Source organism: Pseudochaenichthys georgianus, chromosome 3 (assembly GCF_902827115.2).
Source record: "Pseudochaenichthys georgianus chromosome 3, fPseGeo1.2, whole genome shotgun sequence".
Taxonomy (NCBI): domain Eukaryota; kingdom Metazoa; phylum Chordata; class Actinopteri; order Perciformes; family Channichthyidae; genus Pseudochaenichthys; species Pseudochaenichthys georgianus.
Window position 1 is genome coordinate 14,348,329 of NC_047505.1, and position 64,965 is coordinate 14,413,293.

Sequence of the window (64,965 nt, forward strand, 5' to 3'; positions counted from 1 at the left end):
CATTGACCCAAGACGTACTAAATGCAAACTTTGTTGTAACATATTCGATATTTAGAATATGGGCGAGGCAGCGCATGCTAGCCACATGAAAGAGTCATTTAAAATCATTGGTGAAAAAGTGTATGAACCCTGTATTGTAAATATTGAGATTTTACAGTTTATTATGTTAACATAAATAGTTGGGTGGAAAAAAAAAGTTGTAATGCTCAATTTGTATTTGAACACATTACATGAACCTCAGTATGGAATATGAAGTCATGAATCAGTCCTGATGTAACTTTTCTGTGGTGAAAGTAGAGTGATAGAACTATTTTACTCCAAATTCTAATTTACACATTTTCATTATAGACATGAACAACACATTTATATAGGCCTATAGTGTAATTCATATATTTCACTACTTTTGTGAACCAAAAACGTTGGTAAACCAAATCTGAAACACCAAAAAAAATGGATGACGAGTACATCTGTGTTTTCACAAGTTTTTAAGTTTTCCAAAAATCTGATTTCTAAGCTAAGTATCTCATAAAACAGTGCTCTAAAGTGAGTGACATTGCATTTCTAGCAAGACCAGAGACTGAACATTTTGATATGTTACACCCGGTTACACCATGCCATGTTATAAGAAGTACATTTAAAAGGTGATTTAAGGAGACAAATACCCTTCACTTCAGTAAAATAAGGTACGGGGATTTTATTTTAAAAAACAATGAAGGCAGGTTATATTGATTGATATATTTATTATATTGAAAGCCAAATTAATACATAGTCCCCTGAAGCTGGAATAATGTACAATTTCCAGCCTCACAATGTCAGGAACTTTTCATCTACAGATTGCTTTGGTCTGGTTTTGCTCTTCACTGATTGGTTACTGAGACTTTGAACTCAATCGGACCTCCCCGTTTATAAAACGGACCTCCCCGTTTATTCGCGCGTAGTTTCGCGCGAATAAACGGACCTCCCCGTTAATCCGCGCGAAACTACGCGCGAATAAACGCGCGAATTGTGGCGCAAAGGGCGTTCCATACTATAGCTCCTCCCACCCGCGTTTGCGTGCAGTTACGTCAGCGCGTGCTTGACTCATCCTCCAGAACCAACTGTTTATGCTTTTTTGTATGTATTACCAGTGGCGACTGGTCATTAAGGGCAGGTGGCACAGCCCCACCTAGTGTCAGCAGAAAGTATTAAAAATTATGATTACAAAAAAATGCAATAAATAAATAAATATATATATATATAAAATATATTTTAAGATCATGTTTAATCATCTGATTCGTCTGTACATTGCTGTTTTAGTCTGTTTTCTTCTAATTAGTGTATACAGCGAGGATCTTACGGAGAGAGAACAATTCAATATTTAAATGATAAAATAAAAAAATGTGGGTATAATTTTGTTGAACTGTCTGTTTAAAATTAATCGAAGCATCAGACAAAAAAAGCTTTTGAAAATAATATATATTTTGATTTAGGTCAAAATATAATATTTGTAAACCTGAAGAGTCAGTGCCAGTGCCTCACCAGCCACGTCACTGCAGAAGCTTATAGACATCTACGTTTTTTGTGCCCCACCACTTTTGTATATATAAAAACGTGTATTACCGTGTGTAAGTAATGGTTTGACGTGTGTCAGTCAATGTGAACATTGAGCAAAACTCGGAGAGAAAATAGCATACTTTATAAATCCCCTTTTACTGCGTGGGGCCTCACCTCGCGGAGGGAGCCTCAACTGAGCTTATGCGGCGCAATTAGCGTGGTGCGGCACGGTTTCGCCGCTGCGAGGCTCCACTCGCATCCCCCCCAAAATGTATATTTTATGTGTTTTGTATATTATTGGTCCATGCGGGGGGTTGAACCAGTGACCGGCAGAGTGACCATTGGGTTCCCAAGGGACAGGACACACTTATCTGGACAGCTCAATGCCTGACCCCTGAAACATTTATGGGAAGAAACAAGTTTCGCTGTTCCCAAAAAAAAAAATTAGAATACAGTTCTAGACTATTGTTTTTGCATACTTCAATCCCTCCTAAATTAAATAAAAAAACAACCCTAAGATAACAGAATCAATATCTTTAACTTTGATTACTGCTTTATTTCCTTTATTTGAGAGAAGATGTGCTCTGTTTGCTGCTGTTCCCATTATTAAAGCCCATGATGCACTTTTTTGTCAGTGCATTGGGTCTTGAATAAATAAAGGCTTCAGTGTTAAGTCCCCAGGAGCAAAATGAATGTGCCGGATAATAGGATGGACAGTATATGGGATGCGATAACAAACCTTTGTAAAACCTGTGATCTTCCTATTTTACAGTGTTGATATCAAACTCACCAGCTGGTTACCCCAACACAAGTATAATAACTGATCCATTGATATATTTTATTTAGCACTGGCCTAAAGGAAGGAGCAGAAAACTTGTGACTGGTTGGCAGACAATCCAACGTTTTTGAAGCAGCTGAGAAGATGTGCTCGGAGCGTATACCAAACTGCTGATCAAGTTTTAAGTAATGCAAAACTAAGATAACCGTTTGATTTTCAAAGACCTTCCTTAATTAAAAACATGAATTAGATTCCTTTAATTAGACTGATTTAGCGTATCAAGAATTGAAAGTAGTGTTTGTGTCCATTTTGAATCAATTATTTAACCAATGGGCAGCAAAATTCCACATTTGGTCTATTTAGGAATACAATATTAGTATGCTGAGAGCCCAAAGGTGAGAATGAGAACACAAGACAACAGGAACTGGGTTGGCCAGCCCAGCTGCCAATGTCACTGGAGAGTTTCCTAAAAAGTAAGCTATGAAATGTTTTCTAAATGTTGTGCATGTGTCAAATATTGTGTGAAGGTTAACTTGAAGTCTTTAAGCAAACAAATTACAAGTACATTCCATGTTCAGCCTTAAAAACAAGGAGAAACACCTCTGGTGCCATCATGTGTCCATGAGGGAGATTACAGATATCTATAATTACATTTTGACTTGAAATAAATCCAAATTGACACAACCATCATGTCTTTAACAATATATCTAAAACTCAAATCTCCCAATGCAATGGAACTCAGTGGAATTCTGACCAGTCACAATCAAATCAAGTATATGCCGGCCTGGTACTGTAAAAATTGTGTTTTTCCGATGTCTGAAATCATCAAAGGTGAAAATGATACGAATGAAATGAGCCTTCACCCAAGATCCATCACTCAACTGAACTCTCAAGTCTAATATATCATTCCTTTCTTTTTATTTACTGTGGCAGGTGCGCATTGGTGTATGGTTATCTGCATGTGCTTCATTTATCATTTCAAGAGCTGCAGTGCAAATGTTGTAGCACAATGTGTGCAAGGACAGTGAAGGCATTCCATTCCACTTTATTCTTCTTATTTTGACTCTCTGATGTTTGTGAAATTTGTGTGCCTTCAACTTGACCTCCATAGAGGATGGTAGTGTGGATGTGAAATCATCCGGCACTTAACAATATTTGTTCCATACATTCCTCCATCGTGAACCGCTTATCCAGAGCCGGGTATCGGGGACAGTGGTGTAAAGTAATTAAGTACATTTACTTAAATAGAATTGTGAGATACTCAAATGTTCTACCCCACAACAGTTCATAATAGTGTACATGTACTCCACTACATTCATTTAATATCTATTTTGCTAAATGGGTTTAATGATGTGAAATATAGTCAACACTCTGATAAGATTTTAGTTACACATGGAGTAAATCCCTATGGCCACTTCAACCAGCTCTGATTTTGAGATCCAAAGGCGCTCCCAGGTCAGCGTGGAGATATAATCCCTCCAGCTGGTCCTGGGTCAGCCCTTCGGTCTCCTCCCAGCTGGACGTGCCTGGAACACCTCCCGGGAGGCGACCAGGTGGCATCTTTACCAGGTGCCTGACTCATGTTGAATATTCCTGTCAGCCCCTTTGTATTTGTTAACAAGTTCTCTTGTACTTTAGCTAAAAGTTGTTGTGTGCATCAGCTAACCTGAATTTCATACATTAATCAATTAGAAAATCGGTGATAAGAGCTAAATCCGAGAAACACACTAAAAGTTAACGTTGGTTATTTTTCACCTTCTTCTTATGTTGGATATCTATACAACAAGAAACAGGCTTGAGTGTGAAGTGCTTATTAGATTAGCTCTTAACATGCTTTATTCACAGCATCCCTTTATATATTTAGGTGTGAAAATGATATATCTTAATATGTATATGGTATATCCCACCCCGTCACACAGTGGGAAGATAAAGGAGGGATTGGAAGAGCAGTCAGGGGACGAGACCTCTCACCACAATAAGCACAGATGAAAGAGATGTCACACCTCAACAGGATCTCACAGCACAAAACCCTCTTCCTTATAAGACACCGCTTGGATTTGCTGCCCATATGTGTGAAATTATCTTCTAAAGGAACTGCTAAACAAACATTCTCTACTGTTTTAGCTGATCCTCAAGAAGAATTCACCAACTTCGCAAAACTATCAAGCATTAACCTCCCCCCTTCAATCCACATTTCCTGATGGTGTCACTCCAGAGTAGGGGTTCCCAACCTTTTTCCCCAAGAGCCCCCCCAAATGACTCCTGTTGGAAGTTGCGGGAAGGAACACATGCTCAAAGTAAGCCGGATTTTGCCGATGTGTTTATGTGGATTCAAAAGTCGTAAATAATCTAAATGGAGGAGACCGATCTGATCGGAGCAACTGTGACAAATAATCCAACTGAAACCGGCATGGACAATGACTGTGTTTTAAAAATGTGCTTATCCAGAAAAGCCTGGTTTGGACACTTTACGGGCAGAAGAAACATTTCTATCAAAGAAAAAATTATACATTTATCTCTTTTTATGCCTTTAATACTAACTTGAATTGTTATTCAAATTAATCAATCAATTATTTTTTATATTTTATTGTAATGTAGAGACAAGGCTTGTAGTGACAATCATGTATTGCGTTACAATTATATGTAAAAAAAAGTCTAAATATGATATTTGGCCTCAAATCATCTGAGGCTGGGCGCCCCCTCTGCGATCTTTGGTGCCCCCCTGTGACGAAGATAACTTCGTCACTATGGAATGACGGCTTCGAGCCGGGTAATATTACACTTTATTAGCGTGATTGCACAGTACAGTTGACATTATATATTTGCACATGATTTATACTAATTATTGAGGTAGTATTTTTTAACTGATTAAACCGTATTTATTGGAATGTCGTCTGGCAGGTTATGCTGGTGTAAGGATGACAGCGGTTGAGAGTAATCAGGGTTCAAATAATATGTTGATGTCTGTGGCTGATGATTGTGTGCACCTGGTGTCCTGTGTTGTCTCCTCCCCCCTCACCTGTGTCTTGTTAGTATATGTGTGTATTTAGGTGCTGTTTCCTTGTAACTGGCGGTGCTCATGTGAACAGCAGATTGAGGCTGTGTCATGTTTGTGAGTAATAAATGCCCACACCGGCTTATATTTGAATTCTCTGCTTCTTTCTCCTTGCTTGGTCGGGCCGCTCAACGGTCAGCTTCACAATTGGTGTCAGAAGTGGGATTTGACCAAGTAAGGAGTTGAAAATTACGAGAGGAAAGAAGAGGGACCAAAGAGAGGAACCGCGGCTGGGGGTGGCTATGCCTGGAACGGACCAGGGGGCCACGGCTGTTGAGGCAGCAGGAGACGAGAGGCAAGCAGGAGGAGCAGCGTTTGCAGGCCGAGGAGGCGGATCCGGACCCACGAGGAGTCGACAGAACCTGGGTCGTGCTAGAGGCAGACCAACGCATTACAACAGGACAAAACAGCTTCCGGATAAGTGGCATCACGACATGGTTGACAACGGCTTCACTGGCCCCGCTGGAGGTGGCGGCGTTGAAACCGGGTGGCTGACTGGTTGTCCCGAAGCCGAGACTGTAAAGACACTGTGCTTCCTGGGGAGAGGGGGAAGGAAATGTGACGAAGATAACTTCGTCACTATGGAATGACGGCTTCGACATGGGTAATATTACACTTTATTAGCGTGATTGTACAGTTGACATTATATATTTGCACATGATTTATACTAATTATTGAGGTAGTATTTTTTAACTGATTAAACCGTATTTATTGGAATGTCGTCTGGCAGGTTATGCTGGTGTAAGGATGACAGCGGTTGAGAGTAATCAGGGTTCAAATAATATGTTGTCTGTGGCTGATGATTGTGTGCACCTGGTGTCCTGTGTTGTCTCCTCCCCCCTCACCTGTGTCTTGTTAGTATATGTGTGTATTTAGGTGCTGTTTCCTTGTAACTGGCGGTGCTCATGTGAACAGCAGATTGAGGCTGTGTCATGTTTGTGAGTAATAAATGCCCACACCGGCTTATATTTGAATTCTCTGCCTCTTTCTCCTTGCTTGGTCGGGCCGCTCAACGGTCAGCTTCACACCCCCCAAGGGGGGCACGCCCCCCAGGTTGGGAACCATTGCTCCATAGCTGTTGATTGTGCGTACTAAGCTATAAATGTCTTTGAACACTTCTACGGTGGCCAACAGATGTAAACACGTTTCAACGGAGCCAAACACTTACATGAGGAGAAACACACTGCACTTCCTAAACCACTGCAAATATAAAAACACAAACACATGAAAATTAGGAGACATCTTCACCAACTTGACAACACATGCACAGCATTTAGAAAACATTCACCAACCTGATGAAACATGCGGAGCATTTACTAAAAGCGCTGCATAAAGTAACGATGCAAATAAAAAAACGCTGCAAGAAGCTCAAAACACAACAGAAACAAGAGGACACTAAAAAGTGAAGCACACAGCTGGGACCGAAGCAATGTTGACTTTCGGGGATTATCAAGTTGGCCAACTGTCGCTGTAGGCAAAGTTAGTCTGGTTAATTATTGTAAGGGTTTTGTCAGTATATTTTGAAATGACCAGCAAGCTAACTTACAGCAGATCTGCAGGAAACAGGGATCACATTGTTAGAATAAGCCAACACAAATGTACATTTGAGGTGAGTTCCAAGTGATGGTTGGCCAACTTTATATCCCTGAATGTCAACAAGGCTCCGGTCCCAGCTGTGTGGATCACTCTTTAGTTTCCGCTGGTTTCTGTTGTATTGTGAGATTATTGCACAGTTTTATTATTTACAGCATTTCCTTTAATGCAGGATGATTTAATGCACACGATTAATCAATTTGTTGAAGATGTTGGGCACATGTGTTTTAAAATTTGAATCATTTTAGAAAGTGTAACGTGTTTCCCCTAATGTACGTAAGTGATTTGGGCTTTCGTAGCACATTTTTGCGGGTCGGCTACGGTACATTTTGAATCCAAATTACAGGAGCTGACAGGGAATTAAAAGAAACATGATCATTGATTGAAGCTAACATTTATTGCCACCTAGTGCATGCAGCAACATTTACTTCAGTCTGTTGATCTTTAATTACAATAGAAAACTCTATTTTCTATTTGTATAAAATGAAATGAAAATGCAATTTCAAAAGGTTTTCCACATGTAGCGCATTGTAATCCAGATCAACCCTTTACATATAACACTTTGGCAGCAAGTCCTACAAAATCAATAAATAAATATACATTCATGTTTACTTCTTAAAAATCCCTATGAAATAACATTGTACAGGGATGTGTTTCAGCAGACAGGTGAGATAAATACATTACTATTTACAAATTTGGCTTCAAAACAAATGAAAACGTTTCTTCTCTTTGTTTCGTTTGTGGAAAAATATTGCTTGATGAAAATCAGGACAGGTGTTTGTTGTTGTAGTACTAATATTGTGGCCACAAGAGGCTCAAAGAAACATGTGCGACACAGGAATAAGAACAGCCATGTTTTTTGCCAGGTGAGTTTCAATTGCTACCTGCACTCTGAACAAATGGTACATATATTGTGTAAGCTAGTTATGTGACGTTACTGTCATGCATAATTTTGGCATAAAGACAGGAGAGAAAAAAAAACCAGAGCCACTGAAAAAAAGTCTCATTTTCTTCTCAGGGCTTCCGTAGAGCGCAGTCTATACTGGTCAGTTGTGAATGATCCAAGCAAACCAGTCCACATTTTAATATGAGCGGGCTGACAGCCACAGACGTGTGGTGGAGCCCCAGGGCCTCAGTGGTTCATAGTGTTAGCAGCAGCGAGGAGCGCGGAGAACAGAGAGTCTGGTCGCTGCTTCAGCACATCTGGATGGTCTAACTCTGCCACCTGTCGAACAGAACACTTACTGTAAGTCTAGGTTTATTTTCACATTAACCTACTTTTGTGTTTTTGTGTCCGTCTGTTACCTCTCCGTTGTCCATGACTAGAATTCGATCTGAGTACATGACAGTGTTGATACGATGGGCAATGGTGAGCATGGTGCAGTCTTCGAAGGCTTCTTTGATGGTGCTCTGGATCAAGGCGTCGGTCTCTGCATCGATGGATGCTGTGGCCTCATCTAAAATAATGATCTGTTGGGCACCAGCATGGACAGTTAGTATAGCCCTTATTTCTATAAACTGATATCTGCTCATGAAGGCAACAGGACAACATTTTGATCTGGGAAGTGTTGAGGTTATCGTTGTAGACCTACTGAGAGCAAAAGCGTCATAACTGTTTGGTCTGGTCTCGAAACCCAATGACTATAGCCCCTGAGGACAATTTTGCTTGTTATCAGCACTGCTAATTGGCTCATCATGAAGCAATGCCATTGTAGAAGTCGTCCTTTAAGTCAATCTCCATTCCGGCCTTCAAGATGACGATCAGACGGTGAACAATGAAGTATTGGAATGGATAAACATTTGCTATACCTCAACCATTGACATAATGACCGTAGCCCCCTGATGCTAATTCATCATTAAAACGATAGCCAATGGTTTCTGAGATTGATATAGATATGTGATGAGTGACTAGAAACAGGTGGAGTGAGGATGCCATAGGGTAGAAGTCCGGCAGTGGCTCAGTAAGTAGGGGCTTGGACTGTGAGCCGTAGGGTTGCCGGTTCAAGTCCCCGACCAGACCTAAAATATGGAGTGTGGACTGCTACTTGGAGAGGTCCCAGTTCACCTCCTGCCCTGCCCCGTGGTGCCCTTGAGCAAGGCACCGGACAACCCCCTCCCCCCCCACTCCCATTGCTCCCCGGGTGCTGGGCAATAGCTGCCCACTGCTCCTAGTACTAAGGATGGGTTAAATGCAGAGGCCAAATGTCACTGTGCTGTGTGCTCTGCATGTGTGACCATTAAAGAGGGTTTCATCCCTCCCATTCTATCTCTATCTATTAAAAGAAAGGGTTTGGGGATACATTTTAGGCAACTATTTAAAAAAGTTTTACAAAAGGGGAATGTTTCCTGGTTAAGAGGGGGGGGGGGATGGTCTTACATTAAGATCAGTTTAATCAGAAACTGGCAGTAAAGGCTATGTTTTAAGCATGGCTTTTCCTCTACCAATAAGATGAGTGGTAGAAGAAGTAGAGGTTGCAAACAAATGCACTAGCTTTTGCAACGTAGCGCATGTAAGACAGGAACATGCAGAGAGGTTGTTAGGTCTTTCAGATAGGGTGCCTCTCCATTTGTGGTGCTTAACCTTTATAACGGTATCATTCCAAATACCCGAAGGTAAAACCAACAGCTAAGCTAACGATAGCTTTTGGTCTGGTGTTCTTATAAGAGCATCTTTAGCAAGCTTTTTTTAAATGGGGAAGTTTATATTTGTCTTTGATGTCAGTTTGTATGGCTCCAATTTTCATGTTTGATCGGTCTTGCAACACACAGATAAGCGGCAGGAGAAATACAGCTACTTTTAATAAGAAGTCTATTTGAAAGATGTGTAAATACAAATAAATCAGAAGAGGGATGTTCAAACCTTGGAGTTGCGGAGTAGTGCTCTAGCCATACAAATCAGTTGTCTTTCTCCTACAGAGAAGTTCTCTCCGTTGTCTATTACTGTTGCCTGTAGTTTCCCCTCCAGTCTGGATATCTAAGGAAAAAAAAATACTCATAGCACTTCTTCTACTACAGCTTTTATCACTTTTTAAGAGTGACATAAATTGAGACTGACAGAATTGTGAATGTACTTGGCTTCATATCGTGCGGAGAACATACCGGCTCCTTCATGTAGGTCTTCTCCAGCACTGCCCAGATCTCCTCTTCATTGTAGTTATTGAAAGGGTCGAGGTTGTACCTGTAGGCAAACACAGGCGGTATCACAGATGGCGAGCCGGTAAATAAGCCCCTACACTGGGAGAAGTGTGGGCCGGTGTTAATGTGAACCTCAAACTAAGCTGGGCTTACCTGACAGTGCCAATAAACAGCACAGGGTCCTGGGGGATGATGGACAACTTGCTGCGCAGATCATGCAGGCCGATGGAGGAAATGTCCACGCCGTCTATCAGGATGGTTCCTTCTGCTGGCTCCACCAGCCGGAACAGAGCCACGCCTAAAGAGGACTTCCCTACAGACACAGAGCATAGTTCCGAGGAATAGTAACCTTAACACTTTACAGAGATATGGTTTTAAATTCAGCAAACTACTGTCATGGCAACCAAATCACTTTTAAAGGCCAGTGTGTAGGAGTAAGATGAATTTAGGCAGAAGAATACAACTATATTTTCATTACAATGTGTATAAACACCTGAAACTAAGAATGGTTCAGTTTGCATTAGCTTAGAATGAGCTTTATATCGACATATGATCCTATCCAAGGAGTCTGCCAATTTGCACGTTTATGTTTCTAGAGAAGCCAAGAACGGACAAACAAAACTGTCTCTACAGGCCCTTTCATGTTTTTGCGTCACCTGAAGGCAACCTCGCCTCTAGATGTCACTAAATGCTACTCACTGGACCTGGGCTATCAACATTGCATTATATAAGATACGTTATGATATAGACAAAAGGTTTTTTAATTGATGATGTTGCAAGTGTTTATATGTACATTTGTTGTACTTCACAATATTTTTGGAATTAACCATTAACATCAAACTATAAAACGAATAAAACAAAATCATCAGCTAACTAATGCTGTCAGTATCTTACCAGAGCCTGTCCTTCCCACTATGCCCAGCTTCTCTCCGCCTCTAATGGTGAAATCGAGCCCGTTCAGGACGATGGGTGTATTCTCTCTGTACTTCATCTTATAGTTCTGGAAGGTGATGGTTCCATTCTCTGGCCAGTCCTGTGCAACCTGGGTCTCCTTTATGTGTCTCGGTGCTTCAGACTTGCAACCCTGTAAACAATGAAGAAAAAAAAGAGGCGTGTCAGCAGATAAATAAGTTCTTAGCACAAATAGCTTTAGCAAGTTAGTTTTTAAATGGGTGATTTGGTGGTCTTAGCCAGGCGACCTGTGTATAAGAGTACATTTTCCTCACCTTGATGTAATCCTGCAAGCGCTCCACTGAGCTGAATCTTGCCTCCACCTCTGTCCCCTGTCTTACTACGTATTGAAGCACGCCGGTCAGCTGGAAAACACACACATTTTGCAGTTTGTAATGTATTTCTAATAAAGAAATGACTGAAATGCTCATTAACTTGCTTGTTCGAATGTACCTGTATAGTGTAGGACAAGGCCAAGCCTTTCAAAGATGGAGAGATGTCTTCATTACTGCTGAGCACCACAAACAGAGACACCAACAAGGTAATGATGCAAGCCATGAAGTCCAGCCAGAAGGAGAGCCAACGTGTTCCACAGTTGAACAGTAAGTAGTGGTTGGAGTTGATGTCATTTAGTGTCTTGAACCTGGAACATGATAAAGGACGTGCTTACAATGCAAACTAAACCTGCTGCTTTTGCATGAAAGCAGAGCACATTTAATAGACTTTCTATTGGCATACATAAAGTAGTCTGGTCTCTTACAGCTGTATGTGGTTTTCTCTTATGTTGTAAGCATGGATGGTGCTGAGGCCCTGCAGGGTGGAGGTGGTGAGAGAGATGCAGGGAGAGAGACTGATGTTCTCCATCCTCTTCATCTGACGGACGCTCCTCTGGAAGATACTGCAGAGTAATCACAGAGGATATTCAGCATACCTTAAATAGCATTCTTGAAGATTTTCATTTAGATTAATAGTCTTTCATCTAAATAAATGTCAACCTTCCATCATCGAATGGGTAAACACAATGGTTTGATGACCCATTGATATATTTCCACTATTACTAACTGGTTGTCATTTCAAGAAAGAAGAAAAGCTGCATTAGGTTCCTGCTACAGAACATCCTGCTGCTGTAGCATCACATTTGACGGATGAAATACAAGATGACGGTATATCAGTCACAGGAAATGCAATGTGTTGAGCGAATTTTAACGCTGACTGATATTTTCCTCAAAACACGCTTATCGCCATAGGTGCCTAGAATTTTTTTTGCTTTGAAACATTTTCAATAAAAATAAAAATCTTGCAAAGGACACAAATTCACAAAATTCACTAAATGTGGGATCAGCAAATGTTCCGATCCTATTCTCCAACAGTCTTCGTAGAACATTTGTTTTATCATGTTGGACTTATTATGCTCTTTATCAAGTTCATATGGATGTTGTGCTTCTACTGTTGTTAGAAGGCTTTAATGTTCAAAATGCTCTTTATTTTTCTCATGCTGCAGCCCATATGTTCACCCTCTGTCTGTGTGGGAGAGAAACTCCCTCTGCAGGGAACTTTGGGATTCTAGCCTTTGCAGACCATTTACATGCACAAAAACCTGTATACTGTAGCACACTGCAGGAAAGGGAAACATCCACAAAGCATAATTAATAAGGCCAACTTCAACTGGTGTCAACTCACAAGAGAATAAGGGTGAACAAGGTTGCCATGACAAGCAAAGCTACCAGCATGAGGGGGAAGATGGCTGCGATGGTGATGATGGTGAAGGTGATCATTATACTGAACATAAGGAAAGGGTCCATGTTTAAGGGAAGCACACAGTCCACCTCCTCTTGATCCTTGGAGAAGCGGTTGAGAATGCGGCCCACTGGCGTTGTGTCAAAAAAGCTCATGGGACTGGAGAAAATCTGAGGAAGGAAACAAAACAAAAGAACACTTTATAATTGGCAGAGCTTCTACCAGGTGTTACCGAAGTCATCCTTTTCATACACCAAACACATTGTTTGTGGTTAAAGTAGCAGTAGTTTGATATTTCTTTCAGCAGTACCTTCTTGAACATGCTGTTGTGGAGTTTGGAGGCAGCCGTCAATGTGACCCAAGTCCAGAAGAAGCATTTGATCATGGCAAGCAAAATCATGATGGGCACCATAATGCCATACATAGTTTGATAGTATTGCAAATCTGGGTTTTTGGAGATGTCACTCTGGCTTGAAGATGTCCTATTGGATGACTGGAGAAAAATCAGAGAAAATTCATGATGCTAGAAAAAAAACAGGGCCAGATGGTTCATTTAACAATAGAGTTAAAAAAGAGTTTAAAATACAAATAAACACAAACACTGTCTATATGTCAATATTCTTCTGGTTTGAAGTATGTTTTGTTGTGGCACTGAGTTGACAATACTAGTCATTATGTCTTTCTCCTCAGGATGTGGGGTAGTTTCTCTCTGTTGTAAGACTTTCAAAATCCTCGCAGTGATCATACATGTGTGTATATGAAGAGTGTGTGTGCGCCTATGGTGGGGGGGGGGGGCAATGCGCAATAAGGAATGTGTAAATGGTCCGTTTGTTGGTTAGAAGACAAAGGGACATATTTATGAGCAGAATCCATATCTGTTTGTCTTGCAATGTGAGATCAACACATGTATATGATACTAACGCTGCGTTCAGAAGATGGTTAGTGTGCCTACGTATGTAATACGTATTGCATTGAATCTAAAACAACAACTTGCAAAGCGTTTTTGGCCTTGCACACTACAGTTAGTTTGTTCTTAACGGCTTGGTTGAACTATTGAGTGGTCTAGCTTCGGTGAGAGAGCCAATGCTTTCTCTAACAATGTAACTGAACATCAGGGGTGTTAGATAAGGAAGTCTTTTAGGCAGGCTGTAAGTCTATTGATTGTTTTAGGCTGATTTTGTAGTCCTTTTGTGTCTCTATGTATATCTTTTTCTTTGTGGTTATTATGGGTCTCCTCCTTGGTATGTGGTATTTTTGTGAAATGTTTTTATTAAACAAGAAGGTCCCTGTTGTTGTGTCCAGTTGATCTCCTGCTGCGGTTGTTCTCAAATGTTAAACTATTTCAGTTTGGCCTCAAACCGTAAAATTATGGTATATAGAATTTAAGGTTAGACTTTGCCACTTCACGTTTGTTTCCGGCGTAATTCTGTCTCTCCAGCACACTTATCACAATGAAAATAGAGCCTTTTTTTTTTCAGCCTGGTCTGTCTGTTTCAACCCTCCTGTAGAGTACAGCTCCCTCAGTTTGTACAATGTCAATGTCTTTCTCAGGTCCCTATCAGTGACTGTGATTAGGTAGTATGACAATTTATATTCAGACGGTCAGAAAAAGTGTCTGTGTGTTGGTCTCACCCCGTCTCCCTGCCCCAGCCAGAAACTGAGCCACCAGTTGCTCAAGGCTGTGCTTCCGATCAACAGGACAATGTTCAGGAGGGTGAGGAAGCAGATGAAGTAGCCTACAGAAACACAGTCACATCAAACATCATCAGTCCAAATGTCCCAGTTGTGTGTGTGTGTGTGTGTGTGTGTGTGTGTGTGTGTGTGTGTGTGTGTGTGTGTGTGTGTGTGTGTGTGTGTGTGTGTGTTGTGTGTACGTGTGTGTGTGTGTGTGTGTGTGGCCTCGCATTACTATACTTGTGGGGACCTAAATCTGTTTACACTCCCTTATGGGGACAAATTGGAGGTCCCCATGAGGGGAATCATTAATTTTAGGGTGAAGATTTGGTTAGGTTTAGGATTAGGGTAAGGGTAAGGTTAAGGGTAAGGGTTAGGCATGTGGTGGTTAAGGTTAGGATAAGTCTCCAGGAAATGCATGTAAGTCAATGTAATGTCCCCTGAAGTGATGTATACATGGTGTGTGTGTGTGTGTGTGTGTGTGTGTGTGTGTGTGTGTGTGTGTGTGTGTGTGTGTGTGTGTGTGTGTGTGTGTGTGTGTGTGTGTGTGTGTGTGTGTGTGTGTGTGTGTGTGTGTGTGTGTGTGTGTGTGTGTGTGTGTGTGTGTGTGTGTGTGTGATCAGACCTCCAGCTGCCTTGCAGTATTCATGGTAGACTCTCCAGTGGACAACACCTTCCGTGGCCACCTCCTTAACGACCAGCTGATCATCCACAGCAGCTTGAGAATTTGATTTCATAGAATGGTAGCATGATCAACTTCGGACAAACACGGACAATCTCTTCAGCTTGTTTGAAACAAAGACTGCATTTTAGCCATGTAGCAAAGAGAAGAGGGAACCGGAAGTGGTAAAATACGAACTCATTTCCAGGTTTTATGGACTCATTCCTGAACCCCTCTTTCAAAATTGAACCATAAGACAACCTACCAGAGACTCGATATGTTACATTTTATGATTTAATGAGTGATGTAGACTTACATTTTAAAACAGCTGGCATTCCATCATCCTCTTCGTCTGGCACAAATGCTGAAAAGAAGCACGTGGGGGGGATATATAATTAAATTACAGGATGGATTTGTTGTCCTCTCTATACAGAAGACTTTAATAAATACATAAACATGCAAGAAAGTTAATGTACAAATTCATGTGTCGCCTAGAAGACTCGGACAATCATGTTATCTCCATTTTAATTAACCCTGTGAAGAGTTCTACCCGGTTCTCTTCCATGATTTGGAGACATTGGCGCAACAGCATATACAGACAGTGAGCATGTGTGGCTAGCTGTGATTGGACTGATTTTATCTGTTTTTATCTGTTTTGTGTTTAGCTTTTTATCTTATTTATTGATGTGCGTTTTGTCTTTTTGTATGTGATATGGACCTTGAGTCTGGAATAAAGATTGAAAAAAGAAATGTACAAATAATTCAATAACAGCATATAGGTTTTTCTTTTCCTGCCTAGGTCCATTATTTTCCTTGATTGACTGCTCACTTTTTTTTTTACACATTGCTCTACAGATTATTGTGCCAAATGCAAAATAGTGATGGGTAAAGTAATTATTTTAAGAGTACTGGATTATTATTAGTATCCTACGGTGGCCGGCAGGTCCCAAAACATTTCCATTAGGAGAAACCCGCTGCAAATTCAGAAACATCTTCACTAACTTCAAAACATATGTGCAGCATTTAGAAAACATTCAGCAATTTAATGAAACATGTGCATAGTTTGCTAAAAACGCTGCATATACGAAACACTGCAAATAAAATACTCATTAGTGTGCCTGAAAAAATACACTAGAGACAATAAAAAATCATGCACGGAGCACTCGATGACGTTGGGCAATATTAAAGTGGACCTATCATGCTATATTTTAACATATATTGTAGGGCCATACCTATACAAAACATGTCTGTGAAGTTATTTTTTTAAAATACCAAACAGATCATGCATTTTAGCCATGCCTCATTTCGCTCTATTTGCTCTTTTCCAGCCCTGTTTTTGCGAGGGCTGATTCTGTTTTTGTGGCAGACTACAGCGCCACTTACAGGCCTGGCATATGTACTACAGCGTCTCCAGCGCTTTCCAGCGGTCTCTCATTCCCCTGATAGGTGGAGAGTTGCCCATATAGGCGGAGCACCCCTTTTCTGATGTCAGAAAAATTCAAATAATAATCAGCTCCGTTGCAGCACCGTTTTTAGAGATTTGGGTATGGAAGAAAAGAGAGAGGGTTGTGTTTTCTGACACTTTGAGTTCCCTGACACACCAGGGACACATATTCATGTATAAAAGACGTACAAAAGTGCATTTTGCATGATAGGTCCCCTTTAAGTTGGCCAACTGTCATGTCACTGGAAAGGTACCTAAAGTGTATGTTTTATTGGCATATTTTTAACAATGTGATCACATTTTTCCTTTTGATATTATTACTGATCTGCTAGCTAGCTAACGTAGCTAACCTAGTCATTTCAAATATACTGACAAAACACATACAATTATGAAACAAATCTGCAAACTTTATAATCGGCAAGCACTCCTTTTTAGTGTCCTACTTTCCATTTTGTTTTGAGTGTACATATGTTTACGCACATTTCTGTTTATATTTGCATCGTTTCTGAAGTTACAGCACGTTTCTCCTTATGGAAGTATGTTGGACCGTTGTAGCACATTTGCACTTGCCGGCCACCGTAGAATCCATTAGAGAACGAAACAACACTAAAGTAAAGCAACATGTTGAACCTATCCTGCAATATCCCAATGACTATGTTCTGCGTGCCGTGCGTGATTCTATTTTTAGGCATTGAGTTACTATGTACCATACATCCGTTGTGTCTTTTACTAAACTCTGTAATGAACTCCAGCCTTATTTCCATCCATTGTAAGTTCTATAGTGATAAATTAAGGCATCACGAGTTAGCACAATGTATTTTATATCACTATGTTCAATGTGTTCCTGGTGTCCATACCTGGGTTCACCAAGCTGCTGTCGGTTCTGGCTTTTAGCTCAACGTCCATCAGCGTGGTATCATATTTGTTTGTCACTTCCTCCTCCTCATTCTCAGACTGTAAATGATAAGCAAGAACAAAGTGTTAGTGCTGAGTCACTGAGTCACAAGTCACTTCCCACCTTGAATAGATGTTAACTTGTCCCTTGTAAAATATATGTTCCTGCAACCTATACACTTATGAGATCTCTCATTATTTGGTGTACAGCTCAAGTGTTGCAGTTTAGTGTTTTGGAGCTAATTAAACTATAACTGGGGGAAAGGTTTCACGGTGGTAAAACATGATGGAAAGACACGTAATATTTCTGCAGCTTTTTACCTCTCCCATCTGGTAGTTGGTGATGAGCTGAGCGTAGCGTCCGTTTTCTTTCATCAGAGCCTGGTGGTTCCCAACCTCCAGCACCTCGCCATCCTCCAGAACCAAAATGTTGTCACAGAACTCCAGATACTGACAGACACGAGCAAACCGTGTCAAGGAAAGCATCCCAGCACTGTGGCCAGAGGTCAACCAAACACCACCTGGGCTACAATAACATTTATGGTAACTGGCAGACACTCTTATCTAAAGCTGTTTACAATACTGCTAAGAATTCATGATGACGGAAATAGTAATGGCAGCACTATGACAACACTCACTTTGGGAGTGTTGATCAGTATGGTTTAGAACCCTTAAATTAGTTTCACATTTCACAATAATCGTTACAAGTTCCTTATTATTTGGGAAACTGGTGGAAAATTAGTTTTTGTCTGTTGTTGTTATACTAATGTCAGCCATAAGAGTCTGGCATTTACCACTAGGTTCTAAATAAGGATAAATAATAATAACAAACGTTTCTTCCAGGTTAATTTGAACTTCTTCATGCAGCCTAAAAACATATTATATGTCAGCAGAGTAATATAACATTAATGGGATTTCTTTATTTGGCTAGACTTAGCTCTAGACTCAGGGCTTCCATAACCTCTTTATGTTATTTGTAATAATTAGGTATTTGGAATTCACTCAATGCTGATAAGAATAAAGCATTATATCAATATCCCACCTGGAGCTGGTGTGTAATCAGTATGATGGATTTTCCTTGAAGTTCCTTCTTAATGCATTCTTCAAACATGTGTTTCCCCACATGGGCGTCGACGGCAGACAGTGGGTCATCGAGGAGGTAGATGTCTTTGTTAGAGTACACAGCTCGTGCCACGCTGATCCTCTGCTTCTGCCCCCCCGATAGATTCAGCCCCCGTTCTCCAATCTGACAATAAAACAACACAAAAATGTACAATCGAAAATGGTAGAAAACACTTTGTAAATAATGGCCACCAGTAAGCCAATACCATTTATGTTCTGCTACACTTAGTTTTTTTTCTAAACTTACTGCAATTTGAACAGTAGATCATTTTTTTGTCAGGTGTTATTTTTGCTCATGTTCACGACTTTTGACTAAACCTCATCCATGTTACTTTTGACATATAAAAGTGAGCAACGCTTCTAAACTTGCAAACTTTAACTTGAGTAAATGTTTTTATTGATGGCTTATTAGGCCTTCAGAGGCCTTGCCCTAAGTTATTTATCTGATCTGTCAATGCCCTATGCCCCTCTCCTGCACCCTGAGATCCTCAAACGCATCGCTGCTGGTCCTTACAAGGTGTAGGTACAGACATAGAGGAGACAGAGCCTTTGCTGTCAGGGCTCCTTGACAGAAATCATTACAAAAAACATTACTTTGGCAAGTTGAGAATTCCTACCTCTGTTTGATCACCATATTGGAGGATATTGAGGTCAGCTCTGAGGCTACACACATCCAAAACTCTGTCGTATCTGTGAAGCAAGACAACGCATTGAAGTCAAGGAACAGCAACATATAGTACAGTGTGTTTAACAGAGTCATTTTGTAGACATTATTTGATGTCTCCTTAATAGTAAAAACAACTTCAATGTGATGTATCATTTTTGACAAATTATGTAAAATATAGATTTTCCAAATTCATACAAATGATTGGTCACTATTGCTTTTACTGTACTTTTATATTTAATTCAGGAACCTTTGTCAAGTACTATCTAAATAAGTTTGATTACTACACTGAACAAAAATATAAATACAACACTTTTGTTTTTGCTCCCATCTTTCATGAGATGAACTCAAAGATCTAAAACATTTTCTATATACACAAAATAACCATTTCTCTCAAATATTGTTCACAAATCTGAAAAAATCTGTGATAGTGAGCACTTCTCCTTTGCCGAGATAATCCATCCCACCTCACAGGTGTGGCATATCAAGATGCTGATTAGACAGCATGACTATTGCACAGGTGTAATAGGCTGGCCACAATAAAAAGCCACTCTAAAATGTTCAGTTTTATCACACAGCACAATGCCACAGATGTCGCAAGTTTTGAGGGAGCGTGCAATTGGCATGCTGACAGCAGGAATGTCACTCCTCTTCAATGGCTGTGCGAAGTTGCTGGATATTGGCAGGAACAGGAACACGCTGTCGTATACGCCGATCCAGAGCATCCCAAACATGCTCAATGGGTGACATGTCCGGTGAGTATGCTGGCCATGCAAGAACTGGGATGTTTTTAGCCTCCAGGAATTGTGTACAGATCCTTGCGACATGGAGCCGTGCATTATCATGCTGCAACATGAGGTGATGGTCGTGGATGAATGGCACAACAATGGGCCTCAGGATCTCATCACGGTATCTCTGTGCATTCACAATGCCATCAATAAAATGCACCTGTGTTCGTCGTCCATAACATACGCCTGCCCATACCATAACCCCACCACCACCATGGGCCACTCCATTCACAACATTGACATCAGAAAACCGTTCACCCACATGACGCCACACACGCTGTCTGCCATCTGCCCTGAACAGTGAAAACCGGGATTCATCCATGAAGAGAACACCTCTCCAACGTGCCAGACGCCATCGAATATGAGCATTTGCCCACTCAAGTCGGTTACGACGACGAACCGGAGTCAGGTCGAGACCCCGATGAGGACGACGAGCATGCAGATGGGCTTCCCTGAGACGGTTTCTGACAGTTTGTGCAGAAATTCTTTGGTTATGCAAACCGATTGTTGCAGCAGCTGTCCGAGTGGCTGGTCTCAGACGATCTTGGAGGTGAACATGCTGCATGTGGAGGTCCTGGGCTGGTGTGGTTACACGTGGTCTGCGGTTGTGAGGCCGGTTGGATGTACTGCCAAATTCTCTGAAACGCCTTTGGAGACGGCTTATGGTAGAGAAATGAACATTCAATTCACGGGCAACAGCTCTGGTGGACATTCCTGCTGTCAGCATGCCAATTGCACGCTCCCTCAAAACTTGCGACATCTGTGGCATTGTGCTGTGTGATGAAACTGAACATTTTAGAGTGGCTTTTTATTGTGGCCAGCCTATTACACCTGTGCAATAGTCATGCTGTCTAATCAGCATCTTGATATGCCACACCTGTGAGGTGGGATGGATTATCTCGGCAAAGGAGAAGTGCTCACTATCACAGATCTTTTCAGATTTGTGAACAATATTTGAGAGAAATGGTTATTTTGTGTATATAGAAAATGTTTTAGATCTTTGAGTTCATCCCATGAAAGATGGGAGCAAAAACAAAAGTGTTGCATTTGTATTTTTGTTCAGTGTATAATGAGCACATTATACTTTAACTTGCTCAGACATACAGTCTCTGGCAGTTAATGGTAAACATCTGACTAAGGTAAGTGTAACCGTACACACCAACCCCAGACAATACATGTGAAAGAGAGTCAACAAAAAACACTCTTTGTATTTCTTAATCTAGTTTTGGAAAACCCTGTCATGGTCTGATGCAAGTCGACTTTCCCTGCTGCGATAACTTCATTCATAAAACCGATTACATAATATGTATAGGCCTATAACTGCAGTAGTGATATGACTCATCAAAATACTGGGCACAGGTCAACAGTCTCGTTTCAAGTCATCTTTGACCCACAGCATGGGGTGGTTTCCTAATTATACTCCTGTTAGATTACAGCCATAACCTCTGCTCTTGTTTGACTACCGTGTCAGAAGCAATCCCACAGAGATAAGAGGAACTTTCTCCCAGTTAAGAATGTGTCACGTGAGATAAGAACAGCCATTGTGAACCTGCACCAAAGAGAAACATGACAAATAGTAACCCCTTAGTGAGAAATACCTCCTGTTGTTTACATGTCCGATGGTCTGCAGGAGCATATCATTAACAACTGGTTACGTACTTGGACTGGTCCAATGGTTCCCCCATCAGGATGTTCTCTTGGATAGTTCCATGGAATATCCAGGCCTGCTGGGAAACGTAGGCAAATGTCCCATCCGCTGTGAAGGAGCCCTGCAGAAGGTGCATCTAAAATACCGGAATGAGACGACAATCATATGAAAAGCTGCAGGTTAAAAGGCATCAGTTACATCAGACTTAAGAGGAACACAATGTAAAAAAGAACGTAAAGACTCATGTGATATAGCGAAGACCTTGAAGGAATTTAATGAGATGTTATGGTTGAAGGGTAAAGGACTGTGTTACAGATTGGGAAGCCAACAGGCAATTGTTTGATTTGTGATATATTGATAAATAAATCAAATTGATTCACCTGATTTTGTAAGCATTGTTTTTTTAGTCGGCTGTATCATGTGTATATGTAAATTCCTTGTATTTGTTCAACGGCTTGTCCAATAAAGTTGAATTTCACAGAGCACAAAGTTATAGCCGTAGACACGTAGACAATGCTTCAAATATGGATGTCGCCTCACGATAGCAACAATTGTGTTTAATGCAATCAGAGGAGCTTCAAGTTGCGGACCCAGGAAAGTGTCAGATTCAGTATCCGACTTAATGTGAAAAATCCGTGGCCATACGCTTTACATTGCATGACTACTATATATCACATTGATGGGAATTCAACCAAATAACTCATATGCACATGCAGGTCCTGAAATGTCATGTGAAAAGGCCCCATCGACCTATAATTGCCTACAATATGCATTCATTTTATTTCAAAAATGCATATCAATTCAACCAAATGAGTGACATGCACAATTCTCACGTTGCTTTATCCTTATATTGTAGAGTGTCAGGAAATAGGTTCTCTGTGTTTTTACTGCATGACATGTCAGGGGAAAAGGCCCCATTGAATTATAATGGCCTACTATATTTATTTAGAGAATTCATATACATTTAACCAACTGAGTGATATACGCATTTTTTTATTGCGATGCAAGGCCATTAAATGCACTGTGCGAAGGTTGTATTGTTTCCTACGGGCAACCTTTGACAAATTAGGCACAAACAATCCCCAGTCAGAGTCGAACCCAGGCCCTCCCCAGCGAGAGGCTGTGGCTCAGTGGAATAGTGCGCTGAACTTAGTGCGCTGAACTTTGAATCAGGGGGATAGCAAGTTCAAGTCCAACTGCAGTCAGCATGTCGTTGTGTCCCTGGGCAAGGCACTTCACCCCAAATTGCTCCTGTGGGGATTGCCCACAGTACTGAGTATGTAAGTCGCTTTGGATAAAAGCGTCTAACAAGTAACATGTAATAATAATATCCACGGCCCGGACCTTTGACTATTTATCACCCAATTCCAATCAGTTCATCATTGAGTCCAAGCAGGTCTTTGTCCCACATTTGTAGGAAATTCCCTCAAAGTGTACACAGGGCATTCCCGAGAATGGGCAAACAAGCCAAAAAGATAATAAAAAGACAAGAGAAGGATCCAACCTGTTCCAAAATGCTGGAAATCAGTGACGTCTTTCCACTCCCCACGTTACCACACACACCAAGCAGCTTGCCCTTCAGGAGATAAGACAGAGAACATTGTATTACATTTAAGCAAATCTAGGTGACCCAAATAATCCTTACCAGTGGTAAAGCACACCTTAGGCAGAGTGAGGGAGATATTTCTCAGGGTCGGCAAGGTTTCACTCGCCCCATTCTTGGACACTTCCTCTACTTTGTGTCCGGTCACCCCATTGGCTGAGCTGGGAGTTGGGTCTGGCTGGCTGGCTGGTCTGGCCCAGGAAAGTGTAGCATTTTTAATCACCATGGCCGAGTCACTGTCTTTTTGCTGGTTCAGGTAGGGCTCTGGATTCTGGATCAGCAATATTTTCTGAAACAGCCACACATCGCATGTACAGTATAAGCCTTTTCAAGTTTAAGAAGGAAATGCCTCAAATTATACTACAACAATAGAAATGGAACAACGTAAACAAAAAAAACTGTATATATTTCAAGATCAAAATAAAACATGTTATTTTGCAGCTTATAAGCTCTGGTGGGGAAGCCATATACACATGTTATTATCTCTCATTAGAAGGTTTAAATATTTCAACCTTTCAGTTTCTAGTGCTTGATGCATCGTTGTGGCATTATTAAGTAATATTAGTGTAGTAATGAATGCTGTGAAGACTTATAAGAATACCAGAAGCAGGATACAAAGAGAGGAGTTTACCTGGAGTCGTTTTATTGAAACAGCAGCCTCAGCCATGGCCTTCATGGACAGAGGCAGCAGACCCAGGCAGAACCTCATGGCGTTGAAAACAGCGATGGTGGTAAAGGCCTGGAAATAACAAAGAATGATTCTCAAACACTACCCCACATTATGCAACACTGTCACATGGACATCTGTATTATCTTTAAACGAACCAAATTGCTCAGTGCGAGCACAAACAAACAAAGAAACTGAAAGATAAATGTTTGTACGCACATTTATGTTAAGTGTCTAATCCATACTTGTGATAGCTTTACAAATCTTTCAAAAGTGGATACAAGCACCAACATTTCCATGGCCATCTCTCTGGGGACATTACGTTAGCCAATTTAATTTAGAAAAAAGGCGACCATTATCCAAGATAGTCGTCATTTCCATCCGAGGAAATTGTATTTTACCACAGAATTTATACCACTAGAACAATTTTGGATGATGTTATTGAATGATATGTTTTTTACTATTGGGAAGTCAAATGTGCAATGGCTTTATATGGCTTATATAGATATGGTAAAAAATTAAGCTTCTGAGTAATTCCTGATGGTTTCTTCATGGTCAAAAATGTATGATTTGATACCAAAATCATTTTTACAAGGCAAGTAAAGTGATTTATATATATATATATATATATTTGTTTTCAACCAGTTAACAGTCTCAACTGGTCACACAGTATAAAACAGTTTGATCAGTGGCCCTATGCGTCAAACTATGACCCTCCATGTAACTCTCTAACATCACTTTTGCAAAAGCAGGTTTGCCTCTACTGGCTGTAGAAATTATGACAGGAGTAAAAAAGACCACCAAAATGTACATAGGAAGGAGGTTGGTACTTATCCTGTACTTCTATTCGCTACATAATGTTTAACAAACTGCTGCATACTCACATCAGTTGTGTTGAGCTCTAATTTCAGTGATGTGTGAACAATGAAGGTGAGAACGGTGGCGAGGGTGGGGATGATGGTGGTGATGCTGATGTTGGTATTCTGGACGTAACTGGCCTTCTGCAGTTGTTTCTTCTCATTTTTCCTGAATTCTATAAAAGAGCCAACATCACATATTTGATGAATCGGTACATAGACTGTATTCACACAAGATATTCAGAATGCGATTGTATATCTCACACAAGCATTTAAGTGTGAGCACAATAACTGTCCATATTAGAATATCAGTTTAATAGAACTGCGTTCATGAATATGCTTTGACCATTAATTCAGAAACAAAATATGTTATTAATGCTGATATGGATGCTGGTCTGCTAAATATATTATATGTTTGTTTTTCATCTGAGCTGCATTTCATGCTACATTGATAACATATATATTTGTTTTAATATTTTTGGGAAAAGCGGGGATCAAGAATGTGTATATATGTGTCTTTGGCAGCTGCAGCAACTTCACAGGAACGGTACTTGAAAGGTAAACACAAGGTTCAATATGTTGCTTAATGCCAGGAAGCACATTGCTCCAGAATGCACACCAACATAGATCATGGACTGCCGGAGCAAAGGGCACGTTGGAGCTCATTCCTAAAAGCATTTTGAGAGGCAGATCATTCTGCATGGTCTTAGTGGCGTAAAAGCTGGAGAGAATTTGGCAGCGGAAGCCTCATCTCGAGCCTTAGGCAGCATATGATTTATATCAAAACTGATAAAAAAACAATGAAAAAACATAATGCTTCACTTTAAGGTGGCTTCCCTTTCCTGTAGTGTGCTATATAGGGTTTTTTGCATGTAAATGGTCTTCAAAGGCTAAAATCCCTGTGTTCCCTCCAGAGGGAGTTTCTTTCCCCCCTGCCTGAAACGCCTCTATTGGACCCTTTTGTTCACTTCCACAACATGCTGACATTACTATGTGAGACTAGCACTTCTATTGGCTAGCGCTACAACGCATTGTACATCATAGGCTAAGGGGCGGGACATCTACAATCAGAGCAGACTGGGCTCTGGTTTCAGACAGATGGTGAAATGAGGTGCGAAATATAAAGCACTTTTTTAACAGTCCAGCATGGAAACATGTCACATAGATGGACAAAATAATTATGAAACCTGAAAATGAGCATAATAGGACCCCTTTAAATATAATTGTTTCTGTAGGGCAAACTCAACATGCATACCCGCGATCTTCTTCTCAAAAGAATCCTCCCAGGCATACATCTTGATAAGTTTGATGCTGTTGAGAATCTCATTCATGGTGCGAACACGGCAGTCTGTTATCTGTATGCTTTTCCACCGGAATCTGTTAATGAGCCTGGACTAAGCCAACCTGGAAGCAGAAAAAAAGCCAATATTAATATACTCTAAGTGACAATTAAAAATAAGCCAACAAAAAATTTTTTTTTGTTGATTTAGGTTTGCACAAGTCAAAAATAATACCTCATAAGTGAGAGCTCTAAAGAAATTACAACTTGTAGCTAATTAAAAATAGGTAACTTAGCTACCAAAGACTCATTGTTGAAACATTGTTACTGTATGCCTATTGTTGACGTAGGCAATTCCTTGAAATAGCACCTACAGTACCATTAACACAGTATTGGTGAGGATGACAGTAAAAAAAATATATATATATCGTTGTATAATATGCTAATAGAAAAACCTTTTGCCAGACCTCTGGCCACACATAAGTCACAATCTTAACTGATCGAAATCAACACTTCTTATGAAAATGAGTCTTTTGTTTGAGGTTCTTGTGCAGCACACACCTGTAATGGGATGAAGATGAGGTAGGTGCCGACTCCAATCAGTGCGGTGTAGCCCAGAATGTAGCAGGCATACACAACACAAATGATGAAGAGCACCGGGGAGGCAAGCACGAAGCTCCCGAACAACACTGCATCAAATAGTTTGTGGCCATCGTTGGTCAACACACTTATCATCTGCACGAGAGAGGGAGAGGAGAGGCTGTTATCCACATTTGCCAAGATTGCATTACCAGGGCAAGTTTATAATGGTCAGAGTAGTAGAGTCAAACATAGTTATGACGATGATACAAAAAGTAGGATTTAAAGGTGACATGTCATGCTTTTCCGGTTATTGCCCATCCCCTTGTGTGTTATGAAGGTTGTTATGCATGTAAACGGTGTGCAGAGTCAAAACCCTCAAAGTACACCCTGTAGGGAGTAAAACTCTAAAACAGAAAATACCTCCCCAAAACGCCTCGTTGGAGATACGTCACTGTCCATTTGATTCTTCCGGGGACATCATGATGTCATGTCGTCCCCGGAATGAAATGGACCAATCCGTGGAGCCGTTACGTTACGTCCGCGGAGCCGTTACGTTAAGCCCCCGCTGATTGGTCCAAATTGACCAATCCACGGACTTCCTCACACACTCAGTGCATGCAGCTCTGCTGATCTCTCCTCCCTGGCTGCAGGCTGATAACAGACAGTTGGGATCGCGGCAAAATTCTCTCTGCAGACCCATTCTCACAGCGTTTATCAACCTTTTTCTTCTCAATATCAAGCCACACTTATTGTTTTTACTTCGGCTGTGACTTTGTGTGTGCTCAGGGTGAGTTTGGCTGTGTTTCGCTGTGTATCGCTAAACAAGGAAATCACACCTCCACGGAGCTTAGCGCGATTCACAACGTCCCGACTGGTCCCGACCAATCGGAGCACACTGGGCTCACAGGGAGGGGGGGGGCAAGAGCTGCAACGAGCCGTTTAGTGGAGAGAGTGAATACACATACTTTACAGAGATGCTGTATGCGAAACCAATGTGAGTTTGGAAAATTGCACAGTATAAATCTATTCTAGTAGACCTCAACAATGGAATTATGATCAGTGGAAATGGCCATGACATGTGACCTTTAAACTAAATTAGGCGGAAAACCGGTACACTATAAAATGTTTGACTGTAAAATTACAGTAAATTACTGGCTACTAGTTGCATGTATTTCACAGTAATTGACTGTGAATATTTCACAGTAATTTACTGTAGATATTTTACAGTAAATTAGAATAAAAGTACAACTAAATACTGTGACTTTACAGTTGCCATGCCCATGGAATTACTGTGATATAGCAGTACAGAGCTGTGGTATTATGGTACCTTGATGTACATCAATTACAGTAATTACCTCTATTTTCACACTATTACTGTAGAAGTAATGCAACACAGTAGCCAGTAATTTACTGTAAATATAAAAATTTAAATAATACGATAATATATTGTAAATCTGACTAGTTCACTGGGATTTTACCATAACTACACACTTCAATCAGCTCAATCAACAAAGAAAAACAAAGAAAATGCCCATTTTAACTTTGTATTACTCCATTGAAGTGCAAAGTACATTTCACAGTGTCTTGGACATGTTGTTACGGCCCCAACCTCTACTCCGCGGTAGTGGCTCGTGCTGAGACCCGCAACATGAAACAATACACGCAATAACCGGTACTTGGTAACGAGCATTTATCGATAATCAGCCGTTTCCTCACACAAGCGAAACGGGAAACAAAAAGAGGTCTGGAGGACTGGCCAAAAGGAACAAATAGAAGGAGGGAACCCGAGCCAGCGACACCACGGACCGTAGGACCCAGAACGTCCCCCTCCTAACCAGAAATCAATTATAAACCCAATGGGAAACAAAATAAAGCCGCAAAAACTGGACTACCAGGTCCTCCAGGCTAAACATAAACACACTGCAAAAATATGGCCTACAGCTCAAAATGGCAAAGAGGTAATCTAAGGAGAGTGTCTCCCGGCGTTAGGACAGGCGAGACATCCTTCTCCTCCAGCTTCTCTTTATATATACACGGCTGAGTGGAATTTGGAACACCTGGGCAGAGGCGGAGCCAGGGGCAGTCCAGGTGCACCTGGGCAGAGGCGGAGCCAGGGGCAGACCAGGTGCACCTGCAGCAGGGAGACAGAAAGAAAACAAGGAGGGGAGCACGTAACATGTCTACAGACATCCACTCAAAGTCAACCATTTTTCTGAAGAATGTGCTGACATGGGGGTTTAAATTGCCATGCCTCTTTTTGGCTTTCGAGCCCGTCTCAGGATAACCAAGACAACCATTTCAATTTTACATAGATTTATATGTTGCATCGTTTATTTTAAGGCACATGCAGCGGTGCCCCTTTCAATTTAAGTAAAACCTGCACCAAAGAAAGAAATTAGTATTTAAATCCAAGCAAGAGCGATGAAAGCAAGAAAATCACTTAATTTGTTGTGTTATCACAGAGGATGGTCTGTATACAGTATTTTACTGTGAAATAATACAGTAACATGTTGTGAAATCCTGGTAATCATTTATCCTGTACATTCACAGTAATTAACTGTGCCTGTATTGATTTCACTGTGAAATTCAAAATTACAGTATTATATTGTGAACATTACAGGTAAAGACTGTAAAGTGGTAAAACAGTAATTTATTGTAAAATATTACAGCTAAATATTGTGAAATCATGGTAATATTTTACAGTGTAACTCAGCCATTACCTCTCCCGTTGAAATGCCGCTGTGCCCGCGCAGAGAGATGACTTTCTGAAAGGCTAACGTAGAGAAGGCCCCCTTCAGTCTGACTGCAGTGCGCAAATTCAGGGCCCACAGCGTGGATATTAAGAAGCTTTTGAAGAACTCGGAGGTGAACAGAGCGAAGCAAAGACCAATCCCATAGAGTACTGGGTGTTTCTCTGGGGCCTCGGTGTAGTTCAGGATCGCATAGATCAAGACAGCCTGAGAGGACAGACAGGGTAAGTAACAGTGAATAAGAGCATGAAAAAGAATATACATCGAATATTTTATGGAAGGTAAAAAAAATAGATTGACTCAAGAACTGTACTTAATGTGTTTCCGTATCCTAGGGAAAGTCATTTCACAGGCTGTGTCCATGAGTAACATGGGTGTGATATTCTGTCAAATGGCGGTGTAGTATGGGTGGAATATTGGTGTAATATGGGCCAAATAACATTGTAATATGTGTATATATGTGTGTAACCTGGGTGTATTAATGTGTAATAAGCGTGTGGTTACAGAGGAGTAAAGGTAGTAATGGTGTAAAAACATGTTGAAAAAACAAAAAGAAAATCCGTTTTTTTTTCAAAATATGTATATGTAAATACCTGTTTAAGGCGTTAAGCACAATTTTGAGGTACTTTGTTGTTGAGCTTTTTGTTTTTCTGAACTTTAATGTCAGAGGAATTTGGACTTTACTCTGGCAGCTGAAGTTAATTTTTTATTTTCAGCTTTTTAAGATTAAACCAGTGATTTCTTAAAAATTGTTTGTCATGTGTGACACACCATACTTCTCATGTTTAAGATGTCTATGTGTTGCTAGCATGACCATTTTCCAAACTTTTCACATGTTATATAACCTTTAAGGCTCAATTAACCAACATTTGACAAATTATACTCAATCCACAGATAATACTTTTTACTTGGTAAGTTTGTAATGACTTTACTTATAGTGGAGTATTTTTTACAGTGTTCACTGGTATTTGTATTTAAGAAGAAGATCGGAGCTTCTTTCCAACACATTAACAATTAGAGTAATGTTAAGGAAAACTCTAAAGAAGGCGACAATGGCAAATAGAGGAGGCACTGGTACTGCTCATATTTAAAATGTAAAGAAAATTACCGGGCCAATAAACACTGCTATCATGGAAAGGATGCCGACAGTAAGAGACATAATCAGCCTGGTTCTTTGAAAGCGGAGGACAACTCGGATCAAAGAGGCCTTCTCCAGGCCCACCTTGGCCACTTCTTCCTCCCAGAGTCTCTGGAGCCTGAGCACAATGCAAACAATCAGCCTTGTTAATTCTATACCAAGTTAAAACAGTTGTGGAACACTCAACGTAGTGTAGGTTCCCTATTATTTTGGAGAGAGACTTCAGACAAAAACATTGATCAAATTTGGGGTTTGGTCTCTTCTGATTCCAAAACATTCTGGACTTGTGGAAAGAATACACAAATTAGTGTTTATTTGACAAACTTTGTCTATTTGTGCCTTGAATTTTCCTCAGATAATGAATTATTTGCATATATAAACATCATATTTAATTTGTAATCCAAAACAATGGTGATATCTGATATATATGCACACGTTACCCTATCTACATGAAGTGTCTCCCCTCGTCCCCCCAACCCCCAATCAGCAAGAAGAGTGTCTGACCTTTCTCCGCTGCTGTGGGCTACATCCAAAGGAGACAGCTTGAGAGAGCTCATATCCAGCTTATTCCTGAACAAGGCCCACATCATGGGGGTCATCCAGGTGAAGGTCGTGAAGGAGAAGAAGCCTGCATTGTCTATAGGGTGGGACCTGCACATTGAAACACCATCCATGAGGAAATGGGTTAAAATATGTAGAACTGCATGGCCAACTGAACTAGCCCAATACTGTATTTGTACCGTGTATCCTCTATTGGATTATTAAATCATACTGTAATTTGTTTGGTGAAAGTAAACAATGATGTAATTTACTTCTTTTATACCTTATTTTGAAGGAGTTACTCATCTGTCCACTTTAGCAGACATCATGCATAAATGGCAACTGTATAAAAGAAGTGGCTGTGGACTAGAGTTTTGACTGCTGACATTTTGTATTTTTGACCCGACATATTGTCACAAAAGGGTGGAGCTGAGTACAACCAAACAAGACATTTTAAGGTGACCAACGTGTTAGAATTAACTTTTTATGAACTGAAAATACACAGAAAGGGTTGCCGTTATAAGATGAAAACAAGAGAGCACAAAAACCTGAAAATACCCTGGTAGTGAACTCTCAATTACAATGTAGCCCCGCCCTGAAACATACTCTGCTTTTCTGTATGTTTTCTTCTAAATGGTAACATAATTTACTAAGTGCAATAGCTGCCCACTGCTCCTACTACTAGAATGGGTTAAATACAGAGAACACATTTCACTGTGTGTGCTGTGTGCTCTGCATGTGTGACCATTAAAGAGGGTTTCATCCCTACCGATTCTATCTATCTATCCATCTACATTGAACAAAAATATAAATGCAACACTTTTGTTTTTGCTCCCATTTTTCATGAGATGAACTCAAAGATCTAAAACATTTTCTATATACACAAAATAACCATTTCTCTCAAATATTGTTCACAAATTTGAAAAAATCTGTGATAGTGAGCACTTCTCCTTTGCCGAGATAATCCATCCCACCTCACAGATGTGGCATATCAAGATGCTGATTAGACAGCATGATTATTGCACAGGTGTGCCTTAGGCTGGCCACAATAAAAGGCCACTCTAAAATGATCAGTTTCATCACACAGCACAATGCCACAGATGTCGCAAGTTTTGAGGGAGCGTGCAATTGGCATGCTGACAGCAGGAATGTCCACCAGAGCTGTTGCCCGTGAATTGAATGTTAATTTCTCTACCATAAGCCGTCTCCAAAGGCGTTTCAGAGAATTTGGCAGTACATCCAACCGGCCTCACAACCGCAGACCACGTGTAACCACACCAGCCCAGGACCTCCACATCCAGCATGTTCACCTCCAAGATCGTCTGAGACCAGCCACTCGGACAGCTGCTGCAACAATCGGTTTGCATAACCAAAGAATTTCTGCACAAACTGTCAGAAACCGTCTCAGGGAAGCTCATCTGCATGCTCGTCGTCCTCATCGGGGTCTCGACCTGACTCTGGTTCGTCGTCTTAACCGACTTAAGTGGGCAAATGCTCACATTCGATGGCGTCTTCACGGATGAATCCCGGTTTTCACTGTTCAGGGCAGATGGCAGACAGCGTGTGTGGCGTCGTGTGGGTGAGCGGTTTTCTGATGTCAATGTTGTGAATCGAGTGGCCCATGGTGGTGGTGGGGTTATGGTATGGGCAGGCGTATGTTATGGACGACGAACACAGGTGCATTTTATTGATGGCATTGTGAATGCACAGAGATACCGTGACGAGATCCTGAGGCCCATTGTTGTGCCATTAATCCACGACCATCACCTCATGTTGCAGCATGATAATGCACGGCTCCATGTTGCAAGGATCTGTACACAATTCCTGGAGGCTGAAAACATCCCAGTTCTTGCATGGCCAGCATACTCACCGGACATGTCACCCATTGAGCATGTTTGGGATGCTCGTATACGACAGCGTGTTCCAGTTCCTGCCAATATCCAGCAACTTCGCACAGCCATTGAAGAGGAGTGGACCAACATTCCACAGGCCACAATCAACAACCTGATCAACTCTATGCGAAGGAGATGTGTTGCACTGTGTGAGGCAAATGGTGGTCACACCAGATACTGACTGGTGTTCGGACCCCCCCAGACCCCCCCAATAAAGCAAAACTGCACGTTTCAGAGTGGCCTTTTATTGTGGCCAGCCTAAGGCACACCTGTGCAATAGTCATGCTGTCTAATCAGCATCTTGATATGCCACACCTGTGAGGTGGGATGGATTATCTCGGCAAAGGAGAAGTGCTAACTATCACAGATTTTTTAAGATTTGTGAACAATATTTGAGAGAAATGGTTATTTTGTGTATATAGAAAATGTTTTAGATCTTTGAGTTCATCTCATGAAAAATGGGAGCAAAAACAAAAGTGTTGCATTTATATTTGTGTTCAGTGTATATTAAAGAGGATTTGAAACTAGTCATGAAGACCATAAACTCACCAGGAAAATGTTTACTGAGGTAATAAATCAAGTGAGAAGTTCGGTCATTTTCTCATAGACTTCTATACAATCGTTTCGTCATTATTTTTTGCACCATTGGTTAATTTAAGAGAGACTGCAGGTTTAAGGCACTTCACTTTTTAAACTCTGAGGTTACTAGTTGGTCAAACGTAGGTGCCATGAATAAAAGTGTCACGATCTGTCTGTGTTGTGTTTTGTCTTGTCTTTTTCTGTCTTTGGTTTCATGTTTTATTTTGAAGAGTGTTCACCCCCTGTCTTGCCTGTTGCTGTCAGTCTGTTTTCCCTCCTACCTGATTACCCGATTGTGTTCACCTGGTACCCCTGTGTTTTCTCCTCCCTCCTCAATCTCATTTAAGTTCTGCTTTTTCTGTCTGTCATTGTTGGTTCATTGTTTGTCTTTGACTGTGTCACGGGGTAGGGTTCTGTTTTTTACACTTTGGCCTTGAAAGAAAGGTATTTGTTTGCTCCTTGAAATAAAGGTTTTTCTTTGAAATCTGCATTTGGGTCATGCCTGCATCACTCATCCCTGACAAAAAGGGTTAGCAAAATGAATCAAACGATATATAAGAGCATCAAAACAGGATGATGTAATCAAAAACACTTACTGCGAAGAGGACCAGCGGAAGGGCTTGCAGGTCTGCATGCTTTGGTTGTATTTTCCAAACAAGGTGGTGTGGGCTCTTTGTCTGTTGTCCACAACAGGATGTTCTTGACTGGAGGCTGAAGATTCATTTCTCCGTCGGAAAGCATCTTCTGTCTTCAGAGTCATGGATACGAAGAGACAGAAAGAGAGAAACAGAGATGGTGGGGAGAGACAGACAGAAAGAGAGGGGACCTTTTGTCAATATTCCGGCTAAAAAGTCTCATAAGGTGGATCAAACAAATCTGCCACACAAACACAGGATGCGGGAGAAACAATAGGAGAGAAAAAGGTCTCCGGCAAAGGAAGCAATATGTGAAGAGGCCAGGAGAGCTCTGTTTGTTTACTTACAGAAGAGCCTTTTCCAGCAGGCCTAATGTCCTTCTCCAGAGTATAGTCATTCTTCATTTTTCCCTGTTTTGAGGGCAGTAAGCATGTAAAGTCACCAGAAACATTGCTAGCCTAAAATATTTCTAAAAGCATTAATGCTGGTAACAGAAATACTATGTACTGGATGACCAAGAATAACACACAGGAGTATGAAGGTAGATATGGTGCAAAATGTGAGAGCGTGTAAAACCTGATGTGAGCACTTGCAGAAAAAAATCTGAGCTCTGTGTGCATACATTTACACTTGTATAAAATATCCACGTAACTGTGAACCAAATGTACACTTGTATAACATATCCACGTAACTGTGAATCAAATGTACACTTGTAAAAAATATCCACGTAACTGTGAACCAAATTTGAAGTCACAGAAGAAAAAAAAAAGTGTTGTAGCTTGTAGGAAAAAAATGAACTTAGAGATGAAATCTTCACTTGCAGAAAAATACATATTTTTTAAATATATTTTCCATTACAACTGCAACTTTATTTATTACAACCTCTCAAATCAGTCATTACAACTTGACGAATCTGCTCTGTGGCAGTATAAATCGACGAATCTGCGGTCTTGACTTTTGCTACACTTCTTGCGATAAATGTGTCGCAAAAGAAATGTTCACCTGTAGATGTGGGGGGAGGGAGGGGGGTTGGAGCGAAGTGGCGGAGCTATCAGAAGGACGAGGCTCGGGTGACTGGAGACTGCGGGGCTAACGGTTCGTGTCGCTACTAGTCCGCTGACATGGCGCATCCATCAACGGTACATTTTGCCCATTACTTGCCCAGTATTACTTTGAATATTATTATTGTGATTGAGGATGAAATCCGCTTTGAAGACCACCGTTTTATATCGTGCAGTTTAGCGGCGAAATAACGTCAGTCAGCCAGCTAACGCTAGCTTTGTTGAGTTTATGCTAGCTAAACAAGTTGTGGTTGTAGTCTATACAGCAGTCATTCATAGATTATAGCCTAATGCTTTGGCACTAACGGTTGATAACCGTTTATGAAAACAAAACCAATTGAACTGTACTGAAATAATGACACGTTTTATAATTGTCTTGGGCTCCTGCTGTGTTTTTAAAGCCTTTGTAAATTATCCATGCTATTTTCTATTTAGAACAAAGACTTCAGAATCTTAAAATCCCTTAACGTTTGTATGCAATTGTGCTAAATTCAACTCTGGAATCAAGCAAATACTAATATGTTTGCATGACATTAGTTATTTATATTTTGCCATCACTGAACTATACGTTTAATACATTTAAGTCAAGCTAAGGTACATGTGATGGTAGCTAGTTAGTGCTCTTACCTGTGAGGCCTCCTCCAAACAGCATAATAACCAGACTGTATCATTCAAACTAAGTACCAGTTCTAGATCCTTGACTTTAGACAAACAATTCAAAAGACAACATGTATTTAAAGACCAATCTTTATTTGAAGGTGCCTCTTAACCTGAGATATTAGTTATACAGTAATAGTATTGACAATCTAAAAAAACTGAGCAACTCAACAGTCAACTTTATATTTCTTATTGTCTAAAGCATTTATTATTTTCATTTTCCCCCTCTCATATTCAGTGTGGACGGATTGAGACAGCGTGGTGTCCAGAGGGCTGCAGAGACTTCAGGGAGAAACCAAATTTCGGCCAGCAGTCGAGGAAGAAGAAGCGAGCGGCCTGACAGCCCCTCCTTCTCCCCTCCGTGACAGAGCTGGATGTTCTTTCCCCGGCTCTAAATGTGTCCCCGCCGCCTCGAGAGATGCCTCAACGTCATCCTCAAGTCCGCATAAAACACATGTCACATCTTTCTTGTCCGAATAAACCATTTCCCGCTGACGCATCCAGGCTTCGGCCAAGGGCGCAGCTCAAAAAAATGAAAAGAAAGACAATAAACAGTCCGTTAACTATAAATCCCCTTCTGAGAGCAGCTACGGCCTCTCTCAAAAGGCGGATAATAAACGGGTCTGTGAAGGCGCCACACGCATGTGCAGTGCCGGTTGGGGCCTTAAGGGCACTACCGTCACGCGCATGCGCAGTGCCGGCTAGAGCTGTAATGGACAGCCCGCCAATTCTTCCCCTTTTAAGAGCAGCGACGGCACCTCTCAAAGGACGGATTATTGACGGGTCCGTGAAGCCACCGCTACACGCATGCGCAGTGCCGGCTGGGGCTTTAAGGGCACCACCGGCACGCGCAAGCGCAGTGCCGACTGGAGCCGTGAGGGCACCACCGGCACACACATGCGCAGTGCCGGCTGGAGCTGTAAAGGCACCTACGTCACGCGCATGCGCAGTGCCGGCCGGAGCCGTAAGAGTGACATCCCAGCTGGCTCTCAGGAGCATACAGCAGGAGATACTCACGACGTCTGCCTGGGCTTCTCAAAACAGTTATAATTTATCTGTTTTCACAAACCCAGAGAGAGTCAACCCATATTCCGGAGAGAGAGGTTCTCTCTCTCCTAGAAAGAGGGGTTTTATCTATAATGCCCACCGAGCGGAGTCAGATTACGGAGGAAAATGTCCTCGTAAAGCACCCACTCAACATGGGCCTCATAATAAAACTAAACCCCGAACGCCACGGCGTACGGAGAGTTTTGGTTATTATGAAATGCGTAGTGGCACTACACCCGACTTTTCCAGTGCGGGACGCGCCTACGGGTGCAGTCCTTTCACGGAAGGTGGTCACCACGGACGCAGGTCAGACGGGCTGATAGGGGATTTACGAAGGTCGCCCGGTGAGAGGTCCCTAGAACAGAGACTTCCAGCGGGCACACGTAAACTACCCGGAGCTTTTAGCGGTGTTCCCCACCCAAAAACGCTTCCTGCCTTCTCTCAGAGGACATCATGTCCTCGTGAGGACAGACAACACGATATCGTGTATGAACCGCCAGGGGAGGTTGCGTTGTCTCCAGTCACACACACTGGCACACAAACTGATCCCTTGGAGCGGCAGACGTCTCCTCTCTCTGAGAACGACACAGGTACCGGGAGTGATGCACCTAGGGACAGAATTACTGTCAAAAGGTGCACCACTCTATGCAGACTGGACTCCTCATCCAAGGATCGGGAGTCCGCTGTGGGTGCGTTACGGCGGAGCCGCGTTAAGTCTGTTCGCAAGAGGAGAAAATGCTCAATGACAGCTGTTCTCTTTAATGCACGATTTAAACGCACTGTTAGGCGGGGACGCACTCGTACACGATTGACCTCCGGGTCCTCTGTACACGTTCCCACCCCTGGTTCTGTTCCTCTTAACTCCGGCCAGAGTGAAAGAGCAACGCCACACACTTACTCTGATGTTTCCACCCTAGCCCGCAATATACGGGCTGGCGGGGATATATCAGCTGTTGTGCGGGCAGTCATGGCAGCCCCCACCACGCAGGGACAGATTGTCTCAAGCGGGTGAGGGCGATCCTTTACCCACGCCCGGAGCGCAGGGCACTATGGGCCTGACCCGTGAGTGGTACAATCTGAATACAGTGGGACTCCCTCAGAAGGTGATAAACACTATTCAGAGTGCGAGAGCTTCCTCCACCAGGTCTCTTTAGACTGTAAGTGGAGGGTGTTTGAGGAGTGGTGCCTTCAAGAAGGACACATCTCTTTTCAATGTCCTGTCGGGGTGATTTTATCATTTCTACAGGACTTGATCGAAAAACACAGAGCTTTCTCCACGATCAAGGTGTACCTGGCTGCTATTGCTGCATGCCATGTGGGCTTTGAGGGCAAGACGGCTAGCCAACATCCTTTGGTTTGCCGTTTTATGAAGGGAACTCGCAGGCTCCTCCCTGTCTCCAGGTCGCTGGTGCCCTTATGGGCAATAGTATGAAGCTGCAGCGTCGGAGACAGCAGTTACAAAACCGCAGTTACAGAACCGCACACACAGGTCCCGTGTCACGATCGCACACACAGGTCCCGCGTCACGTGACGGAGCATCCACACACACAGGTCCCGCGTCACCCCGCTTGACGGCGGCATGTGACGGTGACGGAGCACGTGACGGCCAACGCACATGAAACATGAATGTTTATATATATATTCTGTTAATTTAGTTGAGAATTTCAAAAATATAGTCTTTTATATGTATATTAAACAACACTGTTAATTTAGTTTTGGGTATGTTTATAATTCTCGTTTCATTATTATTCAAAAGAAAATAACACTGTTAAACACTGTTCCTTCTACAGTATCATAATTCTCGTTTCATTATTATTCAAAAGAAAACAACACTGTTAAAGACTGTTCCTTCTACAGTATCATAATTCTCGTTTCATTATTATTCAAAAGAAAACAACCCTGTTAAACACTGTTCCTTCTACAGTATCATAATTCTCATTTCATTATAATTATTAATAAATCAAAGGTGTCTTCGAAGAGGTGCTAGATTACTGAAAAACAACTGTTAGTGTGTTGATGCACCAGTCTGCAAAAGATAAACAAGCAGTTTGACCGAGAGGCATTTCAGTTCAGAATACATTTTTATACATTTTTATTTATTTTTATTGCGGGGTCTGCTGTTTCTTCACTGGGGGTGAGGCGGGGTCTGCTGTTCCCTCTCGAGGGAGATAACCTGTCGTGGCACTCTGAATATTGGCTGAAGGGTTCTATTGCGGCAGTAATCTTAAACAAAGTGCCGCGAGGGACTAAACAAGAGAAAAAACACTGTGGACGCGCAAAAACTCAGTCTTTCCAACACAGTATGCGTTTGACCTTTTATTTCCTTTCCAAAAATGCAATATTCCATATGAATGTACGTATCTCCTTGTATGCGTGCCTGAGTGCCTGCGTGAGTGCGTGCGGTCAACAAAAATTGTCCTTCTCTAGCTCACTCCCCCATCTATTGCCAGCTGCACAGGTAAAAGCAACCGGATATAAGCACAAACGTCACCACCCCAATGCAATGACACGCCCACCACCTATAGTGACTCAAAAAACATGTATCTTAACAAACACAGAAATGGCTTCATATGTGGCTCCTACATTCCGGCCCCTAATTATATCAACATAATAATTACACAACTGGAAAATTATGTAGGAGACAATCAAGGAAAAACTTTTAAGGATAAAACGTCCTTTTGTCAAAGTGTCCTTTTCTTCTTTAGGCAAAAAATAGAAAATAAAATAAAAAAGACATAGTTTGTTAGCCTATGAAGGAGTGATCTTTACTATCACTTAATAAAAAACCGGAAAAAATGTCAATGTCAAGGTCTATGAAGTTCACTAATTTCCTCACGGCTCTTCTGCTTCCTGTAGAAGGCAGATCTTTGTGATAGGCCTGTCCAGATAGCTAGTTGTTGTCTTCACTCGCACCTGACGTACAAGTCCTCTTCTGTCTGGAATGGTTTGTACAATCCTTCCTGTAAGCCATGAATTGCGAAGTGCTGAGTCATCGACTATGAGCACAATATCTCCTGGTATGAAGTTGCGCTTGACATTTGACCACTTCTGTCGTTCCTGGAGTAGAGGCAAGTACTCCTTAATCCATCGTTTCCAAAACAAGTCTGAGATGTACTGAACTTGTTTCCATCTTCGACGAGCATATATGTCCTCTTTATGAAACAGTCCAGGTGGAAAAGATGGCTTGGTTTTTAGCAGCAAAAGATGGTTAGGGGTTAGTGCTTCCAAGTCATTGGGATCTGTGGATGCTCTCGTTATGGGACGGCTGTTGATGATGGATTCGGCTTCACAAAGAACAGTGTGAAGACACTCCTCATCAAGGTTCTGTGCCTTCAGGCTGGAATTCAGAACCTTCCTCACAGATCTGATCAACCTTTCCCATACTCCTCCATGATGGGATCCAGTAGGGAGATTGAAAGTGTTGTTGATTTTAGCAATATTCAACCTTTCTATTGCCTCTCTCAATTCACGCTCAGCTCCAACGAAGTTGGTTCCATTATCTAAGCGTAATTCCAGTACTTGTCCACGTCTTGCGATGAAGCGTCGAAGAGCATTAACAAAGGAATCTGTATCCAAGGATGAAGCTACTTCAATGTGGATGGCTCTTACTGTTAAGCATGTGAAGAGAACACCGTACTTTTTAACTGTACTCCTTCCTCGCTTAACCTCAAAAGGTCCAAAATAGTCAACTCCAACACGAGTGAATGGAGGTTCATCTGGAGAAACTCTGTCTCGAGGTAAATCTGCCATCTGCTGCATTCCTGGAGCTCCATTTAGTCGCCGACAAACAACACATTTTGACAGGGTTTTCCTTATAGCCACACTAGCACCAGGAATCCAGTATCTTTGTCGCAGGCTAGATAGCATGTGGTTACGACCACCGTGTCCCACATCTTGGTGTACTTGCCGTAGAATGATGTCAGAAATGTGAAGATCTTTTGCCAATATAGCAGGATGTTTAGATTCTTCAGGCATTGCTGCTCTACTGAGACGTCCTCCCACTCTCAGAACACCATCTTCAAGTACTGGGTTGAGCTTGTAGATGTGACTAGTCCTTTTCACACCTTCTCCCTTTTGCAAGCCTTTAATTTCATCAGGAAACCTTTTTCTTTGGCAAAAGCAGATAATTTCTTTCTCAGCTTTCCGGAGGTCCTCAATAGAAAGAAAACTGGAGACCACCTGAGCCTTGATATTCTGCATTTCCTTTTTCATCTCTCGGTCTTGTTGTTCCTTATTCAAGCCAGACTGAGCAAGAGTCAGACTCAATTGCTTCCTCTTCCGACTAAGGCACAGCAGCAGGTTTTTCAACCTAAGGATCCAACCAACTGTCTTCTTCAGGTGGATCCAAGAAGAGAAGTGATTGATCAATCGGGTTACAGCATCCATCTCTTCTTCAACCTGCACAGCGTTCACATTCAGACTTATCTTGACCTCAGGGTCTTCTGGTGCCATTTCAGAGCCATCAGGGTTCCCAGGCCACTGTTCTTCAGGTCCAGTGAGAAACTGAGGTCCAGACACCCATGTGTCATCTTTCAGGAGCGTTTCCACTTTGACTCCCCTGGAAGCCCAGTCGGCAGGATTGCTTGCGGTGGGAACATATCTCCACTGAGATGGATTTGATACGCTGCGTATTTTTGAAACCCTGTTTGCGACGAAGGTTCGAAACCTTAATGTCTCATTACTGATGTACTTCAGTACAGAAGTACTATCAGTCCAAAATATGGAGTCTTTAAGTTGCATTTGCAGCTCCTTCCTACACATCTTGTCCATACGACTTGCAACCACGGCAGCCGTCAATTCCATTCGAGGGATGGTTATTGGTTTCAATGGTGCCACTCTAGCTTTTCCCATAATGAAAACACAGTGCACTTGTGCTTTAATGTTATGTAATAACAGATAAGTCACTGTTTCATAGCCGTCTTCGCTTGCATCTGCGAAGTGGTGTAGCTGAGCAGAGGTCACTTCCCCAAAATCCACCGGTTTTAGGCATCTGTCAACTTTAAACTCTTCGAGATTGCAGAGCTCCTTCAGCCATTTTGTTCCACTCTTGTGCAGCTGAGGCTGGTATAATATCATCCCAACCAAGTTCTCTTCTGCACAAGTCTTGAAGAATCATCTTGGCTGATAGGACCACAGGTGCCAATATTCCTAATGGGTCAAATATTGAGCTGACCATGGAAAGGATCCCTCTTCTGGTTATGGGTTTGTCCTTGATCATGATCTTGAACTTAAAGACATCTGATTCAACACACCACTGTACGCCCAATGCTCTTACCACAGGGAGTGTGTCATTATCCAAGTCCAGATCCTTAACTTCTTTCGCTCTCTCCATTGAAGGTATAGCAGCAAGCACGGTACGTCTGTTGCTAATCCACTTTGTGAGATGAAAGCCCCCTTGAGCACAAAGTGCACAAAGGTCATGATAGAGTTCCACTGCCTCCTCCTCTGAAACCACTGATGTTAGACAATCATCAACATAGAAATTGTGCAGGACAGTGTTGATTACTTTGGGACTGAACTTCTCCCGATGGTCCTCTGCACACTTTCTAAGGGCAAAACTAGCACAACTTGGCGACGATGTAGCTCCAAACAGATGTGCAACCATTCTGTGCTCTTCTAAGTTCTGATGATGATCTCCATTTGGCCACCAGAGAAACCTCAACAGATCCGAATCCTCAGCTGGTACTCGAACCTGATGAAACATGGCTTCAATGTCTGCCATGAGTACAACAGGTTCCTTTCTGAATCTTGTCATGACTCCAACCAGTGTGCTGGTAAGATCTGGTCCCTGTAGGAGCTGCGCATTCAGCGATGTTCCCTGGAATGTAGCTGCACAGTCAAATACGACCCTGATCTTTTTCTTCTTTGGGTGGTATACACCGTGGTGTGGTATATACCATACCCTGCCGTCACTGCGTTCCAGATCCACAACTGGCACTTTCTCTGCATAGCCCTTTGAAAGGATGTCATTCATGAAAGCGGTGTAATCAGCATGAAATGAAACATCTTTATCAAACCTTCTCTTGAGGCTCAGTGTACGTTGTTCTGCTACTCTCCTGTTGTTTGGCATACTAACATCCCTTTTCCTTAAAGGTAAGCCAATACAGTAATGGCCATCCATCAACTTAGCAGACTTTGTGACGTACTCCATAAAGTGACAGTCCTCTCTTGACGGTCCCATTTGCTCATCCTGACTGCATTCAGGGAAATCAGCCTTTAGCAGCTTCTTCCACAGATCTTCAAGGTTTGCAACATATATCCTATTGACAGTGACATCTGGCTGTCCACAAGTCATTTCACTACTCCTGTCTCCTCTGAGAGGTCCATTGACAGTCCAACCCAGCATAGTTTTGACTGCGTATGGGCCTCCGTCTACACTCCGAATAACTTCCCATGGCTCCAGTGCCTGAGGAACATTAGTTCCAATCAACAGGTCCACATCTGAATCAATCTCAGTAATCATTACATGTTTCAGGTGAGGCCATCTCTGAAGGTCTTTCTGACGAGGAATGTTGCCTCGATGAACTGGCATAGTTTTCTGGGTGTAGGTGTCAGGCAGCTCACAATAATGACTGCTGTCTAATCCAGCCACCTGCAGGTCAGAAACAATGTGACTTCCAACTATTTCCTCCTGACCCATTGTCCGAAGGAGAATGTCTGTTCTTCTTCCCCTGAGATTCAGTTTGTTCATCAGCCGCTCCGTGCAGAATGATGCTGAACTCCCAGGATCCAGAAAGGCATATGTTATGATTGTTTCATGTCCCTTCTTAGACTTTACTTGAATAGGCCCTATGGAGAGAGTACAATCTGGCTCACCGGCCCCTGTAAGACCACTGGACTGAACGGAGATCAGAGCACTGCTTATAGCTTTTCCTTTAGCTTGCATTGTGTAATTTTCTTTCTCTTTCTGATAGATATTAAGTATGCTTGGGTGCTTCAGACTGCATACTTTGCACGAGAGGCGTTTCCTGCAGTCTTTACTCATGTGCCCAATACACAAGCATCCAAAACACACACCATGTTCCCTCAAGAAAGCGATTTTCTCACTATGAGCCTTTCTTTCCAGTTGAAAACACAGATCCAGTGTATGTCCACCTCCACAAAACAGGCAAACACTTGTATCTAGTGAGCCTCTCTCCTTCATTCTTATTCCAGGTTCCACTTTATTGGCTGTCGTAATAGTAGTAGCAAAGCTGCTTCCCCTCATCCTTGAACGAGGTTCAAATGTAGCTTTCCTCACATCTTTGTTGGCTGCTGGTGGAGTATCCTGTATATCTCCAAACAGTGGATCACTCACAATATCCACCTGTCTTTCAATGAAGTTAACAATATCAGTGAATGTAGCTCTCCGGCCCTGCCTTTTCTGTAAGTCATAGGCCAGGGTTCTCCATTTGTCCCTATATTTGTAGGGCAACTTTTTTATGATGGCTAGCATATTGCTAGGCATGTTCAACTCACACATGTATTCAAACTCTTCCATGACGTTGCAGCATCCTCTCAGAAAGAGACCGTAAGCTTGCAGAGCTCGCACATCTTCTCCTCTTATTGGCTGCCATGAAAGAGCCTTTTCCATGTAAGCTGAAACTATTTTCTGTGCATTACCAAAATGCTCCTGTAGCAAAGCCTTTGCTTTGGCATATCCTCTGTCATGGGCCATATGCTGACAGCTTCTGACAAGCTCCAAAGGCTGCCCCCTGGTGTACTGTTCGAGAAAATACAGGCGGTCTTTAGGATTGTGAGTCTTCTCCTCAATGCTGTGCTCAAAAGCTCTTATGAATGCTTGATATTGAAACGGAGAGCCATCAAAAATCTGAATTTCTCTTTTAGGCAGAAAAGAAAGAGACTGTTGCTGAACCAACATGGATGTTATTTCATTTTGTCTTTCTAAGACATTAAGTAATGGGTTCTGAGCACTGCTGCTTGGTGCCAGTGCTGCTGGGTGATTGCTTTGGTGCTGTAACTGTGGATGTGATTGTGTTGAACTTTGATGTATATTGGCCTCTGAGATTCTTGTGGCTTGATGTTGCAGATGTCCATTGGCTACTTCATGTTCTCTGTGCGAAAACTGTGCATCAGACTGGCCACCTGTAGGCCTGTTTGTGTCAGGCACAAATGTTTTAGCTCCAGCACTGAGTGTGGCTTCCTTTCGTCCCCTTTCCAAATAAGAATTCATGCCATTGGGACTCACAGATGCGTTACTTGCAGCACGAGACCTTCCAGAGCGTCTTAGCACATTCATTTTAGCCCTTGATGCGGCTATTTCCACTTCCATTTCCAGTTCCTCCCTCTGTTTCCTGAGCTCTTCCTTCTTTTTCCTGAGCTCTTCCTCTTGTTCATCCAATGAATGCTTGTCTTTTAGTAACATTTGTCGTGCCATGAGAGCGGCCATGTCAGCCTCAGCTTTGATGCATGATGATGTAGCTGAAACACTGGACCTGGTTCCAGCAGAGCTCCTGGTGCAAGACACAATGCTTCCTATGTTTGAAACACTGTCGCTTGGTTTTATTTCATCTTGTCCTTCGGAATTTTCAACATTTTTCCCAGAGTGTTTTGAAACATGAGACATACTTTGCTGGTGTTTATCAGATATCTCATTTGAGGGCACATGTGCAATGGTGCTGCTCGGGTGTCTCCCAGTTTCAGAAAGCCATTGCTTGACATCGTCGATAAATCCATTATTGCATTTCAGTGTCTTGGCAAACCATACATTTTGTTTTTCCTGTTCGTCTGCAGGAAGAAGAGGAATTACAGACTTGTGTAACAGGGTGGTTTCATTAACCAGTTGAATTAAATGCTCAAGTTGAGTTTGTATTTGTGAAGTGTTGTCATCCCTTTGCATGAGATCCTTCATTGTTTTAATCACACTTTTCATTTTGTGAACCTTTGATTGACGTTCCTTTTGAAGCTTTTCCATTTTATTTGCCAAAGCCTTGGCAGTGAGTATCGACTCTCTCTTTTGTTCATCCATTTTTGCCACATTGACATCTGAATTTGCTCCACTTATTGACATATTCTTTTAATGTTTTAATGAATGCACCAACACAAGCTCCAATCCACTCAGCCGAAAACTCAATATATCACAGCTGCCGATAATAAGCAACCTCTAGCGGCACAAACCAACACACGCAAGCAACAAGTCAGTCCCCAATGGACACGCAGCAGTAACTTATTCACACTGTGTTCTAACAAACATTTACACAGCATGAATGAAGAAGTTACATACCGCTCGCTCTTGATGCTGTGTGGATTGTCCGTCAGTCCTTCTTTATCCTCCCGGTGTTACCGTTTAACTGGTTACACCGGGGAAGTCGTTACGTTAACGGTAGGAATGGGGCGTGTACTTTGAGGAGCCATTGTCGAATAGCCAGGAAATACACATTTCGATCGCTTCTTTTGTTGTTTACATTTATCTTTTGGTATATTTGGCTCCATAGGAACACTTTGATGCACATTCAGTATCAGTGTGTGAGGTTGTGGTTGCGATGCCGATATCCGGAGGCGTACAGCGAGGACTACAAAATGACAATGAGGTGACTGGGGATGTCTGTTCAAAACATTGCAAACGTGAATAAATCATTTAAAATATGTATTTGTCTCCGACTGTCATTTGTACATCGTTGTTAATGTGATGTTTAGTAGCTTTGATAGCTGGCCATACCTCCAGACAGCCTAAAAGTAAGACACAAGTTGTTTACTCACAGCCCGAATGCAGCATCGAGATCCGTGGCCAGCTGTGATCCTCTCGATTAACTTGTGACAGGACTTCTGTAGCTATTCTCCAGCGAGCAAGGTTTTTATTAAATACCTCCATCCCTCTCATCACAACAAGACTCTACACTGTGCAGAAAAAAAACAACATAAATGAAAATAACCTTGCTGGATAGCTTAGAATGAAACAAACAAGGCCGAGGCTATATACAGGACGGTCCTGTACACAATGCCAAATGGCTATATACAGGACCGTGCTGGACACAGCTCTCTGAAATGGCTATATACAGGACGGTCCTGTGGATAAGATATCTGAAATGGCTATATACAGGACCGTCCTGCAGCTAACGTCAAATGACTATATACAGACCGGGCTATTATAGCATGCTTAAGCAAGTTTCGCGGGTGGTAATGTAGGGATAGGATTCACAGATAAATATTCTCACGACAACATTATTTTCAATGAGTTTCCCCTCAATATAAAATTGTGGCAATTAAATCTCTTTCCATGCCAATTGCTTAGCTTTTTATGCTGATTTCAGTCTTTTTTTTTGGCTTATCTTTTTATGTTGTTTCAATCATTTTCTACATTATATTTTCCAATGCACAATGTTTTACTTGTAAAGGATATCACTGCATACTTTAAAGACTACTCGGTTTTATTAAAACTGAAGGTTTTTTTTAAAGAATACGCCGACATTTCGTTGACGTGTAGTGATTTTGCATTGAAAGCAACACAAATCATTTATCGGCTACGCCGGCATTTTTATTTTAGAAATCGGAGAAACCGTCTTTTGAATTGTATGTAGTATGCTGTACATTTTTGTAATGTATCCTGCTGTAAACGTTAATTGTACACCAATTATATCCATATTTCTGTAGACATAAAAAGCCATTTCAGGGCTTCTGTGCAGGACCGTCCTGTATATAGCCATTTCAGATATCTTATCCACAGGACCGTCCTGTCTATAGCCATTTCAGAGACCTTATAGGACCGTCCTGTATATAGCCATTTCAGATATCTTATCCACAGGACCGTCCTGTATATAGCCATTTCAGAGAGCTGTGTACAGGACGGTCCTGTATATAGCCATTTGGCGTTGTGTACAGGACCGTCCTGTATATAGCCTCGGCCTTGTTTGTTTCATTCTAAGCTATCCAGCAAGGTTATTTTCATTTTTCATTTATGTTGTTTTTTTTCTGCACAGTGTAGAGTCTTGTTGTGATGAGAGGGATGGAGGTATTTAATACAAACCTTGCTCGCTGGAGAATAGCTACAGAAGTCCTGTCACAAGTTAATCGAGAGGACACAGCTGGCCACGGATCTCGATGCTGCATTCGGGCTGTGAGTAAACAACTTGTGTCTTACTTTTAGGCTGTCTGGAGGTATGGACAGCTATCAAAGCTACTAAACATCACATTAACAACGATGTACAAATGACAGTCGGAGACAAATACATATTTGAAATGATTTATTCACGTTTGCAATGTTTTGAACAGACATCCCCAGTCACCTCATTGTCATTTTGTAGTCCTCGCTGTATGCCTCCGGATATCGGCATCGCAACCACAACCTCACACACTGATACTGAATGTGCATCAAAGTGTTCCTATGGAGCCAAATATACCAAAAGATAAATGTAAACAACAAAAGAAGCGATCGAAATGTGTATTTCCTGGCTATTCGACAATGGTTCCTCAAAGTACACGCCCCATTCCTACCGTTAACGTAACGTAACGACTTCCCCGGTGTAACCAGTTAAACGGTAACACCGGCAGTACGCTGAAGTTTCCTTAATCCGCTCTCCAATACAGCGGCGAACACAGCACACAATGTTTCCTTTTAATTCCACAGCGTCCAGATCGATCCTAGGAATCTCCGTATATATCTTCGTTTTCCGTAGATCCACGGTGTGGTACAAGTTTTTTTGTTGACTTAATATTGCGGCAGTAATCTTAAACAAAGTGCCGCGAGGGACTAAACAAGAGAAAAAACACTGTGGACGCGCAAAAACTCAGTCTTTCCAACACCGTATGCGTTTGACCTTTTATTTCCTTTCCAAAATGCAATATTCCATATGAATGTACGTATCTCCTTGTATGCGTGCCTGAGTGCCTGCGTGAGTGCGTGCGGTCAACAAAAATTGTCCTTCTCTAGCTCACTCCCCCATCTATTGCCAGCTGCACAGGTAAAAGCAACCGGATATAAGCACAAACGTCACCATCCCAATGCAATGACACGCCCACCACCTATAGTGACTCAAAAAACATGTATCTTAACAAACACAGAAATGGCTTCATATGTGGCTCCTACAGGTTCCCTCCAGCAAGCTTCTGGCCTCCAGAGTCCAGAAGGCAAACCTTTGGCCATGCCTTTGAAACAATAAGAACAAGACGTCATCTAAAGTATTGCATAGGGAAAGGCTAAGGCATTGGTGCACAATTGATATGCATTAATAATCTCAACAATAACTGACTAAAACACCTCATGCAATATTACAAAACATGTCAAAATGATGACACTGTCTGATAAACGGTAAACAGGCAGTCAGCACAGTAAAGATTATTTACAATGAATTCAAATTGTAATACAATGACTATTAAAGAAGCATTTACACTGAAGACAGAACTTAGGCTACTGCTGATTTAATGTAGTGGACATATTGACATGCTTTTGTCATCCGTTGAAGTTTAATTAATTAGCTGACTATAATTAATCATTAGGGTTGGGAAGTTTACTTTTTTTTAAATGTAGTAGGTTACAGATGAGTAATTACCCTGTTAAAAATGTAATAAGTAATGTAACTTGACTATGTAACTATTTGTATTGAAATTCTAATGTTAATTATGGTTATTTTATGTTTTTTGTGAGTCACTTTGGATAAAAGCCTCTGTCAAATAACATAACCATAACATAGTTTCATTAAACAAATAAACAAAATGGTTAACATCATAGGCTAACAGATTACATTTAGCACTTGTTGCTTGTATGGCTGTTCAATACAACAGAATAGTTGTTAACTTTAAAAAAAAACATGATTCACATTACTCACACTCTTACTGTAATTAGTGATTCAATTACTCAACTATGACACCTAGTTGGGCTTGCCAAAATCACGCTAGTTTCATTAAACAAATGATCAAATATGCTAACGAAGCTAATGCTTTTGGTAATGCTTTTGCCGAAAGCTATAGCTAACGAATAGTTGTTTTAGAGACTTTAATACGGTTAGAAGCTATCATAAGCAAACAGATGTTTGTTTGTATTGCCTTAACACTATCATAGTTCATGTTAGCTAATCACACTTAATTTCAAGACACCGGAATTGTTATTAATGTTAAACAAATAAAACTGTAACAGCACTTCAAATTACTCACATTCTCTGCGTTGACGTTCACATTCATGTGAACGTGCTCCGTCACGTGCCGCCGTGACGCGGGACCTGTGTGTGCGGTTCTACAAGTGCGGTTCCACAAGTGCTGTCTCTGACGCTGCAGCTTCATGCTACTCCTTATGGGACCTGGCAGTGGTATTAAATGGGCTTAAAATGACCCCATTTGAACCCATGGAAGGAGCTGACATGAAACATCTGTCACTCAAGACAGTGCTGTTACTGGCCCTGGCATCCGCTAAACGGGTCAGAGATATCCATGCACTGTCTGTACATCCCTCATGCACTCAGTTCGCCCCAGGGCAAACGAGAGTGTTGTTGAAACCCAACCCTGCCTTTACACCAAAGGTGGTTAGTTCGTGTACCCCGATTGACATTGAGGCATTTCCTCCGCAGCTGGTTTCCTCCGGGGAGCAGCAGCAGGATCGATTGTGTCCAGTCCGGGCTTTACACACATATATGGACAGATCAAAAGAGCTTCGTCTTAATGACCAACTCTTCGTGTCCTGGGCTAAACCTCACAAGGGTAAGCCTGTTACTAAGCAACGACTATCCCACTGGATCGTGGAGGCGATTGCTTTGGCCTATACGAGTCAGAATCTGCAAGCACCTTCGGGTCTGCGGGCTCACTCGACTCGGGGCCTGGCTACATCCTGGGCTTTGTTCAAGGGTGTTTCCATCCAAGACATCTGTGCAGCGGCAAGCTGGTCTTCGCCGCTCACTTTTGTCCGCTTTTACAGGCTAGACGTCTCCGCTCCAAGCGTGGCCCGAGCAGTGCTGGGCACCTTGTTGAGTCGGGACTCCACCTGTTAAATTCTGGTTGATCGGTGATCTTCGAGATAAGCTCGTCTGGCAATACGGGAGCTACAATATCCCATAGTGAGACATCGAACGGAGTGTTATGAATGAGAACTATAGGTTACTTACGTAACCCCAGTACTCAGAGTAACATGAAGTGAGATGTCTCACCAGACGGCCCTCCTTGCTATGGTGAAGCGAGAAGAGGTGCTTATTTTGAATGACGCATGCGTCGTGGCGCAGGCTACTTATAGGGGGTGATTTCCCTGACGCTGACGTCAAGATCACCAGCCAATCAGGATTGGCGTAATGAGATTGATGCTTCTGTTTGCTCCGCGATGAGGCGCATCCCATAGTGAGACATCTCACTTCATGTTACTCTGAGTACTGGGGTTACGTAAGTAACCTATAGTTATTCGTACTTTACTAGTATTTTCAGTTTATGTTACTTTGTAGCACACTTCTAATCGACTACATTTTGGATGCCAATATTTTACTTTTGACTTACTCCACATAATGTATCTAAACATTAAACTTTTTAAAGCAGGACTCTTACTTCTGTATCTTACTATTTAGCAATGTTATTTTAAAAAAAAGTAAAGAATCTGAGTCGAGTATACTCCTTCCACCACTGCTCAATAGTACAGCGACCAATCATTTGGCTGCAGGCCATGAGCATTTGGAGCTCTGCAGTTCATCACTTTACCTTTACAAGGCACTTCAAAACAAAAGAGCAAGTCAATAACCTCGGCTGATTTAGTTTACTTATTCATAATATTTAGATGTTCTTCCTGCTGGTGTACTGTCCCTTTGCTGCTGTAGCACCGCCATTGTCCCTACTGTGTCACTTATGAAGTATGATCTTATGTTGAGTTGTTTTTTGTACTAACTGTATAGCCCCAGTCTAGCTCTGTGTATAATACATGCTTCACAAATAAAGCAGCCTTTACCTTTTTACAATTTATATTGTATTCATTTGATATTTTACTCCTTTATTTAAAATGTGCACTATTTTATGTCTTATATTCCCTTTTTGTATTTGCATTTTCTATTATATAAGTATTTTTTTTAAAGATTGTTAAGAATGCTTCTATATATTTCTTGTGAATTCATAATGAAGACAAAAAGCCATGTCTTTGATGTAATTGTGTCAATGAATTACAGAGCCCCCCCCCCATAAACACTGTGTCAAAGTTCCCACAGCAAAATGAAATGCATTTCCATGAAGATGAGTCCGTGTGACCCTTGCACAGTAAAACCCACAACATGCTGATGATACTGAATCCCTTACAAACAGGAAACATTTATAAAGGATTTCTGATCAGGTGTAACAGCTGTGTGTGTTAGATTTATGCCACACCTAAACGCACCAAATCTTAAACACACAAAGCCACAGACAGTACTATTTATACTGTAGGGATGTGTAGGGGTCACAGCTTTTTTAGTCCTGAGATGACTGTCTAGACTATCAACGGTCGAGTGAAGGCAGAGGTGTCTTAATACTTTTTAGTCAGGGAATAAAGTTCAGTGAACACTTGAAAACAAGTTCAAATTGAAAAGTACATCTGTTAGGGCAACACACTCTCACTCCCTAAGCGTCCAATAGCGACGTTTGGTCAGTGTCCGTGGCGTCCAATTGTGACGCTCCTAGGCTCCTTCAGCGTCATAAAGGGACGCAAATAGCTTTCAACTGATTGCAATGTATTCCCATCTGCGTCGGGATTTGACGCTCACATTACCTTTAAGGTAAGGTGAGCATCCATTCCCAGGAGTAAAGGATGGCAGAAGGCACTACACTACCCAGAATCCCCAGCTATCGTTTGGACTACACCATGTGCTCTGTTTGACAAACCCCGTGATAGTCCTCAAGCTCTGTGATTGGAGAGTGTGCTCCGAGGGTTAAGCCGATTCTCGAACAGCACTTGAAATGGGATGGAACCACGGCAGACTGTCCAAAACTGGATTTGAACGCGTCCCCCCTCCCTCACCCCGTCCCCAGAACTACACATGCTGGCTATTCTGTTTCGCAACATGTTCTCTATGGCACGTCTCTACTGGGAGTTGTAGTTTTAAAAGACGTTTTCGTATTTCCCATAATAAGAAGTTGCCAGTATTAAACTGTGTACATCCCTGGAGGTTTAGGGGACAGGAAACACTCACATTTAAAACATATAATTAATAAATGGGTGAAAATTGCTTGTGCCCATAATGGGCAGTATTAATATATATACCCACATGCCAGCTAAGGTCAGAAGAGCTTTATTTAACAGCTGGTCTTATGTGTGTGACCCCTGTGATAACATTACATTACATTAATTGATAAGCCTGAAACATGCACTTGTCAAGGTTCAGAGGCACATTTTGCAAATATGGCAGTAGCCATCGATCAGCTTAAGATAAGATATACTTTATTGATCCCAAGTTGGAACATTTGCGTTACATCAGCATGTGTAACAGTTAAATATGCAGTTGTGTTTATTTGAAAATCATTTAGTATAATCACACAAATTCTGTGTTTTATATTCAACAATTCTGTGTTCTTTATTTATTGATTGTTCAATACCTGACAAGGCCGGAGATTAAATATCTACATACATCTTATAAGAGTATAATACATTACGTATAATATCAGTTAAAATAAGTGCTTCAACATAGTTAACATTGCTGGAGGTATGCACAAATATTGATAGATGTCTTGTAATGCACTATTGAGGAACCTGCAACCCAAGTTTTTCATTCAGTGCAGAACTACACCACAGTTGTGTAGGCCTATATGATATGTCAATAAACCTTAGAAAATCTTGAAATCTTGAAAGGGATGTGCAAAATAGTCATTACATACAGTCTTTAATGAACTATTAGTAGAGAATAACGAGTAATGAATATACTTTATAGGGATCGTATTAATATCTAATAATAAAAATAATTAAATTCAATAACATGCTTTAACCACCAGTTGTCCCTTTATATCAGCTGTGCACCTTTATGGTGTAAATACAGCCTATCTACCAATTGGATCAAATATAAAAGTGAGCCGAATTAGTGTTGATACTGCAAGGAGACGTATTGTGTGAAAATAAATGTAAGATGTTGTTTAATGGCTGATATATTTATGATCCACGTCACGTTTTCAGTTCCTCATGTTTGTCTTCTCATCAGGGCTCTATAAATACAGAACTACGGCAGATATGTAATATGTAATGCAGCCGAACCGTGTATTACAATGCCGTTATGTGATGACTTTCAAAGAGAAAAACAAGCACACTCGGAATAAGGTATTATTATTATTTTTTTTAAATATTTTCGGTCTGTTTACGGTATTTGTTAATAACGATGTGCTGTGAGATGTGAGACTGGAATTGCACAGGGGGAAAATAATGTAGGCTATCTTTAGATGCGGATTTTGTTAAACTAATATGTTTAGGCTGTGGACCAACACTATACATTGACGGGGAAGGGGGTAGCAATAAAGATAACACCATTAAACAGTTACACAACATAACAGAAATAATATCGATAGCAGCGTCCCTAGCAACCACCTTGGTTACAATGAAAACGTCGCGATTTCCTGAAGTAATCTTCGTAATAACTAGCAAACTAAAGATCATGTACATCCACTGCACACATAATCTGAAATAACAACTCATATTTCTCGCATCAAATGACATCAAAACGCATTTTAATGGCCAAACTAACTTTAAAATAGGCATTTTCTACCGAGAATAAAACGAATTTTGGCCATGTTTTCTTTTTCTGCAGGGAGAAATTTGAAGATCACGTGACATAGACGCCAGCCATGGAATGAATGGTGAAAAAAACGGGGTTTGTCAAACAGAGCACATGGTGTAGTCCAAATGATAGCTGGGGATTCTGGGTAGTGTAGTGTCTTCTGCCATCCTTTACTCAGAACAAATATTTGTTTCTCCGAATCGAAGGGGAAAAATACAAAGCATTGCACATCATTTAAACCAATCAATGTTGTGTAATTAACAAGGATAATCTGGTGTTTTTTAGTCGATGAGTAGTGCAGATATCACTGTAAAATCAATCGACAGTAAGAGGAATACTTACTTCCGGGTGTACAATTCTCCGTTATCCAATGGGAATGGACGCTCACATTGCCTTTAAGGGCAGCCGGCATAAACGAAAGCCGTGCTTCCATCCACGCAGATGGGAATACATTGCAATCAGTTGAAAGCTATTTGCGTCCCTTTATGACGCTGAAGGAGCCTAGGAGCGTCACAATTGGACGCCACGGACACTGACCAAACGTCGCTATTGGACGCTTAGGGAGTGAGAGTGTGTTGGTTAGAGACATTTCTTTAGAACACATTGCCGTGCATTTTCAAATATTAAATCTCCACTCCAGAAATACTTAACTCCATGTTGATCAAATATTTCATCACTATATTTGAAACACATGACGTCCACATATATACAGATGATACTACTTTATACTATTAGATAATTAGGTAAATGATGAAATAATACAAAATAGTTAAAGCACATTACTGTTTTTTTTCCCACCAAACAATCACTTTCACAGGTGAAACTTTTCCATCTTCTCTGCTCTGCTGTGCTGCTGTAGCTGAGGCCTGGTTCCACCTTCTCTGCTCTGTTGTGCTGCTGTGGCTGAGGCCTGGTTCCACCTGCTCTGCTCTGGTGTGCTGCTGTAGCTGAGGCCTGAATCCACCTTCTCTGCTCTGCTGTGCTGCTGTAGCTGAGGCCTGGTTCCACCTGCTCTGCTCTGATGTGCTGCTGTAGCTGAGGCCTGGTTCCACCTTCTCTGCTCTGTTGTGCTGCTGTAGCTGAGGCCGGGTTCCACCTGCTCTGCTCTGCTGTGCTGCTGTAGCTGAGGCCTGGTTCCACCTGCTCTGCTCTGCTGTGCTGCTGTAGCTGAGGCCTGGTTCCACCTTCTCTGCTCTGTTGTGCTGCTGTAGCTGAGGCCTGGTTCCACCTGTTCTGCTCTGCTGTGCTGCTGTAGCTGAGGCCTGGTTCCACCTTCTCTGCTCTGCTGTGCTGCTGTAGCTGAGGCCTGGTTCCACCTTGCTCCGGGAACAGCGTGGATACTGTTGTGCTGGACTGGGAGAATGGTGGGTGTCGTGTTTCTGCTGTGCCTTTTCTTGGCTGTGCTGGACAAGGAGAAGATCGCTAGTCGTCCTGAAAAATCTACTGGATTCGGGTATGTTCTGCCGCCCGCAGTGGACATCCCCTGTACAGTTTCGGTGGTGTTGCACAAACAATTGCTGGTTGCACTGTCGCGGACATTCATTTCGGAAAATGTTTGTCTTTCTCACATGCCTGCCACGATGGTCCTTCAGAATTGTTTTTTAAACTCTAATCTCACTTTTGCGAAGTTTGCTGGTGACTCTAGAACAGCTGACAATGTATGTGTGTTGATTAAGAGGAAAAGGTGCTTGGTATTTTTATTGTTGTTACTATCAGGAAATGTACAGCCAAATCCAGGTCCACCTAGCAGTATTAGTCAAGTAGCTACTCCTGCTGATCTTATATCTAGATCTGGGCTAGGTTTAATTCATTTAAATGTGCGTAGTCTGTTACCTAAATTAGATTTTGTCCGTATTTGGGCGAGTTCGACTAATGCTGATCTCATTGTCTTATCAGAAACGTGGCTAGATAAATCAATTTTGGCCTCTGACATTTACATAAATGGTTACAGTGTATATCGTACTGACCGGGCTAAAAAAGGTGGTGGCGTTGCCATTTATGTGAAAAATAAGTTTTGTGTAACTAATATGGTTTCCAAATCTGTTAGTAAACAGCTCGAATTTTTAGCCGTGAATATTGAGGTAACAAAGGGTTAACAGGTCATGGTGGTGGGCTGCTACAGGGCCCCTTCAGCTGTCGAGGACTCTTTATCGTCATTGGCAAAACTGTTATCACAACTTTCCTACAAGGAAATAGTGCTGCTTGGTGATTTTAATTGGGACTGGTTAACTTCTGTGTCAGAGGATTTTAAAAACCTGTGTACCTCTTTGAATTTTACCCAGATTATAGACAGTCCTACTCGCCCAAATATTAAGTCCCCAAATAAATCCTCCTTAATTGATCTAATTTTAAGAAATGTTCCACATAAATACTCATCTGTGGGAGTATTTGCTAATGATGTGAGTGACCACTGTGTTGTAGCCACAATTAGGGACACTAAGGTCCAAAAGGTTAAACCACGTATCATCACAAAGAGAGACAAAAAACACTTGGAGCAGGGTTTTTTACATGATCTGTTTGATTTTGATTTTTTTTTTTTTTTTTTTGATTTTGATATACTTTATTAATCCCCGTGGGGAAATTGTTTCTCTGCATTTGACCCATCCTAGTGTTAGGAGCAGTGGGCAGCCATTTTTGAACAGCGCCCGGGGAGCACTGTAGGGAACGGTGCCTTGCTCAGGGACACCTCGGTAGCACTTGGTCTTGCCGGGACTTGAACTGGTGACCTTCCAATTGCCAAGCCAAGTCCCTATCGACTTCGCCACCACCGCCCGTTCCATTGGGGTAAAATCAATCTGTGTGCTGATGTAGAAACTGCATGGTCTTATTTTTATCTTGGTTTTATGAAAATTATAGATAGACATGCACCTCTGCGTACATTTAGAGTGAAGGGACGAAACAATCCCTGGTTTTCTGCTAAGCTGTCCAGTCTACTTCATGAGATAAATAATGCTTGGGCTAAGGCTAGGAAATCAGGCTCAGAGGTAGAATGGCTACGTTTTAGGCAGCTAAGAAATAGCTTCACATCTCAAATAAAAAGTGCTAAATCAAAGTACCATTTGTCAGTTACCACAGAAAACCTGAATAATCCTAGGAAATTTTGGAAAGCCATAAAATCGATTTTCACTGGTGATATCCCAAATGAGCTACCTCCGTGCCTTACCACAGCACCTGGCACTGTATCAGACAGGGCTACTATGCTAAATTGCTTTAATAAGCATTTTGTGTCTTGTGGCTCTATGTTTGATTCTGTCACTGACTGTACTTCTGCTTCTGTGAACGCTCCAATCCTTGACTCTGAACAATGTGGTCTGGAGTTTTACTCCTTTAACTATTGGTATTGTTCATGAAGCATTATCCAAGTTAGATCCTAGGAAACCGGCTGGCCCGGACAACTTAGAACCTTTCTTTTTAAAGATAGCTGCAGATTTTATTGCTCCACCTCTTACTTCTCTTTTTAACCTCTCCCTCAGCACAAATGCCATTCCAAAAGTATGGAAGTCTGCTTATGTCTTGCCTTTACTGAAAGGAGGGGAGGCAACTATTTTAAATAACTATAGGCCAATCTCTAAATTGTCAATTCTGGCTAAGGTGCTCGAACGACTTGTGAGTGAACAAGTAAAGGAGTTTTTATCTATATATGATATCCTGTCTAAACATCAGTCAAGATTCAGAAAGAAACACAGCACCATCACTGCGACAATGAAAGTGGTAAATGACATTACTAGTATTTTAGATAATAAGCAGAGTTGTGCAGCTCTGTTTATTGACCTTTCCAAAGCGTTTGACACCGTTGATCATCGCATCTTAAAGCAGAGGCTACTCAGTATTGGCATATCCAGCCTTGCAGTGGGGTGGTTTGTGAACTACCTCTCTGAAAGGTCCCAATGTGTTCATTTTGATGGACTATCTTCTGAGTGGTTAAACATTTCTAATGGTGTACCACAAGGTTCTGTTTTAGGACCACTTTTATTCTCCATATATATTAACAGCGTAGGTGATAATGTGGATGAAGCTACTTTACATTTTTATGCGGATGATACTGTCATGTATTGTGCAGGTCCCACCATTAAGGAGGCTGTTGTTAAATTACAGGCTGTTTTTAACACTATTCAGACTCAGCTCTCTGAATTAAAGATTCTTTTAAACGTGGATAAAACCAAGGTAATGCTCTTTTCAAAAGCAAAAAAGACACCAGAGCCTGTTTTAGATATTGTAACTACGCAAGGAACAACACTTGAAGTTGTTGCCCGTTACAAATACCTTGGTATCTGGCTTGATGATTGTCTCACTTTTAAACTTCATGTCAATAACCTGCTAAAAAAGCTGAGGGTTAGGCTAGGTTTCTTCTACAGGAAACAAGTCCTGTTTCTCGCTTGAGGCCAGGAAAAGGCTAGTCACTGTGACCTTTTTACCTGTGCTGGACTATGGGGATATGATGTATATGAATGCACCTGCCAATTTCCTGGTCAAGTTAGATGCTGCGTATCACAGTGCACTAAGATTTGTGACAAACTGTAAAGCATTAACCCATCACTGTACCCTGTATGCAAGGGCTGGTTTGCTTTCACTAACTGTACGGAGGCTCAGTCACTGGTACATTTTTATATACAAAGCCATGTTAGGGAAACTTCCATCTTATATCTGCTCCCTGATCTCTGAATTGTAAGTGGCTACTGCCTGAGATCGAATGCTGTGGTTTTATTAAATGTGCCAACTGCTAGGACTGTCTTAGGGAAGATAGCTTTTAGATGCGCAGCTCCTCTGTCTTGGAATAGTCTGCAAATTAAATGGAAACTGAACAATCTGGTGCTACTAAATGTTTTTAAAGCTCGGTTGATGCTAGTCAATCGGAAGCTATTGGTACCTGCTTATGTGGATAATTATGTAAATGATGCTGTATGATGTCCTTTTGTTGTTCTGTTTATGTTTTTATGTTTCATGTGGAACTACTTGAGCAGGTCTCCCTTGAAAAAGAGATCAATGATCTCAATGGGATTTATCTGTATAAATAAAGGTTTGAAATGAAATGAAATATCATTTCATGTTTTGTTAATATTAAGCTAATTTTAGCCTCCAAAAGAAAAACAATTATACTATTTAAACGTCCATTTAATATAGATTTAGTACTAACTAGCTACAGTGTTGCATGATGGGTGAATACTATAAGGGCTATATTTCCCCCAAGTGCCTTTTTTTGTATTTGTTTGCAGTCCAGGAAACTCCATTTATTTGTAAACCACAATTTATAACTGGGCTAAATATATTTACATTGTAATATTTAGTTCCCAGTGTTTTAACCAATGGCTCTCCATGTAATCATATCCTTATTTACCGCTGGGTGAAAAGTTAGGACGATTCTGACAGGGCCCGTGACTGACAGGGGCCCAAACTATTTTAGAACATTAAGAAAAAAATGTTTAAGTAACCAATGTGATTATCTGTTCATGGGGCCCAAAATCCCTGGCTGTCGCATAACATATTTGGCAAAGAGGACTTTCTACAACCCAAAACAGGCAAGATCATCAAATATAAAGTAAACCCATTAAGATATTTGACAAAATCAAGCTTTTGCGGCAATACATGGTATGTAAATAAAACAACTTATTTCTTATAAGGCTCGATTCAAACTAAACTAAATATCAATTATGACACATCTAAAGCTTACATTGATATCAGCTAACTAAAATACAAAACACACTAAACAACTCCAAAGTGTTTCACACTAATTATAGCCTACCTGAGTCTAGTGAAAGTATAAAGTAGCAGACAGTACCTCTGTGTGGAGGAGAAGGGAGACCCTCGGCAGCTTGTTGAGACTGGATCTAAATCAAACACTGCAGCAACATGTTACCCTGTGTTACATAAGTGTCTTTTTATGGGATCAAAGGTCTTGCCTGTTCAGAGGTAAACTTCCTTTTAACGTTGGAGGACAATGCAGTTAACCTGCTAACAACCACTTCAAGTCAGCAAAATGATTCTTAGTGATTAAGACGAGTGGGGTGATATTATTTGTTGAAATCCTAATAATAATAATCGAACAAATAAAAAGTGCACAAGCATTCCATTTGATGTTATTTCAGGGAGCCTCTAGCCAGCCCAGTCTACACACGGTCTATAGGGGGGGGGGGTCAACAGAGACTTTTATGTCTAATTTGGGAAAATCTACAATGGTGTGTGTTTTATTAGGTGAAAAATATGCTGTCCTATAACTTTAGAAGAAGTGGGTAGATTATCCCTTACAGATGGGCATACACTTAAGATTTTTTATTTTTGTTTAATTCCTACTGTACTTACTGTAACTGTTCGCTTGGTATATCAAGCCAAAGTTTATGCTTAATGTGCAGATAGAAAGAAGGATACATTGCTGCAGATACACGCTTTACAACATCAGGAAGATACGTCCCAGCTGACCCAGAAAGCGACGCAGCTTCTGGTCCAGGCTTTCGTCACCTCACGCCTAGACTACTGCAACTCCCTCCTGGCTGTCTACCTGCATGTGCCATCCGACCTCTGCAGCTCATCCAGAATGCAGGCGGCTCGTCTGGTCTTCAACCGTCCTAAATGTTCCCACACCACGGCCGCTCCTCCGCTCCCTTCACTGGCTTCAGGTAACTGCTAGAATTCACTTCAAGACACTGGTACTTACGTACCATGCTGCGAATGGATCTGGCCCTTCCTACATCCAGGACGTGGTTTAAACCGTACACCCCAGCGCTCTTGCTCTACGCTCTGCCATCAGCCAAATGACTCGCTGCACCCTCGCTGCGAAGGGGACCCAAGTTCCCATCAGCAAAAACACTGGGTTTGCTATCCTGGCTCCAAAATGGTGGAATGAGCTCCCCATTGACATCAGGACGGCAGAAAGCTTACACACCTTCTGGCGCAGACTGAAAACTCATCTCTTTCGACTCCACTTCGAGCGATAGAATTACTAACAAAGAACTGCTAACAGAGCACTTATATACTAATAAAGGACTGGCTTATCTATAGCCAGTTGAGTAGCACTTGAAATACTTGGCTCTATGAAACCTGATGTACTTTATGATTCTGTTTTCTTCAAGGTTGTGTCTTCCTGGTCGAATGTACTTATTGTAAGTCGCTTTGGATAAAAGCGTCAGCTAAATGCAATGTAATGTAATATAAAACTGTTCTAACCAAGGCTCAGTCTTCTGTGCAGCGGGGTGGGGTTCCACTCTGACCCGTGGTCCTTTGCCGCATGTCATCCTGTTTCTGTCCCCCATGCCTGATCTTTGGCTATACCTTTAAAGATAACAAGAAGAAGAACAACAACAAGGCCTATGATTGGTCTTATCGCAAATCATACAGTTACAGCCAGCTGTGAAGACACATTAGCGTTGAAGACGGCGAGGTGAGCCTGACAGGTTAGGGGTGTCACAATCCTTTTAGTCCAGGGGCCACATACAGCCAAATATGATCTCAAGTGGGCCAGACCAGTACAATCATAGCATAATAACCTATAAATAACGACAACATGCAAAAAAACATTCTGAAAATTCTCACATTCAATTAACAAACTTTTTACAAATTGAATTATTTGACATTAATTTCCACATAATGTGTAGTCATCCTGAAACACCACCATATACTAAAGTGGGAGCTGTACATGAAAAAGGTGAAGTTATCCCCCTGCCTTGTAAATGTGTAAAACCAGTACAAAATACATTAGATTTGTTAAAATTGCGGTTCATATATTCTCCGTAACTTTTACACTTTGCAAAGTCATCCCGCGTCAGTATTGGAGCCTCTGACCAGCCAGTTTTGAGTTGTGATACGTAACAACTTGGGAAATCTGGAGCAGCTGGGTAATATGTAGTCAATGTGGCCTCACGTGTTATCTTCACCTGTGAGAGGTCAAGAAGAGTCCAGAAGGGTGATCCAGAACAGCCCAGACCCAGAGCCGGGGCAAGGCAAAGTCACAGAGCCACTTACCTAATGTTCACTAATGTCATATTTTTATCCTAAAAAATGTCATATCTATAATGAATCATGAACAATTATAGAATGTTATAAAAATACTAGTTATAAGCACTGATGAATATTCATAATGCTAGGCCCTCTACCGTTTGTTTACCAGGCCCACGTGGGTGGAGTGTGCAGTCAAGATGACGGTGCTACACCTTTCCCCTACAAATTAGTGATGTGTCTGCTCTTTTAAGTGAACGACGAGAGCCAGCTCCCGCCCGCGAACGAGCCGATTTATTTATTTTTGTTAAGTAATACAAGACAGAATGATATGATGATCTCCATGCTACGGGTGCTCCGTGCATGGATGTTGCTGTTTTGAGCATTGAGCATATTTATTTTCACTATGTTATTTATTTATGATTATCCTTAGGCTCAGCAAAGATTTGATGTCAGCTGTTGCTGACTTTTTTTCTTTATTTAATACTGAAATAGAGCCCTGCTGATTTGTTAGGGCTTTTTCTTTAAATACAATTTTAAAATGTCGATACAGTAGCTGTGGCTGCTTTGTGTAGCATGGTTCTACAAGCAAGTCAGTGCATTCATGGGGTGGTATCAGAGAGTTACAAGCAGGGTTCATACACTTTTTCACCAATGATTTTCAATGACTTTTCCATGACTTCTCAATGACCTTTACCTCATTTTCCATGACCAAAACAAAATTACCACTGAAAATGTTTTATTTGAACATGGAACAGGAAAATAAGGTCTGCATATGAAACATGTAGTGCCTATCTAAAACACATCAAATAGTAGGCTTACTAGCTTCTACACGCTAAAGCAACTGTAGTCAGGGAGGCAAAATCATCAGGTATGAAAAAGGTGACAAGGACCCGACCCCTGACCCCCCACGGGATATCGGCTTTAAAATGAGGAACAGAGGATGTTAGCAGTCAGAACAACTAAAGCAGCAGGTAATAATAACAGAAACGCCAAAGAGTCACATCTAATAGAAATATATAAAAGCATTTATTATAATTGTGTAGCAGTCAGTTTATAATTTTGGCAGCACTGTTGAGCATTTTGAAAATGTATTGTCATGCCTCTGTGCAAGGCTTAGTCTTTCTATCTGTATAGCCAGTGGTGTAAAGTAACTAAGTTCATAAATTCAACAAGTACTATACGTGGGTACATTTTTAGATACTTGTACTTTATTTAAGTATTTCAATGTTTTGCTACTTTGTACTTCTACTCCTCTACAGTTCAGAGGTACATGGTGTACTCTACTCCTCTACAGTTCTGAGGTACATGGTGTACTTCTACTCCTCTACAGTTCTGAGGTACATGGTGTACTTCTACTCCACTACAGTTCAGAGGTACATGGTGTACTTTTCCTCCACGACATGTATTTAATACCTTTAGTTACTCTACAGATGTGGAGGAATGATGTGAAATCTAATCAAGTGTTAAATCAGACTTTAGTTCCACCTGGAGTAAATTCACAAGCTACCCTGCAGTATACAAAGTCATTCAAACTAGCTGCACCTTCACCAGCTTTGAGAACACTTTAATGATCAATCATTATAAAACATATCATAATATTATTCTGAAATGGACCAATCTGCACAACAACTGCTTTTACTGTCGCTACTTTCACTTCTACTTTTACTCAAGTACAACATCTGAGTACTACTCTACTTTTACTCAAGTACAATACCTGAGTACTTCTACTTTTACTCAAGTACAACATCTGAGTACTATACTTTTATTAAACTTAATAATTGTATAGTACTCAGATGTTGTACTTGAGTAAAAGTACTCAGATAAGTAAAAGTAGAAGTACTCAGATATTTTACTCGAGTAGAAGTACTCAGATCTTGTACTTTATTAGAAGTACTCAGATCTTGTACTTTTGTAGAAGTACTCAGATGTTCTACTAAATAGAAGTACCAGAGTGTTACTCTGTTACAGTAAAAGTCCTGCATTCAAAATGTTACTCAAGTAAAATTAAAAAGTATTATCATCAAAATATAGTTAAAGTACCAAAAGTAAAAGTAGCCATTGTGCAGATTGGTCCATTTCAGAATAATATATGATATGTTTTATAATGATTGATAATTAAAGTGTTCTCAAAGCTGGTAAAGGTGCAGCTAATTTGACAAATTAGATCAAAGTAAAGTACACATATCTCAAAATTGTACTTAAGTAGAGTACTTGAAGAAGTGTACTTAGTAACTTCACATCTGAAATCAGATATATGACTTCAAGTCATGTGATAATTTCTTAGTATTTGACCTCAGGAAATGCAAGGACTTCACAGTTTTGGCAACAAGTTTTGGAGAAAGCAAATCGGAGGCTTAAAAAGAGACAGGGAGGTGCATCTTCATCATCTTCATCATCTAGCATGCAAGAAGTGTAAATAGAGGACAGTGAAGGAGACGCTGAGGA

At 41.4% G+C, this 64,965-nt stretch overlaps 1 protein-coding gene across 2 annotated transcripts; it reads right to left on the reverse strand.

The window, feature by feature from the left end:
* Window positions 1–7,334: 7,334 nt before the first annotated feature.
* On the reverse strand, window positions 7,335–60,451 carry LOC117462921 (ATP-binding cassette sub-family C member 12-like). 2 transcript variants are annotated; one of them, XM_034105293.1, is made up of 31 exons: window positions 60,368–60,451; window positions 34,547–34,609; window positions 34,161–34,312; window positions 31,058–31,204; window positions 30,524–30,671; window positions 29,386–29,622; window positions 26,636–26,818; window positions 26,060–26,198; window positions 24,832–24,980; window positions 23,912–24,019; window positions 23,339–23,569; window positions 23,182–23,253; window positions 21,689–21,813; window positions 19,195–19,267; window positions 18,498–18,701; window positions 17,777–17,905; window positions 17,419–17,515; window positions 15,434–15,481; window positions 15,082–15,174; window positions 14,415–14,518; window positions 13,093–13,275; window positions 12,726–12,952; window positions 11,806–11,943; window positions 11,499–11,688; window positions 11,321–11,410; window positions 10,989–11,178; window positions 10,248–10,407; window positions 10,059–10,137; window positions 9,820–9,933; window positions 8,265–8,429; window positions 7,335–8,184 (listed from the first exon to the last, which is right to left on the reverse strand). In XM_034105293.1, the coding sequence occupies exons 2-31, from the start codon at window positions 34,601–34,603 to the stop codon at window positions 8,092–8,094; spliced, it is 4,125 nt and encodes a 1,374-aa protein (XP_033961184.1). In that variant the 5' UTR covers window positions 34,604–34,609; window positions 60,368–60,451; the 3' UTR covers window positions 7,335–8,091. The 2 variants fall into 2 exon arrangements, with proteins under 2 accessions (XP_033961184.1, XP_071062301.1); XM_071206200.1 differs by lacking the exons at window positions 15,434–15,481; window positions 26,636–26,818; window positions 29,386–29,622; ... (3 more) ...; window positions 34,547–34,609; window positions 60,368–60,451 and having other exon boundaries at window positions 26,060–26,191.
* Between the last annotated feature and the right edge of the window lie 4,514 nt (window positions 60,452–64,965).

Bases quoted from the DNA above. Each gene is read 5' to 3' on its own strand.
- LOC117462921 (XM_034105293.1), bottom strand. From the start codon at position 34,603: ATGAAGAATGACTATACTCTGGAGAAGGACATTAGGCCTGCTGGAAAA. The intron at 26,199-26,635 runs GCACAAGAACCT...AGGTTGGCTTAG, and splicing joins TCCCATTACAGGTGTGTGCT to TCCAGGCTCATTAACAGATT. The intron at 21,814-23,181 runs GTTGGATCCTTC...CCGGTATTTTAG, and splicing joins TTTCCAGCATTTTGGAACAG to ATGCACCTTCTGCAGGGCTC.